This window comes from Pollicipes pollicipes, unplaced genomic scaffold (genome assembly GCF_011947565.3).
Source record: "Pollicipes pollicipes isolate AB1234 unplaced genomic scaffold, Ppol_2.1 Scaffold_6138;HRSCAF=7277_pilon_pilon_pilon, whole genome shotgun sequence".
Taxonomy (NCBI): Eukaryota; Metazoa; Arthropoda; class Thecostraca; order Pollicipedomorpha; family Pollicipedidae; genus Pollicipes; species Pollicipes pollicipes.
The window spans coordinates 26,245,017-26,316,844 of record NW_023596818.1 but is presented as its reverse complement, the minus strand read 5'-3'; the positions used below and the strand labels follow the sequence as shown (position 1 = coordinate 26,316,844).

At 54.1% G+C, this 71,828-nt stretch overlaps 1 protein-coding gene across 1 annotated transcript; it reads right to left on the bottom strand.

The window, feature by feature from the left end:
• Positions 1-43,916: 43,916 nt before the first annotated feature.
• On the bottom strand, positions 43,917-70,519 carry LOC119105512 (homeobox protein araucan). Its single transcript, XM_037228975.1, has 7 exons — positions 70,434-70,519; positions 64,252-64,509; positions 56,239-56,348; positions 46,253-46,566; positions 45,484-45,667; positions 45,039-45,143; positions 43,917-43,995 (listed from the first exon to the last, which is right to left on the bottom strand). Exons 1-7 carry the CDS (start codon positions 70,482-70,484, stop codon positions 43,917-43,919), a joined length of 1,101 nt encoding a protein of 366 aa, XP_037084870.1. The 5' UTR covers positions 70,485-70,519.
• Positions 70,520-71,828: the final 1,309 nt, after the last annotated feature.

Sequence of the window (71,828 nt, the reverse complement as noted above, 5' to 3'; positions counted from 1 at the left end):
CGAGTGAAGTGTGGTATCTCTCGTTGCCATTCGTTGCGAAGCGTGGCCTCACACTTTGCCAGGTCCCAAACCACTGCACGCTCGTGATCAAAGATACGAACAAGGGCCGTGAAGTTCCTCACGTACATGCTCGTAGGCTTGTCTTGGGAAGAAAAACATCTAGCATGAGGCGCGGCTGTAAGTGCGCTCTCCAGGTAGCCTCTGTAGCGTGTATCCAGGTAGCCTCTGTAGCACCTCTCCAGGTGGCCTCTGTAGCGCCTCTCCAGGTAGCCTCTGTAGCGTATATCCAGGTAGCCTCCGTAGCATCTCTCCAGGCAGCCTCTGTAGCGCCTCTCCAGGCAGCCTCTGTCGCACCTCCAGGCAGCCTTTGTAGCACATATCCAGGTAGCCTCTGTAGCGCCTCTCCAGGCGGTCTCTGTAGCACCTCTCCAGGCGGCTTCTGCAGTGCCTCCAGACAGCCTCTGTAACACCTCTCCAGGCAGCCCCTGTAGCGCCTCTCCAGGCAGCCCCTGTAGCGCCTCTCCAGGCAGCCTCTGTAGCACCTCTCCAGGCAGTCTCTGTAGCGCCACTCCGGGCAGCTTCTGCAGTGCCTCTCTAGGCAGCCTCTGCAGCGCCTCTGGTTCCCTGCTCCCGCGTGACGTCATTTGCGTGCGTCAGCGTTGTCACTTACGGCCGATCCCTGCACCTTGTCTGCGGTGTTCCGTTGACAGATTCGCCGCGCTGTGGCTGCTGCACGCTGTCTGTCACACGGCGGGCAGCTGTCGTGGCCGACAGCTGTCAGGCACCGTGGCGCGCCAGCTGCCCGGCTGTTTGGCAGCGCGCTCTCGCCGCCGCGTGGTGGCTGGTGTCGACAGTCGGTCGCAGCGTGCTGTCAGTGGTGTTTTGACGTGGCCGCCGCTACGGGGAGCGGCTGCGGAGCCGGCCAATGAAGCCATGCTTGCCTGCTCGGCTTCTGGTGGGAAGACCTGAGCCACCGGCACCGAATGGTCATGTCATCCGCCTTCCTTGGCTAGAGCGTTCACAATTAAGGTAGCCAGCAGTGGAAACTGCGTTGCCTCCGTCGCCTACGTAGACACATCGGCGACACATGATCGTCGGCTCCCGCAGGTCAGGTGTTGAATTATGTTCAGGGTCCGACACAGGAGTACCAGACCCGCGGCCATGTCAGCCTGCTACGCGGCCATACATCGTCTGACACAGGAATACCAGACCCATGACCGCGTCATCCTGCCACGCGACCATACACTGTCCGACACAGGAGTACCAGACCCGCAGCCGTGTCAGCCTGCTACGCGGCCATACACCGTCTGACACAGGAATACCAGACCCATGACCGCGTCATCCTGCCACGCGACCATACACTGTCCGACACAGGAGTACCAGACCCGCAGCCGTGTCAGCCTGCTACGCGGCCATACACCGTCTGACACAGGAATACCAGACCCATGACCGCGTCATCCTGCCACGCGACCATACACTGTCCGACACAGGAGTACCAGACCCGCAGCCGTGTCATCCTGCTACGCGGCCATACACCGTCTGACACAGGAGTACCAGACCCATGACCGCGTCATCCTGCCACGCGACCATACAGTGTCCGACACAGGAGTACCAGACCCGCAGCTGTGTCAGCCTGCTACGCGGACACGCACCCGGCTGTCCGATCCACCTCCGCCAGGCCGTCTGACATTCCCCCGCCGGGCCGGGCCATGTGCCGCGCGCTCGGGCACACTGTGTCTTTTCCCCGCTGTCTGCCGCCGGATCACGTTTCACGCTCTTGTTCGGCCGGCGCGCGCGCACGCAAATAGTGCGCCGGTGGACTGTTTGGTCCAATTCCGGACGGGTTACTGTGCAAACAGCGCGGCCCACTCGGCGCCGCCGTGTCCCTCCGTGTGCACAATGCGCCGCGCGCGGCCGGCAAACAGCGCAGATAGCCGCGGCAGGTCGATAGCTGCGGCCGGCGCCGCCGCGCGCTCCTCAAGACAAGCCACGTTTTGCGGCTGCGGGTCGTGTTTGCTCGCTGACCATGGGTGAAATTGTGTTGACTCTGGTCCGGTTGACACGGTGTTTTCTTTATGGGTCGGCGACAACGCATTACCAGATTAAACACGGCGAGTAATAGCCGGTGAAACGGAGCTGGCCGGCGGCGCGCGTCGGCCGCCGCCCACCAGATAACAACCTTTTAGGCATTGGTTTTGCGGGCGCAAACAGCGCTGACAGGTACGCCAGTGTCTGTGTGCGTGTTTGAGTGCGTCTGTGTGGAGTGGACATTCTGTGGATGACCTTGACCTTCGATGAATACGATATGATAGGTGGTTGGGTGGAGGGGAGGGGGTCGTCGAGAACGGAGCCAGTGGAAGCGGGTTCATTCGGAAACAGTATCGGAAGGAACACCGGTCGGTTAAAGTGAAATCAGGGATTACTCAGCCCGTAGCCGGCAGCAAAAAGCAGCATTTTGAGTCCACGAATCGGTTTCAGTTAACGCCGCACAAGAGCAGCTAGGGTCGGGTGATGAGAGGGGGACACACACCTGACGCGCTCACACGTGCTCGTTGCTTTACATATTGTATGGCACGATAGCCTCTGCTCGGTTATGCGAACCAAAGTTGAAGTCACTTCTGCACGCCATGGAAAGTGCTAATCGGCACTTTGAACGGTGTGAAGTGACCGTCATCACGAACCGTCATGTTCAGCCGTCATCACGAACCTCTTCTCTCTGAGCCGACGGAAAAGACGGACCAGGAGCTCATCGTCACCGTCAACCACCACTACTACCTTGACACCCCAACAACGTTGGACCACCACCGGTGGACCACCCCCACCAATCGCCACCGGTGGACCAGCACCATCAGCCACCGCCGGCAGCACCAGCAGCGGAGCCGGCCACCTGCCATCAGCACGCCGCGGCCGTCGACCGTCGTCCGAGCTGCCATCGGTCGGCCGGGCTCCAGGCGCGTCCGCCGTGTTGTTTGTCCCTGTTCTTGCCGACGCCTGGCCGCTGCAACGGGCCGGGTCGGGCGGCATTGTATGCAGATGGTCGGCCGGCCGATCGGCGCCGCATCGCCGGCCGGTCCCAATCAAAACAGTATTCCCTCGGCCGCCGCGCGTCGGCCCGTATGCCGGGGAGACCAGCCCCGGCTGCATATGCATGAGATGGTGTGAGATAGGCCGGGGATGGGACGCGGATGGCGACGGCGCTGGAGGTGTCGGGGGAGAATGTGGAGGCTGCGTGCAAAGATGGCTCGTGACTTTGCTGGGGGGGGGGGGGGGGGGCGGCACAGGCGAGCGGCGTCGATGGAGGTGCACGGAGACAGGGAAGCCGGTGGGCTGTTAGGGAGGGCGGTGAGGTTGACGAAGGTCTGTGGGCATCCCTGTCAGGAGTGTTTGAGCGACCCACAATGACCAAATATGAAGAGGCTCTCATAGGCCCACTAAGCTCCACGAAAATGATCATCCATCGATCGCATGGGACGCTGAATCTTCTCCCACCAACACAGCCGCCTCCTATGGGCCCGTAAGCAGTGTCGTGTTTCCGCAGGGCGGTTCTGACACTCACGTCAATGAGCCTCTGCTCTCATCACCTAGGGAACCACGCCGAGACAAAGCGGACAGCAGAGCGTATGGCACCCGCAGAGTACGAAAATGTGCATCTGCGGAACCCGCCAAACCTGTGGGACGTGAGTGGGGTCGTCAGCTCCGCTGGGACACTTCAGGTCCAGCGCTAAGACCTTGAACATAAGAGTTATGAAACACCAAATATTTTGCTGGCTCTCGGAACCGAATTATTTATGCTGCTACCGCAGCCACACAAGGTTTCGTCATCATTTGACGAACTGTCTATCCCTTTGTCTGTCTGTCTGTCTGCCTGTCTGTTTGTTTGTGTGTACGTCTGTCTGTCTGTTTGTCTGTTTGTCCTTCTGTCTGAGTGTCGACTGTTTAAATGTTCGTATGTTCATCCGACAACCGTAAGCGTTCGCAGCCGCGGCAGGTGCCTGACCAGTACCCCCGGACCGCCCGGCCGAGGAAGACGCCCCAGGGTGCGCCGGGGTCAGTGACCCGTCCAGGGTGCGCCGGGGTCAGCGGGGTCACGCAGTCTCCCGTGACCGCAGCCTGTCGAAACCGCCCGACTCATCTGATATATCCGCGATAGGTCAGGGGGTCCGTCGGTGACACCGTCACCTCTCCTGACAGCGCGCGGTCGACTGAGGCGAGCGTCCCCAGCCATCGCACGGAACACCGCGCGGCGAAGCGGTGTTTCTCGGCGCGTGACCACGCCGATGTACCGAACGGACGGCTCCTGCTGGCTGCAGCAGCGGCCGAGGCGCGCCGGGGAGGGGGCCGGGAGCACCGGAGTGGGTGTCGCGGCGGTCCGGGGGCGATCGGACCGGGATATACACCACGGCTCGCTCTGAGGCGGCATGTCGGAACGGTTTGGACAGGGCAGCGTGCTGGTACTCGTTTGCTTCACGGTTTTGTGACATGGGATTCGGAATTTGATAGCATATTTCACCTGCCACCTTGTGGAACAAGTTGCATCGGTAATGACGTCAGGAGTTCGATGTGTCCGCGATCACAGCGACGAGGGTCCAATAGTGCTGATTTCATTAGCATGATAAAATGGAAAGCGTTTCTCTCTCTGCATGCGATTTAGTGGACACCCGTAGCTAGGTGAGCACCAACGCCCCAGCCCGACCCCATGCCATCACGACGACTCCGAAGCAGCGTCCAGCAGCGCGCCGTACCGTCCCTGCCCGGGCCGACACCCCTCTTCTGGCACAGCCCCGCCTGCCCAGGGTCACCGACAGCGTAGCGCCAGCGTTTTTCTCGCCGCCCTCCAAACGAACTTAATGATAATTGTCCATAATTGGCGGAAAATATTCGTGTAAGCAAATCCGAACACGGCCGGTGCCGGCGGCCGGGGCCGTCTCTAATCGCCGAGCGTGTTCGGTTTTTGTTTGTTGCGCCGTGCCCTGCGGCGGTGGGCCGCCATGTTCCGTCAGCGTCGGACGGCCCGAGGCCGGCGAGGAGCGGCCGACGGCGCCGAGAGCGCCCATTATTCACTTCGTGGTGGTCGTGAGGTAGATGCGTGCCGCCGACGGCGCGCGAGTCACGACTGCGGTAAATCTGGCGCTCGCCGGGCGGCGAGGTACGGTAAATGCGGCGCTCGATAGTCGGGCGGCGAGCCGCGGCGCGCGGCACCGGGGCTCGTCGCGATCTTCGGCGTTTGATCGACAGCTGCCGGGCGACGCCCGCGCGGAGCAGCTGCTGACGGCGCTGCGAGCGGCGGGCCGTCGGTCGCCGCGAACAGCCATTAAACTCAGCCGCGCTGCTAAACGGCTGCTTGTCGGACAGATTGTCGTTAAGATAGCTGCCGATATATTACATGCATTGGCTTTTAGCAGCAGCGATGTCGCGGTCACTGGTCATTTCTGTCGCTTTTTGCTCCGCGCTGTAATGGAGCCTTCTTTACTCGGTCTTAAATGGGTGTTTACGCGCCCCGCACCGCTGTTCCATAACAGAAACCGTGTCGCTGTGCACTCAGCGTTGTAAACAGCAGGTATTAACGGTCAGTGCGCCGGCCTTACAGGAACCTTAATGTGGCCGGGAAGTGTACCGAATAATTTCCCTCGCCTGAGACTTTGCCCGTAAAAAGCGGTGCAAGCATGCCACCTGACCACTGTACATGGCCGCGGCGATTATTACAAATTAGCTTGTACACGACTAAGTTATGTTGCACATGCTTCATAGGGTCCCAGCACGGAAACCGCTTATTATGGCTTGTGTTATGGCTTGATTTACGGGACATATCACGACGTTAAAGGGCCATAATTAGAGACCACTGAATCGTCGCTTTCGCTGCTGCGGCGGCCATTGGCGTTGTGCGGGACCTGACCGACGGCGCGGACTGGGGAGCCCGGCCGACCTCGTGGCGCTACAGCTGAGCGTGACGTCACAGGTCGAGACCTTACTGGGCGATAGGTTGTGGATTGTCGTGTATAGATGTCGTGTCAGTGCCGAGCTGGTCTGGAGCCGAACATCACGTACGCTGGCACCGACAGCACGTGGGTTTGTCGCTGAAACTAGGCTTGCCGCGTAAAAAAGTAGCTCGTGTCGTTTTAACCAACGTTGCTTACGTTGACCTTAATTTTTCATGTTCTCGCACACATCACTTTTCATTCAATGAAGTATGCATCCGTGGAACGCAGCAGCCTTGAATTAAAACAGGCCGCCGGGTATCGGCAGAAATCAACTAAAAATGGAACCAAAGCAAAGGAAAACAGGCAGACACCCAAGACGGTGTCATGTACGCAGCAAGAGCGGTGCCTCATGGGCCTCATGGAACACAGCCAATCAGAGGCGCCCCACTTCTGGGCTGATCTGTTTAATGCTGTGGTGCACCCAACGTGAGGCAGCGGATGCCAGACATGCTGTGATTTAAAACATGCATTTGTCCGAGGCACAAATGTGATATCCGTCGCTTATCATAATAAATCGCTGTGCCCTGTTTTCCTTTGCCTTACTTACTAAAGATAGGTCTTAAAAACAAGCGACGGACAGCAAAGACCGCAGCGGCTCGGCTGCAACCTACACTGAAAAAGCCTAGCCATTTGATGCTGTTCGTTCTCCAGGGAGTATCGGCTCTGAGACAGGTCACCTGGTATTAATGCCATCAAACGTGTTTTGAGCTGACCGATAGGTGCAGGAAAATTAGAATTCTTGTATATCCAGCAGCTGTAATATAGCTGATGTATTTAGGTACTAAGCAAGGCTTGGGTCAGAGGTAATGCAAGAGCTGGGCCCTTCGTCCTCATTATAAGGTTCACCAAGTGCCCAGAAACGACCGCGAAGCAGCAGACCATGCTGTCCAGACCACGCCGTAACTTCACCACACCATCTAACTCATCCAACACGACCGCCAGCGAGCCGCCTTTCCCGAACAAAGACGTCGCTACGCATGTGGCCGCCTCCCTTCACAGTCGAGCACGACCAGCACAAAGCAAGACAAACGACCCCACGCACGGGGCCTGGCCGCCCCTGCCCTTTCCCGCGCGGCGAAAGTGGCGTCCGAGCGGCAAGCATGGCGCCGCGCAACCCGAGCCCACCGCCGGCGGCGCACAAAAACGACGCGGCCGAGACAATGCCGGCGCGGCGCCGCCGGCGTCGCCGACACGTCTAATGATGCGCCGACAGGCGGCGCACAAACAGAAAGCCGCGGCAAAGGCGCCGCCGCCGCAGGCTACCGCTCTGTCAGCCTCCGAGCCTAGTAATGGCGACCGCCGGCGGCCGCGGGCGACCGCAGGTGACCCCTGACCTCGCGACCCGGCCGGCGGCGTCGGCGCGCCGCGGCTCCCATGTTTACACCGATTTAATTAATAAATCGACGGCGGACGGGCGGCGGCGCCGGGCGACGACGTCCATGCGTCAACTGGTGGGACCGGCCTGACCTGGGAGGGGTGACCTCTCGAGGTCACGGGACGGGGTGTGGCGTGGGCCGCTCGCTCTCGTTGAAGTGGGGAAGGGGCCGGGTGGGCGGTCCTGGTGGGATGTTGGTGCGGAGGCGGTCCTTGCGATGCCGACGGTCTAATGGGCGGTGTTGACTGTGAAGAAATGTGGTCGGCGCCATGGCCGCTCTGCTTAGGTGTCAAAGGCTTTGCTCCTACGTTGGGTGCGTAGAAAAGGAGGTCCACGAGCGTTTCTTTCAGAAGCCATTGTAACAGGTGAGGGAGCGTCCCAGAATGTTGGATGTCGTGCCTACTTTTCTATTACTTCACTCACCGTTCGCAGGTGTACGCTAAGCTTTCACGAAAGGTGAGATGGTTCTGCTCCCTGTGTATACGTCTACGATCAGCTCCGTCGAAATGATCTAAACGTTATCTGTCTCATTACTCCAGCGAGCTGGAGTAATGAGATAGATAAAAATTCCGCAGCAATGCCGAATGCGGTTTGGGATTGCAGCCCTTACCACAGCGTTGACGGAAGTGTCATCCCGGGATCAGGAATGGCACTGCGCCAGGGTATGTTGTACATTGCAAGGCGTACGTTATATAGGCGTACAAGGCGTCATTTTCTCACCGGACATCGCTTTTTCAGGCAGTTTGGAGAGGGCGTTTCGTGTACAGCCCCTCATCAGCTGGCACCTGCTTGATCTGATCACCCTTGCCAGGCCTCACGTTACCGGCCAGGCATAACAACACCACGCCAGAAAAGCAGGACATTCTCTTGTCAACATGCCACCCATATCACCCAGTGCTGAATCGGCAACATCCTGGTATCGATCCCGTCGGTCGCCCATTCTGTGCAAACAACGCGCGCTGTCGAAGCATTGGGCTCATTCACGGCCAGCGAGCGCCGGAATGCATAGGAGAGCTCGCAGGTTACACCACCTGTTGTGTCAGACGCGTTGCGTCATTGGCCGCCGGCGCGACATCCTCGGTCGTGCATGGGGGTCATGTGTGACCCGTGTCATGATAGCTTGTTATCCAGGTCGTGCTCCGAGGTTATCACACGCGTCTGTATCGGCACCGATAGCGCTAAAAGAATACAATGGACCAATAAAGTGGAGTGCATTGTTCATGACACTATAAAGTCTTGCACGGCGCGAAGAAAGAAATTTCATTGTGCCGGTCATCGAAGCGCCACCAATCCGTTTACAGCCGCTTATAAATTAGACGGACGATAAAGTGCTCGCCGTCGGTAAGTGATCTGTTCACTACGCCACTCAACAAGCTCGGACCACGCCGACAGCGCCAGCCGGTCACGCGGCGCCGATCGTGGCGCACCGCCAGCGCCGCGATCGCCCCAGTCTGCGCTCATTAACATACGGCCGGAACCTGAGCCCAGATTGGGAGAAAAACAGGGCGCGGGCCCGAGTATCGGCGCCCATCACCTCCGCCGGACACGATCCTACCGCAGGCGGCGGGCCGCCATGGCCTAATGGCGCCCATTCAAACCCCAAACTCGGCCGGGTTAGGCCGATCCGGCCGCGAGCCGCAGCGCCGTGCTATATAGAGCAGCCGCGCGGCGCGGACAATACCGGCTTGTTTTCACGGCGTTCTGCGCGCGGCGTTATGCAGATCTCGCCGCCGCCGTCGCCGCCTGTCAAATTACGCCCGAACAAAAGGCGCCTCCGCGCGGTAATTACGCCAAATCGCTGTTCGTTAGACCACTGCTGGGTCACCGGTCACCGTCCCCCTGGCAGGGCGGGGGGGAGGGGTACTGACCAGGTGGAAACTCGCCAGGCAGTGGCGCGGCGGGGCAGGGGGGAGGGGGGGGGGGGGGGGGTGCTCCGTGCGCGGCGGCCATTTCCCTCCATAACGGAGGTGTTTTATTGAACAAGCTCGATAATGGGAGGAGACGGTAACTAGCGGGTGACATGCCAGGCTGGGGCCTCGCACACGCGGGGCCCGACCACCGCTCGAATTAGCACCCCTCCTACAGCCAGCACGGCCTTATTAAATGTTATGGATCACCTGCCGACAGTTATTGTAAAAGTGCAGTTCTGGGGATTTTAGCGGCAAAAACGAAAATCGGCGGCCTTTAGCGCAGAATTGCGGTTTCGCACGGCGCATTCGCTGCCCGCTGAAATACAAAGACGAGGCCATCAAGGTAGAATTTATTGCGCTTTCCGGTGCCATTTAGGCCCTATTGTTCTATCTGCGAGTTGACCAACCATTTAGAACCAGCTACATGGAAAGCTTCTACAGGCCACCACGCGTCAGCGCCGCACGGCTGCACGCGAAGCTGCCACACGCGTGCCAGAGATCTCTCCCATGGCCCGGCTCGGCGCTGCGGTGCGCCAGCCCCGGGTGTCACCGGGTGCGGTGCGGTGCGCCAGCCCCGCAGCGTGACCGGGTGCAGTGTGGTGCGCCAGCCCGCAGCGTGACCGGATGCGGTGTGGTGCGCCAGCCCGCAGCGTGACCGGGTGCGGTGTGGTGCGCCAGCCCGCAGCGTGACCGGGTGCGGTGCGGTGCGCCAGCCCCGGGTGTCACCGGGTGCGGGGCGGTGCGCCAGCCCCGGGGCGTCACCAGGTGCAGGACGGTGTGACAAGCTGCTCGGCAGTGCTTGGGCGGTGCCAGCAGCAGGCCGACAGCGCTTCCAGCAAGCCAGCAAATTGCGGCGGTTGGCGACGACCGGTCTGGCCGTGGGCAATTTCCGCTCATATTTCTCCAGCTACAAGTCGATTTCTCAATAGGGACAAGCGCGTCCCAATGCGCCGAATGAAGCCCGGTTCCGCCTAAAACGTGTCCGCCGCTGAATTGGCCGGCGAGAGAGCAGTCCGGAGGGGGAGGAGGGCAAGTGGGGGGAGGGGCGCCTTTGTCCCACCGTTCGTCCGGCGGTACGAGTGGTGTGGGTGTGGGTGGGGGCGCAAACCGCAACGTGCCTGTTTGCGATCGCTGACTTACGTGTAAGATCTTCGCCGCCTGGGAACGTTCGCCTGTGCGTGTGCGTGTGTGGGTGGGGGAGGGTGATGAGGGGGAGGGCAGGGGGCTCAGGTGTAGACCACCGGGACGCCGCGCGAATCCATCAGCCCAACCGGCGCTAAACAAATGGTCGCAGCGGGTCGTCGGCGCACGTCAGCCCACCCCATTGAAGGCGGCGTGAATAATCGGGCGCCCTGACAAAGGGGCCGCCTGGGAGGGGCCCCACCCCCCGACGGCGCGCGGCGGGGGCCGCCGCCCGCCCTGATTTGTCCCCGGAGTCAGATATCAGAGGAAGGCTGGGACAAAGATGTCTGGAAGCGCTGCAGGTGGTCTCCGACGGAGCTAATTGGGAGGGGACGGCGGGACGAGAGGTTTTATCAATGGGTGATGTGGACGAGCGGTTTTATCAATGGTGAGTGATGGGGTAACAGGTAGACACAATAATAGTGCTTTCCAGCACAGGAGGTGAAGTTTATTGTTCTGTTAGCGGGGATCAAATATCGGTGCAGCTGAATCATACAGTGCACCATTCGTGAGCTTCCAACAGCGTTGTGATCTTCCCGAAAACGGTCATTGTGTATTCCGATAGGATTGCTTTTCCGATGAAAAAAAAACTGAATTTGAGGATTGGTCCTGGATGGCGTGCGGCGATTGGTCCTGGATGGCGTGCAGTGATTGGTCCTGGATGACGTGCGGTGATTGGCCCCGGATGGCGCGCGGTGTTGTAATTTCTTCGATTCCAGTTTCTTATTTTAAGCGATTTGGTTAAATTCGATGGGCATTTCTTTACAAAAATGTACGGCACTCTGTCACCCAGGCACACCGCTTAACAGATCTAATCATGACCTCGAGCTGTAGCTTGCTGTGAATAGTTATGAATTAAAGCCACGAATTGAACAGAATTGCTACCTAGATAAGATCCGTAGAGTTAACAGTGATTCGGAACCATCGGCGTTCAGGTTTTTTAAAAACGACACAAACTGAAAAGAGAAACTTCAAGATATACGTGAAATACCGCGTGTACAAGTTACATATGTTTGCGAGACATCTCGTAAGCATTTCGTAGATATAGACTGCTTTAAGTGAGCTTGAGGGTACCAGCAAGCAGCAGTTCATTCCATGGCAGACTGAAATGCATGCATTACTATTTCCCTGTATAAACAAACATTTCCTTCCCTCACGCGTTGTTCCGTCCTGATAGTTGTTGGATATATTATAGTTCGCATCTTTCGTTAATTAACTCTATTTTCCGCTGCCTGGTTGTTTACCACTATCTTGATAAATGACCATTGTTTCATGCGAGATGCAGCAAGCATCATTATTTGCGCCAGCTACCTGATGTCTCTCATTCGGAAAACCCGGCCTCCTATTTTGACTTTCTTGAAATGCATGTCGCTTGGTTTAATAAGCAGGCATACTGCATCGTTTTTTTACCTGCATAGCGTAAAGAACATAACGCAACCACAGTGATAGTATGGTGGATCTAAGGACGAGACAAAAAAGAGCACCAATTTTCGGCGCTCGTGATCATTAGGTTGGACAGACTGTTCCCCACAGAAGAAGCTTTGCAAGAATCATTACCTGGCGTATTAGGACGGGGCATCTAGATATGCGTACGGCAGGTAATGCGCAGGTCATATGTGCTTCTTGACTTGGATACTCACAAGCCATAAGGCATGACATACCTACCGATATCGTTTGAGAACCTTATGAGATTTCCGTCCTAACTACTTCTTGGCTACGCGCGCTTGGATTTCTCCAATGTAAGGCATAAAGTCATTATTTCTACAGAATACCCATAGGCTAAGTGTCAAAATTATTAACTTAATAGGGGACCAGTTCATCCTCTGCTTCCTTCCGTAGCTTATTTTTCGTACCATCTACTGTCAACAGCACCATGACCATAGCAAACGGGCCAATAAGCCGGGCTCGAAGTCACCGTTTAAGCCCCGGCGGCGGGTGGCTCCCGACCTGGCCAACTGGGAAGGGACGGCGAGGAGAGCGGCTGAAGAGAACTCTTCACTGGAACATGATGGCTACAGTGCGCTGGCCAGGTAAGGATAGCGCCAGGGCGCAGTCGGCAGAGTGATGGCAGGGACTTAGAGAATGTTCAAGGGCCCCCACCCACACGTGATGACACGATACTGTGAGTTTATGGGGATGTTCGTGATTTCCCCACGAGAAATGAGTCCAAGAGAAGCAACAGGACTGCGAGAATGATTTATGTGCTCACAATAATGCTTGAAATTTGGAGTGATTTGCGACAAATACAGTCAGCTGAAAGTGGTATTCCGCCTTTCGTATTCGTTGTTTTGACGCGAGGTGGATGTTTAATGAAGTGAGACGGATATGAGGAGTCACTGGCACGGGTATGGACACATGATTTTTTAACATAAAACGCATGATTTCGTCTGGAATCGCTTACAAAAAACAGAATTGCCACGCTCCTTTAATTTATTTGATCCTACGCACACCTGTTTGCATTTCTTCGGCCAGGCGCAGAGCACAGGCGGACGCCTCGACTGCCGGGAGCTTGGCACATGTGACGAATGCAACCTTTGCAACGATCCTCAACAGAAAATGATGTCAGTCCGATGCTGACGCCGGCCGGCGCTCGCGCATCAGAAGGGCATCGTTTGGCAGATAGAAGGGGCACATTTTTACGTAAGCTGTCAAGTGCATTTGCGAGGAACACTGTTCATGTGATAAGACAGTAGTAATGGCCCTATTCCTCGGTGAAAAACCAGGAGGTTGGAGATATAGATGTGTTGATAGTTCGGTAACATGTCGTTATAGAAACAAATAGCAGAAACATTAGATACATCACGAATCATCATCTGAAACGTCCCCACACGCAAGGAACTGCTAATAAACGCAGGCGCTGAAATCTTAAAAACAGATATTTAGGGCACGCTGGTACATAATTGAGCTAAGAGACCATGTTATTTCGCTGGTTCTTCTGCTATTCGTTTCGATACAGACATGCTACCGGAATATTGATGCATCTATATCTCCACTCTTCTGGGTTTTCTCCGAGGAATAAGGTTATTACTGCTGTCTTATCCAGGACACATTTTTGTAGATTTGGGAAAACAAGTTGTGAAAAGGATGCTGGACAGTTTCACAGGAGTTTAGCCCAAATTCGCAATAGCTGAGAGAAATTTTAACGCTTGCCATCCCCTCTTCCGGCTCCTAGCGAAATTCTGCCCACGTTTATGTGTCAACAAGGTCCACTTCACGTTGCTCTGACACGAGTCAACGTTGACATCGTCGACAGCGGAGCGACCAACGCTAATAGTGCCGCTTCGTCGCGCCGAGAAGCGAACAGTAAGCGCGTCGGGCAAGCTGGGTCTGCTGGGTGGTTGGCCGGGCGGCGGCCGGTCACGTGGTACCGAGACGCCGGCGGCGGTCAGGTCGGCCCGCGTGCTGACCCAGGCTGGGTCAGTCGTCGGGAGCTGGCCATGCGCGGGTGTGGGCGAGGCAGATGCAGTGCGGTGGCGACGGCTGGCACCCTACAGCGTGGCAGCGAGGATAGGATTGGAAGGATTGGATTGGATTGGAAACGCGGCAAGGATTGGAAGCCTACGACCAGAGGCATGCAGCCACGTTTGACGCGCTTCAACACACTGAGAGTTCCTGAAAACTGGGAGAATCCCTCTCTTGGGCTCCTAAAGCGACGGTGAAATGAACACGGAAATGGCTTTGGTACCGCTGGGGGCTTTTTGTAGTCTGTATAACTAAAAAGGTCGCATTCCCTGATATGTCTGAAGCACGAGCATTCTCCTCAACATGCTGCATACATGAAAACAGGACACGAACACAAACAGAGGTGTAGCGAGCTGCGGTCGCCTTGTAAAAGACACAGCAAAAACAGCTGGCTTTCCGCGGAGGCCTTGACGCCCGTGAATCCCGCAAAAGCCTCCGTATAAAGCGTACATGGGAAAACGAGTACTGGCCACGACACACACACCTCTTGTCCAAACACTCGCGCGAGCGTGAGACCGTGTCCCAGGGTTGGCTGACCATTAGTTCACAACACAGCCCGCCACCACTGAATAGCGCCCCGCAGCCTTGACTGCCCTAACTCGGCGCCCATTGACAACAGACCAATTTCAAATCGAGCATCGCACCGCCGCGGCCGGCCGCAAAACCTCAAACCGCCCCTTGACGACTCTTCGGCGGCGCCTCCAACCCTATCCGGCGTGGCGCGTCTGTGCGATGCGGCGGCACCGGCCGCGATATCAAAAACATCCTCCGCAGCGGCCGCTTCCGGCGTGCGAGGCGCCACCGGCGTGCGAGGCGCCACCGGCGCGGGAGGGGAACACAGGAACAGTGCTGACCGCGGCGGCTGCCTGACCGGGTCATTGTGTCGGAGGCGCTGGCCACAGTGGTCGGGATGACGGATGTGGCTGGGTAGGGGTAGGAGGGGGGGGGGGGGGGGGAGCTGCGGCGAGCGGCCCAGCGCACACGGACCAACTACGCCGCGGCTAAATTAGACGAGGCCAGTGAAGAGAAAGCTTAGAGGGGTGTATCACGGTGGACACTGCGTTCCTTGGTAGCGATGCGTAGTTTCTCAATCCAGCTTCAAGTAAATGAATTTTTAAAACGTGCTTTTCCTTATGCGAGCGCATTCTGTCCGATACTTTATTTCATATGCTGGTCATTATTTGACCAGAAATGTTTTTACAACCACGACTGTGCTGACAATGTCATTTACGCTAGTTGGCGTGCTCAGAAGCCGGCCGAAACTAAGAAGTTGGCTGGAATGATTGCTTTGTACTAGATCAATGTACGCAAAATATTGTCGGGACAGTCTGAGTTGGTAACGGGTAACACATAAGGTGATTAAAGCGTCCCTGTTACACACATGGTTGCGTAAGCTGACGAATGAGTTATAAGTGTAGATGAATAGGCATGAATTTTACAGACCTGTTTTCGTCCACCCTGGTGTTCGAGCAGATTACTTCTCCCTGCATATTTAACGTTGCGCCTGGTAGCTTATTGCTTGTCATATAGTATGAATAGAATACGTGATGAGTTATATTTTTTTCGGTCGCGCTCTTTCTTAGACAGGACAAATGCCTTGTGACATGACCATACACAATGTAGATCACAGCTGAAATTGTTATAGGAAGCGTGAACGAGGTAAGTTTACAAACTTCTTTGGGATTTCGCAAGCTCCGTACAGTGCTGACATTTGTCCGCTCGCCCGACCGCCGTTGGGCAAGGCTCACAGCCGCTCACACCCACGCAGAAGTATGCTAACAACTCAACTGCGTGACATGAAAAACTAGTGAGCTTGGAATGCTGGTATACACATCTCGAGTTCCTTAGGAGACAGGTAATAGCGTTGCCGTCTTCTTAATTAGCACAGCAGGGCGGCTTGGCGATGAATAGGGCAAACTCATGCGTTCTCAACAACGCTGGGACCTAGAGAACCTGCAGCCTTCTGTCTGCGGCCGCACAGCTCAACAAAACCATAAAACACAGCAGCCGCCCGAGAGAGCGGCATGAATTTGTGTTTGCTGATTTGCGTCTCGTAGATCAAACACCCCTTGCATCGCCTCATAAGCTAACAAGGACCTCAAGCAAATTATAAATTCAAATCGAGCTATCGGCACGTCTAGTTTGTTGCCGAGCTTGGCCGTTTTGCCCGACACCCAACCCAGCAACAGCGCTGTTTTCAGAGGCCGCGAACGGACGCCTCGTGACGCGCGCACAACGCCAGTACTGCGCGTGCCACGCAGTCGACACGGAGCCCATGGCGGGCAGCCCGTTCACTCCTTACCACAGCTTATCGACGACGTATCGGCCTGAAACACTGGGACCATCAGCGATAAATAAAAGTCTCGACACCGCGGCCGACGCGCGCGCTTTCAATTTGGTATTCAAAACGGCGCGCCGGCAAGACGGCCGAGCGACGTTGTAGCTTTTGAAACGGACTTAATGTGATGCCAACAAATGTTTCAAACTGAATTTGAGATGAACATCGACTTGAGCAGCCTCGGTTGTTGATGGGTGTTTTTATATCGGCGTGAAGGCAGCATTTGTCTGGAATTGGACTTGGCACTGTTGTTCGCGCTGCCGACCCCAAGCGAAGCAAGTGGCCTTGATGAGACATCGGTATGCTGACGACCGGGCCATTTTGACGTAACGTGATTAAAGACAGTCGCAAACTACTGATTTCTTGTTTGCTTTTCGTCACCGTCCAGAAAATAGTAATGGTGCATTGTCAGGGCCATTGCACTGGCTGTCGAATACACTTGGCGTCCAATAAATCATGACGTTCTCAAAACTGTAACTGTGTTGTACATTTGTATGAAAGAAAATTCGCTTCATCGTCTCTCGGTGATGAGAGGAACCTCTCCACTGTGTCTATAAGCTAACTTGAATATTGAAGGTGGTGGACAAGGACATGACGACACAACACTGGGCTTTACCTTCTACTAACAGATTTGAGGTTCTGCCTCTCATGTAGAAGCTCTGCTTCACCACAGCAAGTCCGTCAGCTGCCGTTCCCATCCTTCACACGCCCTGTGGTTGGCTGGGCACGGGGCCGAGAAAGCCGCGACAACGGGAACACCGGTGGGAAATTGACAAGTGGACACGGAACGCTGTCTCCGAGGGCTCCGGGTGACAGGGTACGGGAAACAAGGTCCCAACACACAGTTTTGACTGTCACTGGTACAGACACATGGACGCAGGTTACAGGGTGGCAAGGTTCGGCGTGACGCGTTCCAGAGATGACAGAGCGGGGTCGGCGAACACGGCTCCAACAATGGAGCGCCCGGCCAACCGGAAAAGCCGGATCGGCGCACCCTACACTCACTGGTATGTCAGCGCCGAGTGCCGGATGGGATTCCAGCGGGTGGGAGTGTCGGACATGGCCTCCACTCCGCCACTCCGGCTCCACTCCGCCACTCCGGCCCCACTCCGCCACTCCGGCCCCCCTCCACCACTCCGATCCCACTCCGCCACTCCTGTCCCACTCCTGCCGTCCACAGCGGCGACTCGCCCGTCAAACCGGCGCCGTCCGCTCCGGTTCCGGGGCGTTCCTGCGCCCCCCCCACGCCTCCTTCACCGTTCACTCGGCTGACGCCGCCCTCGTCACCTGTCGTCCCTCCGGAGCTGCGCCGCGAGATGGCTTCTAAATGATGTGTCCTCTTTGTTTTGCCCCATCCGGACATGGCTTGTCCATTAAAATAGCCTGTCCGGCCGGCCTTATCTGGGGACATAAATTATGGCGTGACAGCAACCCTTGCGGCGGCGGCGGCGACGCACCAGACCCGTTGTGAAACCAGACAGCCGTGTCTACCGTACTGGGGCCGCGGCCGGATCCGTCTATGACCTCAGCGAAGCGCCGGTCGTCTCGAAGCGCCCGCGGGCACGCGGCGACGGCGCCCGAGGAACGAGCCGTCGGCGCCGCGGCGACTTCAGAGGCGGAGCGCGGCGGAAGTGGCAACCGACGCTTCCGGTCGGAAGAGTGTCTCACGCGGGGCGCTGGTGGTCGACCAGGCCGGACTTTGAGCGATGGGAGAAAGCCGATTTGCAGTCGGCGCTCGCGGCGGACGCGCCGAGTGTGGCCGCGGGCCTGTCTCGGGCACGCCGCCTGCTTGCAGCAGCCCGCGTGGAGGAAAGTCCGTCGCGAGTGACATGCAGCTCGTGATTAATACGGCTCCGACGCGCCAGCCGTAACGGGAGAAAATGTTTGACGCGTTGCTCCGCGACCGGTTGGCGCCGTGCAGAGCATGGTCCGCTCGCGCTGCGACCAAGGCGACAGCCGGCTCGCCGCGCGGTGCGCACCTGGCGTGCGTTTTTAAGCATTCCTGCAACGCCATGACAAGGAGCTGACGACAGTCTGCATGGCGTGCCTGCGGGGTGGCGGCAGGGCCCGGCCGAGGCGGCCGTCACGTGACGGTCAGCGGCCGCTGCCGTACGGCGTCACGTGACTCGCACCGCCGCAGCTTTGGGTGGGGAGATCCAGTTGCGTCGGTGTGCGCGCGTAGGATCGCAGGCCGGTTCCTCGCCAGTCGGGAGCATTCGCTGGCTCCCGCCGCCCCTGCTGGCTCTGCGGAGCGGGAGGAGCCATCGAATACACCGCCGGCACTCGGTCACGTGACTGTTTCCACCAGCATCGATAGTTAGTGGATGCGCCGGGAGATGGCACCAGCGGCTCCATAAAAAACTAGCCTGCACACCGCACAGCCTGGTGCAACAGCGAAGAGGTATTAGACGTTTATCATATCTGCTGAGACATGTGATAGCAGGCTGTCGTTCGTACATTTCGATCATGCGAATTCGCATTCACCCATGTCTGAGAATGCAGCACATATTACCTGCTCAGTATCTTTACTTTTCACTAATGTATTTACAATACCATTAGTGAAATAGCTGGAAAGCGTATTTGCCCAGCTTCACGACGACGTGTCGTAGGACTGAGCAAAACAATGTATTTCTGATTAGTACCTATTATACATAGCATGACACCCAGTGGCGAAGCTGAGGACACTGCCGCAATGCTGTGGTCTGCTCTGATGACCCAGTGACAACACACAACTGTTGTTTTCCTTATTCGGAACTGGTTCACCATGGCTCGATATGTGTCTGACATGCATCGTACTTATTGCTGGCCACAACCAGAAATGCCGACAGAAATCGCGGGTAATTGGCGATGTAAACAAGCCTCGCGTCTTGATTTGGATAGCTCGCCGGCGGCTATTCATCTAGCAATGTAGCCGCCTACCCTAACCAAAGATTTAGGGCATTGGGCAATGTTTCCGAGAGACAGTTTTGCTCCAATAATTTGTATCCCGCCGTTTCATAGCGATATTTTTGCTCCAATCCGTTCAAATAAAGTCGGCTTGAATTGCTCTTTCAGACTGAACTTGACATATCTCCAATACAACTCGCAGAAGCTATCCCATATTTTTAATCAAGCCGTTCTGTGCTTCCACGTCATGATCCCCCTGACTTCCAGCTTTCCAGTTTGCTCTGACCTCAAACGTACACTTAGGTTTACATCAAGCACAACGATGTGAAATTGCATCACTGCATACGGTACATATATCGTGCATGCAATGAAAGTAATAGCTCAACAGCTAGCATTCTTTCTTACGCGTTGATCAAAGGGGCTTTCGGACACATTGCCCGCAATACGGTAATATGACAGTTTTCTGTTTTAAAAGGTATTTTTTGTTAGACAGCAGCATACAGAGCTCATCCACAGGCTTATTCTCGAGCTCTTTTTTATGTATGCCAAACTAACACGAATATTCACCCGGATACTATACCTTTGCAACTTCATGTGCAACTAACTGCAGTTGTGTTTGTTCCAGATCACATGCCGAGGAAAACGTTAAAAAAAAAACAAAGCGGTGAAGGTTTCCGCAAGTGCAGTATCAACTATCAGTTAACCGGCACCCAAGGCAGAAAATGGACACTGAGACCGGTTCTACGGCACGCGAATCGCATCAGCACGCATCACCGTTTCGCCGAATCGCATCAGCACGCATCAGCGTCTCGCCGAATCGCATCAGCACAGCATCGGCGTCTCGCCTAATCGCATCAGCACGCATCAGCGTCTCGCCGAATCGCATCAGCACGCATCAGCGTCTCGCCTAATTGCATCAGCACTCATCACCGTCTCGCCGAATCGCATCAGCACGCATCAGCGTCTCGCCGAATCGCATCAGCACGCATCACCGTCTCGCCGAATCGCATCAGCACGCATCAGCGTCTCGCCGAATCGCATCAGCACGCATCAACGTCTCACCGAATCACATCAGCACGAATCTCGTTTGCGATGCGTAGAACAACGTTTGGCATTCCGATGAATTACACTACTGATGTGCATCGAAATGTTATCACGGTCCTGAGATGGTATGCTGTCATGACACCGATATTGAAAATATCTACCTGCCAGGTGGATTCAACACAAATTCTTACCGTAGATACCCATGCTTCTGCGTCTCTCTCTCTCTCTCTCTCTCTCTCTCTCTCTCTCTCCTCTGTATATCTTCTCTATCGTCTCATATCATCTCTCTATATAAGACTATAGCTCTATATAGCTATACTATACTCTCCCTCTATTTATCCTCTCTATCTGTCTCTCCAGTCTCTCGAAGACTCTCATCTCTCTCTCTCCCTCTCTCACTCTCTCTCTTTTCCTTCCCCGGTCTCATCCCACTATCTCGCCCCACACCGCCACGTCTTTTCCCGTCCACAATAGCAATGCATGGAACCTGAGCCTTGGCTCACCAAGCCGGCACTACATGTCCAAACTGCCATGCATCTGGTTCGTGATAGCGGCCATGATTCACGCACCGAGCCGATACCATCTGTACATTTACTTAGATCTGGCGCTCAATAATAAATAACGTCGACCACTTCATGTCACCGTGCGAGTCGGGCGCACCGCTCGTAAGATGTCTATCGCTTATCCCGACGCCCTATAAACGTCCAGATCGCCCGTTAGGAGATCTACAATTACCGCATGGTCTCGTAGACGGCCAGCGAGGCAGACGTAGGTGCTCTCTGAGGCGATGCATCTCTGCTGCCCTCTGCCGCGCATGAAGTGGTCTCGACGCGGTAAAAAGCCGCAGTTGGATATGTTAACACGCGTTAACAACGTCCGCGAATGGGCAGAGCCATGTTGAGCCCTTTTCACGAGAAGATCAACCCCGCGGTGCACTGTGGCCCACACTTGTTTCAGGCGCGCTTGGACAATAAATCATGTAAGCTAGATGGAATTTTGGCCTTTGTAACTGTGTTAATGACAGCCGAGGCTAGCGGCGGTTCCCACGGGACTACAAATCCTCTACATCTAAGTGCACACCATTCCGTAAAGTGACGAATCATGTGCAGGAAGGCCTGTGATTTCGCGCTTCACCTGCCCCCTCAGCGAGATCGGTGGTTAAATGCTGCCAGTAAAGCTAGCCTGCTCCTTGCGGTCTCATCCCAATGAAACACACAATTCCCCTGTGTTGCAATAAATCAGCTCCGCTGGGATGAGCGGGCCGGTGTGCGGCCCCGTGCCTCTGCTCTGACCATCAGCTGGGACCAGCAGCCGGGTCGGGGTGCGGCCCGTGCCTCTGCTCTGACCATCAGCTGGGACCAGCAGCCAGGCCAGGGTGCGGCCCGTACCTCTGCTCTGACCATCAGCTGGGACCAGCAGCCGGGCCGGGGTGCGGCTTGTGCCTCTGCTCCCGCCGTCAGCTGGGCGCGGCCCGTGCCTCTGCTCCGGCCGTCAGCTGGGTGCGGCCCGTGTCTCTGCTCTGACCATCAGCTGGGACCAGCAGCCAGGCCGGTGTGCGGCCCCGCGCCTCTGCTCTGACCATCAGCTGGGACCAGCAGCCGAGCCGTGGTGCGGCCCGTGCCTCTGATATGACCATCAACTGGGACCAGCAGCCAGGCCGGGGTGCGGCCCGTGCCTCTGCTCTGACTATCAGCTGGGACCAGCAGCCGGGCCGGGGCGCGGCCCGTACCTCTGCTCTGACCATCAGGTGGGACCAGCAGCCACACCGGGGCCCGTGCCTCTGCTCCGGCCGTCAGCTGGGCGCGGCCCGTGCCTCTGCTCTGACCATCAGCTGGAACCAGCGGCCGGGGCGGGGCCCGTGCGTGCCGGGGCCGTCCCGTCTCGTGCTGGCGCCTGTCACCGTCCGTCCAATCTACGCCCGGACACGTCATCATTAGCCGGCCGGTCGACAGCCGGGGCAGCGACGGCCAACATGGCGCGGGCTGCCGAAAAAAGATCGCCCCAGGCGCGCCAGCGACACAGGCGAGGGGAAGGCTCCGTCGCCCTGCCGAGGCGGGTCGTGTATCACGACATCACGGGCACGTGATACTGTGAGGACTGTCATCGGAGAAGACGTGGGGACTTACAGATGCGCCAGGCATTGATGGGTGTATTGTCACATCTGACGTGAATTACACGGGTCGATGCTGAGAGGGCCGTCGGTGTCAAGTCTGTGTGACCAGGCAAATTGGCCGGGACTGGGTTTTGATAACAGGCGGGACGGCGGTCTCAGTAATTTGACGTTGGATAACATTGATCAGGGATCTCGCTTTGACAGGGTCACGCCTTCTGGTTTTGGAATGACGATGCATTCGGTTCTTCTGATTTTGTCATGACGATGTATCTAGCTATCGAAATGAATCCAAATCAGGCACGAATAATGCCGCGTGTTTGCGACAACTGCAGGGCCGGCGTGACGGGCCGGTTCCGCTCTGGAGCGGGTGCCCTCTCAAATTACAGCTCAGCTGTCCCCACAATCGTGAGCCCTCTACGGCGCCTGCCTGTCGAGCACAGAGGCGCCCGTGCTTCCCTCCCGTCCTCTCCCCTCCCCCCCCCCCCGATCACAGTCTGATCACCCACCACCGCCCTACAGTCTGATCACAGTCTGATCACCCACCACCGCCCTACAACAAACGACAACAAAAGCGAGCCGCTCGCCCGGCGGGAAGCGCATTCCCAGCGTCCGGAGCGGATGCGCGCCCACCTCCGATTCCCACAATTTGCCTGCGGTAATGCTGACTGCAGGACAAGATGCGCCCGTGTTCACTGACTTATCCGGACCGCGGAGGAAGCCGGCCGATCAGCGCGGGCGGCGGCCCTTTCAGGCGGCCGAGCTCCAGGGCCAGGAGCGGGGTCAAGTGGCGGCCGGCTGTCCCGGTCAGCCGCCGACAGGGCCGCTGCCAAATTAGGGACCGGTGTTTACTGGGGCTGGAGCACAACAGTCGTACTCCCGGGGCTAAACGGGGCTGGGTTCACAGGGAAATTCAGAGGGAAAACAGAGTATGCGATTGCAATGACGTTGCTCGCTTTTGGGACACATACTGGTGCATGTGTCACTGACGAGAGGGGTAATACCTGACTTGAAGAAACTAGGGAAGTAGATATTGACTGAAATATTATTAGTAAGGACATAAACGGCTGAATTTGTTTTTCCACATAACTCCCCAAGCACTAGCCAGAGATAACTGAGAGGAGGTAAGATTGAGACGTGTCAAGGGCAAACACGTCGCAGCCAAATAGCAAGCACAACCTACGGCATACAGCAGACCGCTGTGTGGGTGCACAGATAAGATTTAGGCTCAGATCTAGCTCCCACGCACCACAAGCTGAAAAAACATTTAAGGAGGCTGCAATTACTGCTACCGTTTTATCATACGAGGATGTCGACACATTGCACGGCAAAACGATTAAAACGTTTAAGCCAAATAGACTGCTTCATACGCATAAGAACGCCTCAGATCGTGGAAGTGCAAGACCAGTTTTGGAGTCTATTCTTTCCGGCTTCTTTCGTCGCTATTGGGTTGATGCTCAGGATACCAGGAAAATGAGGGTGCCATGCAACCCACGACGCCCCCCCCCCCCGTTCTTACGCCTGTGGATCATTTCATTTCGTTTCAGACAACTTTTGATGCATTCATGCTTGCTCCTGAAATGTTGTAGTTAAGCTATTCTTTGAGATGTTGTACCCTCCCTGCTTAAAGGAATGTTCCACTTTTGAAAATATTAAAGCAAGGCATGTATGATGAAATAAACTCACTAAACATAACTGACATACTTTTGAGTGGAAAGGCTGTTCCAGACAACACAGCTTCCCTGCTCAGTTGGCATACTCCTGAGGACCTCACTGTTTGATTACACTATCGTCATAACATTGGTTGAGAGCCAATTGACGGCCGTTTTATCTGGAAATCGTGCCCACGGACGCAAGATTTGAACGACTCGAACATTATGTTTTTCTCAATCTTGATCGCCGCATGGCTCATGAAATAACAGGATTCGAATGAAATTATTGCGTCATGAATGCCAAGGTGGCCTCGAAATATTCTCCCAGAAACGCTCTCCCCATTTTTGCGGGCGTGTAGGTCAGAAACTAGAGGGGCTTTGGTCTTCGGTCGAAGGGTAGGACTGTGAACTGCACGAAAAGGTGTTCAAGATTGCTATTTCAGCTCAACACTCATGAAATGTGAAACTCTCCCTTTTGCCAGTTTACAAAATGCCCCCCACTGTGTCCGCACCTCCACGCATGTGCGCTGGTGGTGTAATCCAGCAGCGGCAAAGCGATCACTCATTACCTGCGTTGGACCATTGTTTTCTTTCGCCGTTGGGCCAACCGAATCGTCTTCGAGATAAAATTTCATGATGGAGACCTGCAACCGGACCTTTTGGGGCGGTGCTGCACTCCCAATATCGAGCAGCGCATTTGCCACTTGCGGCGCAACGGCAGGCGACGCACTCTGCTGGCCGTCGTAGAAACTAGCCGCGTGCTGCCATCTAGGAGAAAACCGCTGAACTATGCTGGCGCTAGCCTCTTGGTCGTCGTTTGCAGTCTCCGTGAACGACGGGCGGGACAGACACTCTTGGTAAGGAGACGTCGATTGGCGGTCCGTTATGTTTAGAATATTTCGGTAATGCAACAAAATCATAAGTATTTCGTCCATAGTTTTACTCCTGCAAACTAAAGTATTGAAAATAAGAAACCCATGCATGACCTGTTTCTTTCTGAATGGAAGTCGGGTGCTAATCGGACACTTACGCGCTCAGATCAACGATCAACGATTACAGTCAACAGTGCATTGGTGAAGGCAATATCTAGGCGGTTCAAAGCTGGTTCACAGCATCGGCTACAAGCCGAACAAGGTGTGAATTGCATCCCGGCATCCAGGAACTTTCCGACAATCACACGAAAGTTGATGCTATTTCATCTACGTTCCTTGATGCTATTGCATTTGCATTCATTCAATGTTGCTACATTTACATTCCTTCGATGCTTTTACACTTGACATTTTCGTTGCTACATCACAAATCATACATAGGTAGCATAGATGTTCTATGGCTCATGCTACCATTATGCAGCTGTGGCACTACCAATGACTGAAATTGTACCCATGTTACCATTTTTCAGAGATTCTGTTCGAAACTTGAATGGATGGATTTCTGGGATCAGAGCTCACCCTTAACAGTGTTTGTTGCGTGAGCCCTGACTCCTACCATCCGATCGTGAAATTCCAGGTTAACTCCTACCATCCGATCGTGAAATTCCAGGTCAACGGTCTAACTTTTTGGTGACAGCTCAACGTGCCCGGCGCGGTCCATCCCGCCCTCTGACGTCACCTGATCTTAAGCGCGGCCGCCACCACCCTCAGCAGGTCATGCCACTCAAGGGCCAATACCGAGCGCCTAAAGTAACGTTAGCCTGCCCCGCCACGGATGTCAGAGCATGCTAATGTTGTTATCAGTCTTAATCATTATTTAGATTGCATTGTCGTAAGCAACAGCTGATGGGACAACCAGGGATGCTCGAATGCCACCAGAGGACTGAGAAAACATCGACATGCAAATCCGTCCGTTTTGAATCACTGTTTACGACCAGCGACCACGAATGTTTACACTCTACGGAGCCCTACACGAAGCACAATGCCACTAACTGTACTCTTGTGGGTGCGTTCAGACATCAGTTGCACCACTGTGTTTGGTCAGGAACCATCGACCTTTGTTACAACCCGATGCCACGTTTTGCCGGAGGCCATGATTTTTGGACAACGATCGTCATCAGGGAACAAATAAGCATTATATTTAATTTAACAAACATCTTGCCATGGTCCGGCTGACAAGACTGCTACAAGACAAAGTAAGCGTGTGCTACGCTTAGCTGTCAAAAGTCGACTGGGGTGCTAATTGCTAGCACTGGTTGCCGCGCTTGCCGGGGGTGTGTTCGACGCCAGGCCGCTCGCGCGTTACCTGCCTCTTGCAGTCAACCCCTCTCAACCCAATCAGTGAAGAATGCTAATGGTCGGGCGGAGCCTGCAGAGGTGCAGACTTTCTATACAGGTGAGAGATAGGGTATGCTACTCACCTTGACTTTTGCTACAGAAGTGTCATCTCTGCGGGCTGATCCTGCCCGCAATGCTATTCGTGATCCACGAAAAGCTAAACGTAAATGTGGCGAAGAAAGAATCCTCACGTTGCAGAGCATGAGTCTGCTGGTCGTACTGTTAAAGGTAGAAAAAATGTATTAAAAATTAACACAAAAATGCTTACTTATGTTACACTGCCATTGAAACTGAAGCAACAAGCCATTCGGATGTCTTAACAGGTTTTTTACAACGCCCAGGATTGATATTTGGCCGAGTGGCAGGAGTTTATATTCTAATCCATCTGCAGCGCACAACACCCAGAGCCTGGCATGACCACATACGCTCCCTGTGCCCAAGATCTGATTGGCATAAATATGCAATGTCAGAGACACTTTAAAGACGTAATGCATTGAGACATTTGGATAACAAAGAGCCACAAGGGCCCATCAAAGTTAGCCCTCCTCAGGTGACGTACACATCCTTGAAACTAGTCTTGCCACCTGATCTGCATGAATTCAGCGACAAATGAGATCTTTAGACCAGTAGGACTTGTCCAAACGGCTTTTAAATGTCGCTCGAGAAGCTTCATATTTCTCAGTTTGATAGCCCATTCCAATGGTTCACTACTCCTTGACTAAATAACGTCTGCGCTTCTTCATAGTTCTGCTCCTACCTTTTCACAACTGAAACTCGTTTTCTCTATGCCTCGGCCTAATCTTTAGTGCTTCATATAGATCTATCTTGTCTATCCCTTTCATAATCTTGAACACCTCTATCAGATCCTCTCTAAGTCTACGATATCTCAGTGACTACAAATCCAAGGCTCTAAGCCTGTTCTTGATTCGAAGCCGCCAGTCCCATTTATCAACCTGCTTGTTTTTCGCTGTACTCTTTCCAGCTTATGTGTATGTTTTTGGAAGCATGGGAACTAACGCTGCACACAGAACTCTAGGTGTGGTCTGACATAAGCTAAGTGCGATTTTTTGACAAAATTCCTACCTTCGTTATGAACATTCCTGTTGATAAGCCCCAGTATCCAAACTGCATTGCTCCTAACAGCCCCACATTTTTTCAACCTTTAAATCCCTAGAAATCATAACCCCTTAGACTTTTTCTTTCTTGATGTGGTCTTGTTCTCGGTCTCCGATTTAATAACTAATGCCCTCATCGCAAAAACTTCTCGAATGAATCATCTTACACTTATATCATTGCATGACCTCTTCCACAGAGAAGCCAAGTTCGCTAATTTGTTTAAGTCAGGTTAAACTTAGTTCACCTGGTCGGTATTTTTAGACACCCTACCAATTTAAAATAGTCGGCAAATTTTAGCACCTTACTCCCTATTGTGAATAATACTCGCAAAATGATAAAGAGCAAAGAGACCAACACCGACCACTGTGGAACATTACCTTTCATTTTCTACTACTGAGATTTTATACCACTGGGCACCACTTGTTGTCCTGTCTAGCAGCCAAACCCTCACGCAGCCAAGAATTTGTCCCCCAATTCCATACAATTTTAACTGACATTGCAGACGTTGGTATGACACCTTATCAAACTCCTAACTAAAATCTAGATAGACAGCATATTAACTATTGTCTTTATCTGCCTGACTAGTAACATGCTCCACCAACTCTAGAAGATTTGTCAAGCAGGATCTTCCAGGAAGAAAACCATCTGAACTCTATTTATCAAGTGATACCTTTCTTAGTATGATTGAATGCTAGCCTTGAGTTTCTCTAAAACATTGCATACTAGTGGGGCTAGACCAACAGGCCTTTAGTTGCTGACATTTTTTTTTTTTTGCTTTGGTCCCCTTCTGAAAGATCAGTGCCACATTGGCATTGCGCCAGTCTTCAGGTGCTTCTAAGCAACCCAATAATCAACTAAATATCAACATAAGAGGATAAGCTAAAGCACTAGCACATTCATTCAGCTCTCTACCATACACCTGGTCTGGTCTGGTCGCCTTACTAGCCTTGATTTGCTTCAAGCGATCCCTTACCATACACTCGGTCACCGTCAAATCAACGAGACCGCCTTCAGCAAGATTTTGCCTATTTCCAGGAAATCACACATGATCTCCTTTGAAAAAAACTGAACAAAACTACCCACCAAGAGTAACTACAATATCCCTGTCCTCCACTAATGGCTTTCCATTTTCCTTGAAGGATCGACAGAGGATCCCTCGGATCTGAATTTGTAAGTAGATAAAAACATGTTAACGTCCCGGGAGCGGGTCTGCTAGCCATGTTTCTGATGCTCTTTTGGTTGCCCTGATTTCCTGCTTTAGCTTTTTTGTTGTAATCCTATACACAGCTTTAGTGCTTTCTGTGTCCTGCATGTTTTGCCCGTCATGTGCCTTCTCCTTCACCGCCGTCAAATTTCCACATTTGCTCTAGGAGCCATGGGTCTCCTTAGAGCATTTTCTTGCATTTTTCTAAGGGGAATGAATCTTCTCCGTCCTTCCTCTAAAATATCCTTTAACACTTCCCACATCTGATGTGCGGTGAGACCGGTTAGTACATATTTCCACTGAAAGCTAGCAAGAAAAGCTGTAGTTTTTTCATATTTACTGCTGGCAACATTTGTAATAATAATATGACAAGCCTTAATAACCTTAATAACTTTTATAACCTAGAAACAACGAAACCCTTGCAATATCGTCGTCGCTCTTTCCCAGTGTCTCGCCGACTGTCAAAGCTTGTACTAACCCGTCCTCATCAGCAATGATAAGATCGCTAAATTTGTTTTTACCAATTCCTGAGATTCCCAAAAGTTGGCGGTGGCTCCGGATTTTTTGGTTACCATTGACAATTTTCCTCGTGAAACATCAGTTTTCTGGTCTTCATAACATCAGCAAGACTAACAATGCAACAGTGACTTGCTGAAAGCACGATTCTTGTTTTTTAATCTGGGGTTTACTGCTGAAGCTAGGAATCATGAGAATGCATGTTTGAAACTGGTCGAAGTTATTTTAATGATAAATTTTGAAAATATGTGTAACCAAATGCGATCAATTCCATCGGTCATGATCCCATATGTTTTACCACACCGTCCGGTTTCCCCGCTCCCGGTACTTTTTTAGGGGGGGGGGAGCTGCAGTCCAAATAGTTTGAGTCAGCGTTTTGCAACTTGATGAAATTGTCTAAATATATCTTACGCGAGTGGCCGAATTTTGTGCGCCGGTTATTATCTAAAGGCATAGCCAGGAACGGTTTTTGGGATGTGTGCTAGAGTGAATATCGAGATGTTTTGGCGCGAATGCACCGTCTTGGATCCGAATGCACCGCACCGAATGCACTAACGTACTTGGACTATGCATGGAGGATGTTGGACTAAAGCGAATATAGCACGACCTATTGCATCAAGGCTGATCCTATCCAGGTGATGTGCAATGCGTGTTAACGACCAAAGGCAGATTCAGGAAAACGCCATGCCACCTTATTATTACTACTACTCTTGCAAAGTGACCCCTGTACGTATCATTCCTACATCTGCCATTGATAAACCTACAGTCTTTCAGAGTTATAACCAAGTTATGAATCGTTGTCTGAGGATAATTTGACCGAAAAGTCAAGTCCCAGGGGCATTTTTGTGTCGTCATCATGGAATTATTTGTAATTTAACGTTTGCGGTGCTTCGTAACTGTGTCCCACTGACTCAAAATCGCAACCGTAAAACGCAGAATAGCACATGATGGCAATGCACTTTCATAGCACTGGCGGCAAACGACGATTCCGCTGCTATTTATCATAGCGTTAACGCATGTCAGATTTGCTACCAAAGTGGGTCCCCGCCTAATAATGCTTAGGTGAGATATGCCATTGTCATTTAGAAACTTATCGTCCCTGCGGTGAGAAAACACGACCATACGCAAGGCTTTGGGTCGGGCGTTTGATGGATTTGGATCTATGATGGTCAGCCAAGCAGACATGGGTCCGAGCCGGCCGTGGTTAGGCTCGGACCTTGCTGAGCTCGGACTCGGACTCGCACTGACCAGTGACTAGCTATGAAAGAAAATCGTCTTGGACTTAGACTCTGACTGAACATGCTCTGAAGTAATTGGGGCTCAAAATCAAACCAAAATTAGATTCATGCATTCAGACGCCATTCAACATCCATCCAGCTTCTATATCTTCCAGCTACAGGCTTCAAAACTAGGTAGCAAAGTTATTGGTCCGTAATCACAAGCCTACACTTGGATGAGAATGGATGACTTAGAATTACAAAATAGTTTTTGATAACGCATGCCAAGGCTTGATAACCAGGAACCAAGTCTGCAGAGACTTGAGTTCCCGCTTAGAATCAGGCCCAGGGCCCAAAAAAATCAGATTTGTATTCATAAGTAACAGGTCGGAAAAACACTGACTTTAGACTCCGACTTAGGCTGAGGCCAAAGTTATCTTGAATATACGTTGGACAAAACTATTTTTAAAGCCCAGAATTCCGTCTTCTTCTATGCTTAGCAACAGCATGTGCTCGTTTTGAATCTCGTCGACCGTTTTCGATCTCGCACCAGCATCTACAGCTGTGGATTAATTTCAACAACACAAATGCACGAAGGCGTAATAAAATGAAATAATAGCTTGACCCACGTGGCCATTTATTTCTGGTAAGACGCATTTGTCCAGGAGTCTTGTAAAAACAGTTTTTTCTCCTAAATTTACTCGAAGTCTAACCAGCTACCTGAAGCAACTCGCCTAAGAGGCATTCTGTGTTTTATTTTGTAGCTGTATCTGTTGCATTTGCTTCAAGATTGGCAGGGATGCGCCCGAATGTCTGCTCATTCCAATGTCACACTTACAACGACACAGCCGAAGAAGCCCGGTTGTTTGCCGGTTTGGTGTTGAAGAGACCAGGACGTCAGAACTATGTCCTGACATCGGTGCTACGGCAACAGCTCCTGTCGACAAGAGTGGTGCGGCTTTAGTTCCACGGGATATTAATTCTACTGCAAAGACTTATCCAGGCTTATTAATATGTTATATTATTTCTACTGCAAGGTCTTGGATCACATCATGAGTGCTGCACGACTTATTCAGAAACACATGTTCGCCATTACTTCTGATGCAAAAGTCTATGCAGGCTCTATTCATTTGCGACGCATATGGGGCTTTATATGATTCTGACACATAAGGTTTTAGTACTGCTTGGGAAACCTTGCTTCAAAAACCTACATCCGTTTTTAAGATTCTGCTGTCAAAATTAAGGCCCTTGCACAGGCCACAAGCGCAACAAATCAACAAAATAACGTAACACAACGAGTTATTTATTTCTTTGGGTATTGCATTGCCCAGTTGGGGTTCCTCCTAGCCTGCAAATTCTTCCTACACCCCTGTTAGGCGGCCACGCATTTTGCGATCCACGGCCCAAGTATTGGCAGCAAAAAGTGTCGCTAATACGCAGACTGCATAAATTATTGCTCTAGAAATGATGACATGTAAATGTTTATCAATTATGACTTCTTTCGGTGCATCACTTACGTTAGGTTCACGTATCGTCAATAGAAGTAATGTAGACACTTGTCGGTAAGAGTTGATGCTGTAGGGCTGATGTGGAAGCCGCCACAAGAGAACCTCCATGACACAAAACATTTGACATTTTACGTGTTTTTCACTGTAAGCATGGTCTGCTGACCATATTTCTGATTGTACTTGCAAGAAAAATTGTCCTAAGAACATGGTGCTGAGTGTTGTCAAAGTGTGTGAGTTATGTTGATATTTGCAGTGGTGACGTCACGGATTTTGCTTCGGAGTGGTAAACTTTCCAGGAGGACTCCCTGAACAAAATAAGACCTCCTCCACACAGGAAGGCCTCCTGTGCAATGTTTTATCCAGGGGAGGGGAAACCTACCCCTTTTTCTATATGTACATCATGTTCATAGGAAAAATGGTCGACAAATAACAAGTTCTGAACTGGGGCATTCTGGCTAACACAGTGGTATTTCCGATACAGTAAAGGGCCTCCCTTCCTCAAGACAGGGTCCCTTATCCACCACAGGATACCGCGGATTCAAACAGGGGTCCCCAAATCCGGCAAAGGGACTCGCAAAAGAGGGCACCACAAAATAGGGTACCCTGATAAGGAGCAGTGGGCTTTTAACACCTTCTGTCTGTCATTGGAGCTTTACGACGCACTCAGCTGCTGAGGCTGAGTGCGTTTTTAGTGCAAATTTTAACACATTCAAGTGGGCCTCTTGGTCAAAAGCAATGTTATCCTCATGCATTCATGGTGCCTCCTAGTACAAAGCAGGAGGACTCTTAGTGCAACGGTGGGCTTCCTGAGCCAGCAAAGGATCTTTCACAAACAACATTGGGCCTCCTAATTCGTAAAACAAACTTATTGATGCAGAAAAAGGGTTTTCTGAGCCGGACTTAGGACCAGTATCCTAGAGTTGCCGGCATTGGGATGTAAACGAACACCCTATGGCACATAATTTTTCACTCCTTCTCCCCATATTTGATGTGAATTTTTCACTTCCGACCTGATATTGTCTAACCACGCATCAAACCCATATTTCCCTTTCAGAGGTTGTCAGATTTAATCCCAAACCGAGCCCACCCAAAACAATCAACAATAAACAAGGCTACCCGCAACCCTGGACACCTATGGCCGCATCCTGCCTCACCTACATCTGAATCACGCCTATGTACGCACAGGCCAAGGGCCACATGTACCCTCAAGCCCGAGAGCCCCCTGCGACTCCAACCGCTTGCACGCATCAGATTTGGTTTGTTTACAAAGTGCAACACAATCTACAGCTTTGTGCCGCATGCAAGGTTTTCACGCTTCGCCAATTTTTGGGTACCACCACGCAAGCACCACACCATCAAAGCGAAGCCTGATACAAACACGAGCAAAGATAGACAGGGAATTTGATCCCGCGTATTTCTTTTACCCGAGGAAACTTGACCGCTAAATTGCACCACTCCTGGGATGTAGGTTTGAAAAATTCAAGAAATGCCTTCTTAATGAAATCTTAAAGCTAAATGTCACTATTTGAGCAGCCAATTTCACATGGTTTTAATCAAATGAGTTGATTACAAACTTCGACAAAGAACTCAAGTCTTTATATTTACCTAATTACTTTGTTTTCTTGATCTCATGCGAATGTGATGTAGCTATATTTTCCCTTCCTTTCCCGTAACCTTTAAAATGCCATCTGTGGCTTAAAATGTTGACCAATTTCTCTGCAAAATGTTCTAACTGCAAACTTGCCCATATTTTATGCATACGTTGGATTAATTCGCCAGACGCCCAAGCATGTTTGATGTGCACCGAAAAGTGAACAATTCATAGGGAATGGAAGGAACAATTTGAAAGCACATAACTTTTTTTACTGCCATCTTTGCCTTGTTCAACCTCCTAGTAAGCCGCTACCTTTTTTGGGTTCGTAACGTGACTAACGTCACGTTGGGTCGTGACGTTTTGGGTTCGTGACGTGACTGACATGACGTGAGTAACGACAAATCCAACCCATTCCAGTTCCACTAAATCGCCATGTTGCATTATCCTGCCGTACATAGCTTTGGGACAGACCTGGCGTAGCTAATGCAGAAGTGTTTAGGAGAGAAATTCTGCATTTCGAAGCTGTTTTACATGCAGGCCTCATCTTACTTATTTGCACTTTAATCTTGTAGGCTGGTGAATATGAGTTATATTTTTATTTTGTCAGCGAACCATGCGAAAGATACTGGCTTTTGTGTGCGGGAGCAGAAAAAAAACCTGCTCTTAAAAAAAAACAGTAGATTTCTCCTATGGACCACCTAATTACTAACTTTACCTGCCTTCAACGCATGATATGTTACCAAATTTGGCCCTTTCTGTTTTGATCCATGGAGTTTTGTTCATAAGATGAAACAAATTATGATGCCGCAAGACATGTAATTAAACTATTTTGTTCCATACTTTTGATTATTTGCCTCAAAATTGCTTGAAGCCCCATGTCCGTTTTAACAAAATGCTGTTTGTAGTTGTCATTGTTTGCTGACTGGCAAATGATTGTTTTGTACTATGCACAATATTCCTTAACACAGCAATACTCTCAGCTGCATAGCAGTTACAATCTGAGGTAGATACTAGTTTTTAGCAACTAATCAGGCCGTCCCATTTTAAATGCGAAGCGAACATCTCAAATTTGAAGTCATTTAATATGAATAGCCAAACCTAAATAGACGTCTTTGCTGCAGCTGGAAAGGCAAGGAGCAAAACTGCTTTGTGACCATCTATAAGTTATGTTACGTTTGGAGGAGAGGAACTGCTTCATGGAGCATACCCATTATTGTCGTTGACAGGCTAACCAAGACAATTAGAATAAGTTATTCAAAGTGATTTGAGCGAGTTTGAGTAGCGTGTTGTCAACGTAATGCGGTGTCAACAATCTGACACAAATAGATTGAACACAATTTATTTTAAAAAGTTCAAACCATCCAATCATAAGTTCCATCATGTTTAATCACATCTGCCGCTGTCAAGAAAAGGTGAGGTGAGTTGGGATGATGTTAAATATATGGGCTACTCTAAACTGGGTTAAGTTGGTTAATTGCATCACAAGTGGCAGTAGGAAATTTTGCAAGGATCAGTGACTCACAAATGCTGCTGTGACACAAATAGGTTGCTGTGCTGTAATGCAAATACGAGATGAGGTAATGATTCTTTAGTGTATGCTCAAATTGATTACCTTTATGGAAATAAACATTACTATTTTACAAGAAACAGTAACATAATATTTGTGTTTCCTGACCCATCTTCATCGGTGTTAAACAGTTTTTGATGCTGATCACACTATTATGAAATTGCTATTCTGTCATGCATTCTGTTTCAGTGATATAACCTAGGAGATTAAAAAACAAAAACAGTTTTGGCATGCTTATGATATTACGTTCATGCCAACTTTAAATGTAGGTCTTTGTTTGCTGGAGCATTTTTCACTGACTGATAAGTTCCAACTTTTTGAATTAACTTTTCCATTCCTGCACGGTCTTTTTGTGATGTAATTTTTCACTCCCACCCTGGTTCAAAAGCGATTCTATCTCACTGTTTCGAACCAGCCTAGCTCAGCAATGGCTCCTGGTTGACCTGAATTTGGCAAGAATTGTAGCTAGGAGGCACTCAAGTGTGAGTGTACAAAAGGAGTATCCCAAAAATTCCCTGGAAGAGATTTCCCAAAAATTCAAAGGTTGAGCCCAGTGCTTTCCGGGGGCAAAAACATGCGCCTTGCTTCCCCCTGACTGTCAACTGCACCCTGCACCCTAGGAGTGCAACTGCACCTTTCTCCCCTTTTGCGCCGCTCCTGGATGTATGGATTGATATCACTGCAAATACCCATCGTTTATGAGCCAATAAAGCGTCATGGCTTAATCTTGCAATCATACCGACGGGGTCTAGCTGTTTACATCCCGTTTATCACGTCCAAATACCAGGATCGCGATACATGGTACAAACTGATGGCAACTATCAACACTGCATTAAAGTGGAAATCACCAGCATCGCATTATACTCATCACCAGCGCTGGTGGTGAATCAATGCTGATGTATGCGTTACCACGGCTCCACGCCCATTGTGGCACAATGGCTAGCCCATCAACAGACGCGACCCGGGCCTGGTGGTATTGCTCGCGCGAGAATGATCTCATCGACCGCACTGTTATCATCTGCACATGGGCTTCAACCGTGTCCATTTTACAAGCTGTTTTAGCACCCATCCGCATTTGTTATGCAAAGTTTTATTTGCCCTCCCACTATCGCCGAGGCGTTGGAAAATTGACGCACCCAACTAACACCCAATTTTCACGGTTTGCGGGGCGATTAAAACAACATGGCCTAAAGAACTGTTGCTTGTTAGCTTCATATTTGCTCCGTTTCTTGCTGCGGGCAAATAACATGCATGCACCTTGCAGTTCTTGTGGACGTCAAGATTTGCAAGCTCTTCTGCACGGACACACAAAACCGTCAACAGAATTTAACGTGCTGCTATACTGTCTTCTGCCTCGCCAATGCAAGGAGAATAAAGTTAAACGTTTATTAACGCGGCGAACAGAACTCAATTCCTCTACCTTTGTTTCATTTCTGTTTTTGCCGAACGGCGCAACACATCCCTGGAGATTTTTGCCAGTCACGTCTGTTTAAGCGACCGCACCAAATTTCGCCAGGCTGGGAGCTCCCTCAACGTCCATCCGCGAGGCTGAGCCAAATACGGATTGTCCGCCCCCAGATAAATGACCCTCCAGTTGGCTCGCTCGGCTCGCGCAGCTCGGAGCAAAACAAAGGGAACGAAACGAGAGAAAACCGCTCTTCGTTCGCAAAAAGGATTGTGCGGTCTGAATGGCACTGTCCAGAGCCTACATCCATTCGTAAAGCTCTCAGTGGTTGCCAAATGATCTCCGTGATGTGCCGGACCGCCCGCATGTGTCTCGCGGGATGCTGCACGCTGCACGCTGCATGCTGCTGCTGACTTCGCACTGAGGTGGCCGACGCGGGACGCAGGTCCGAGACGCGAGTTACGGAAGGTTTGAGGGCGGGTCACCGAATGGTACGATCGCTTGACTCGACCTGTGCATGTGTGCTTCCTGGCAACATGCAAGAACGACGGTCTGCTTTCGACGTCCGACGCTAAGCCCTTCACGGAGAAAAGGGCGAAGGAGAAGCAGATGGGCGTCGAGAACCGCAATCCTCCGCTGATGCTCCGCAGACGTGTCCCTCTCGTGAGGCTCAGGGAGCTCACAACCACCTCTAGGCAAGGATATGTTCGGAAGCTGCCCGTGTGAACTGCTCGGAGAACATTTTTAAAGCATTAAAAAGTGGAGAGCACTGACCTTACTGCCGGGTCGCGCTGCCAGCTCACCCTCGGAGCCGGCCAAACAGCACCGGATACCTCGGCCGCAGCGCGCGGCACACCCATCGGTCTCTCATCTGGCGCCACGTCAACGGCCATCAAACCGAATAAATTAATTACCACCCGGTGGTCGGCCAGCGTCACTGTCCGACGGTATACCCCCTACTTCGCTGGCAGCTGAGTCAGGGGACCAGCCGCCCCCCCCTCGGCAAGCTCCCCCACCGAAGTCGATCTGCGCCCATCTGGCTCGCGGCGGATCCCCTGAGGGCATCGGCCGAGGGGAGGTGACCGATCTTAAATCAAAGCCAACTCATCTCCATTAGGCGCATTGTTATTCCGCGCGGCTCCATTTGGTCGTCTCACCTTTTCCGTGTTCGTGCTCGGCCGCGGAGGGGACGGCGGGCTTTGGATGAGGGGAACGGGCGGGCGGGGACGCGGCGCTCCCCGGCTGAAAGCAGGCCAGTGATGCTCAGCCCAGACCAATTGAAAAAGCTCCGGGGAGCGGGGCTGTGACGGCGCCATTCCCGCCGGGGACGCGGTGACTGACAGAAAAACATCTCTATTCAGAAAAGGCCGAGCATTTATTGACGTTTTGTTTACCTCCGAGATCACGCTGTGTGCGTGGGCTGCCGCTGTGATGTGGTTGCCACATTTGCTTGCAGGCGTTTTAGGGCGTAGAGAACAATGGCAATGATAAAAACGGTGCATAATTGTGTGAAGGCGCTCGAAACCGGAATAATTGTATTGGTCCACGGGGTTTTTAGAGCTGCACCGTCACACCATATACGTAAAAAGTCCTTATCGAGCTGATATGTTTTCAATCATCACTTTATATTCAGAGTTCATCGTGTTCCATAGGCACGTGCGGACGCCGCATTTTCCAATACAGACAGCAGCATTTCACGCCCTTCACCATATGCACACACAAGATCCATTCCAGGTTATATTTTTCCATTCGACACGTATGTACATTGAACAATGGCAGCATTATGACTGGGCAGACCGGCCGCTCAAGCTTAGGATGGGAACAAGCTTCACAGAAACGTACCGAACCGGGATGTGTAACGAGGACTCGGCAGGAACACGTTAGTTGCGCGGCTTGTATCTTCAACCAGGATACACAGGCCCCACAGGTCAGGTCAATGTCAGGCGGCTGTGGTAAGCAGGCTGTCGAAGGGCGACTGATCCAGTCTGCAGGGATAGCTTGGCGTGAGATATAATGTCATTGTGTGGCGGAAGATGTCTGTCACACTTGTCTGGGTGGGCAACGACGCGTAACGACGTGTGCGAGGTGGCGCTGAAGCAACCCTGTGAAAGCCCTGCACAACGACGGCACTGAGTGGCCTTTGTGTGACTGAAACGCGAGCGTGGCTGAACCCTCGACCTGGCGTTGACACCGACGATCGACGCACGCAGGTCACGACGGTCAAGGGTCAAGGTCCGACGTGGCTTGTCGTTGGGGGGAGGGGGGGGGACGCGGTTCAGTATGAACAGCGACGGAGACAGTGCTGGGGCGCGCTCGACCGAGGAAGACAGGTCGTCAAGTACTTAAAATCATGGCCACCAGTGGATCGTATCGCAATGGCGAAAGAGCGGTTGAGATTGATGGCTTCCACAACTGCGGGGACAAAGCGAGCACATCATCATGTTCAAATAGACGCACTAACTCGCACGCCCCTGGCTTAACATTGCATGGGTCAAGAATGCGACTCAAGGGTAGCGTATGTCACAGCGAGCTTCACAGGCATGGCGAAGAAAACCCGAATGATGGCACCAATTATGAACAGAGTTCCACCGACCACAACCATAGCTTGGGTGCTAAGGGCGGGCGGGAGGGAACAGCCAGAGCAAACGAAGACAAGCTAGTCAACAACAGTGTAACGCCACGGTATTGCCTTGGCACAATCAACTTAACACGATGAGAAAACGGCAAATACGCACGCAAACACATCACCGTGTACCGAGCCAACACATTCGGCGTCAGCACGTCTGTCTACTCCTCTATTTTACACGACATTTACGTATGCACTATAGGACTAACCTGGTCCATCAAATACGTATGATATCACAGCTTTCACGTAGCAGGTCACGGGGTCGTCTTCACTGCAGCGCGGCGCTCTCCAGCTGCAGGTCACACCCGGCACAACGCCGCTCCTCCGATTGGACGTCCGCTGCTCCAATCAGCGGCGGTGGCGGGCCGAAGCAGGACCTTGCTCAGGTCATTGCACGGTCAGGCCCCCTTGCAGATAATAATGTTGTCGTCGACCAGCAGGGGACGTATTGCACTATGGCAGACGGCGATCATTCTGCAACAGGGTGTCCTTTGTTAGTGGCGTTGAAGCAGCTCCGCAAAAGTCGGGCATTTCCGTCGGGCATCTCGCCGTCGGGCATCTCTCCGTCGGGCATCTCGCCGTCGGGCATCTCTCGGTGAGTTTGTTGTGTGTCACATGACTTTGGCACCGCATGACCGGCGATAGCTGACTCCTCGTCCACCGCGCATCTAGCGATAAGAAAACGAACCCTGATCCTGCAAACATGCCTGCCAAAGCAGGAAACACTCGTAAAAACACTGCGCAATGTGCCCTTCCTGTTGATCGCATAGGCCCATCATGGAGTTAATGGTGAGCAGCACGCCATGCTAATCGCGAGCTCAGGACCTGAGTTGAGCATTTCTGGTCGAGAATAAGCGTTGCGCCCACCGATTGCTGCACAAGTAGACCAAACAATGGGACGGCGTATCAGCACCGCATCGGGCGGGCAGCGTCGACAAAACGGGGAGACGTCATTTGTAGTGCGCAGCCTGATGCTGACTCGGCCTTAAAAAGTATCATACGCGGAGGCCAGTCGTTTTGGACAGGCGTCCCGTGACACTGGACAAAGTTGGTGTCGTTAAGCCTCTGATAGTGATGTACGGCCTTACATCGAGGTGACAGTGGTGGCGCTATCGCGCGCCGTCTTGCCAAGTAATTGGCAGGATTAATTCCTGCAGCATCGTGCCGTGGAAGGGTTGTTAAGCTGACAAACCACCCGGCCAGCTCTGTCGGGCGGTGTCGGTCGGCCGGCCGCGGTCCCCGGAGAGGAGACGCCGCTCACCTCAGTGGGCAGGGAAGTGCCCGACGGACGTCAGGTCAGAGGTCGGCCGGCCGGGCCGGAGGTCACGCCCTCACACGGGCGACACGTACTCGGCCGGCGGGACGGAGCCGGACGACTACCGCTGAAACGGGAGACGAGACTAGTGACTGTAATACACGACTGGTGAACGGAAAAGCATGGCTGAGGAACGGAGATATACGCCTGGGGGACGGAGAGATGTCAGTGGCGAAGGGCCTCAGGTACAGCTTGGAAACGGAGAGACGTCTAGGAGAACGAAAAGAGAAGACTACGGAACAGGGGGCACGACAGAGTGGGCGGAGAGGCACAGGAAAAGAACAGGGAAAAAAGATGGGACAGAGACGGGAGCTGACTGAGGAACTGACTTTCGCTAGGTTCGAGGCAGGGATTGCAGGAGAACAAAACAGCATGTGAATACTGAAGAGAGCCGCGCTATCGCGGCTCTGTTAACTTCCCAGACTTCCCACAATAAACGTTCCACAGCAGGCAGTGTTTGCATCCGCACGCCAGGCAGCAGCCGCGCGCGTCCTTCTTTTTTGGAAAGGAAGAGGAGCTTGGAAACTTTGAGGCGAAGAAACTTTTGGAGAACGGAAAGAAAAGACAAGAGAAAGAAAACGCACGACAGAGGGAGCCTTCTTGCCGCTTCTCGCCCTTTAATTCGCTTTCCTTTCTCGTTTCTCAACCACATCGAACTGAAATGCAGCTGCGGGCTCGTGTCTCAGGCTTTCCCCGCTGTCAAACGAATGGCTGGAACGCCGCAGCAGTGCTGCTCATATTGAAGCCGGGCGACAACCAAGAACGGTCTGCTGCACCGGGCTACAGAATAACTGGCGTGTGGTGGAGAGAACATCGGCTGGGCGCAGGCCGTGAATATCCCAGGCCTCTGCATGAACCTGAAGAGCGTGTGGAATGCCAGGCACGAAGCCAGGGACGTTGCTGGGGGGTTATCAGTCATTGTGTCATCGGTCGAGTGTCCCTGAACGCAGCAGCTGATCAGGCTGCCCTCTCGCCTGGCAGAATTCGGTCATTGTTTCCACGAACAAAACGCGCACCGCAGCGCTCCATATGGCAGGAACAACTTGCCATCCGCGTACCCAGCAGGAGAGGCCGTGCAAGGACATCGCAAACTTCCCTTCCACATCGCGGCGGCCGAGGAAGGCCAGCGGGTCCCTGAAGACGGGTGTTACCGTGTTGACCTGAATTTGTCGCTCGTGGCGCCGCCTCCCTTGCTCCGAGTCGTTTGGCATGGCACGTCGCATGCCTGTCGGATAGCATCAGCGAAGGGCGGGTATCGCTCGGCCGTTTCCTTCCAACATTCACGCCTTTGTATGCGTGCTGGGCGCCATGCCGCCGAGTATGCATCGTTGCGCAAGATGTGCAGTAATAAAGTGCACCGATCCAGGTGTCAGCTAATCTGGGTTGACATCTTATCTCAGCCATCGTGTCACGCACGTCGTAAACGGCACGCAATATGTCATCCAGCTCCAAGTTTGGTTCGCGCGTGGGACGCGTTTCGCGATAATGATTTCAATTATTTCGGCGCCCGGCATATCTGGTGCAGATTATGGAATTCGAAAGTCGTTCGTAAGATATTCGCCTACGCGCTGCCTGGACAGCGAGATTGTGTAGTAGATAGGCGCGATATAGCCTGGCTTGGCGGTACGTGTCTATAAATAAACCAGCCTTTTACGGTTTAAAACAACACCGGCGAGCGAGCCAGAATTAGAGCTCATACGCCCGTCCAAGGAGCGCAGTGGGTGAATAAGCAAAGCTCCGAATATTAACGTTCAACAACACTTTTTTATCCTGCTTTTGTAGCTCGCTGTACTGCAGTCATTGGATGCTTCGGCCGTAACCCATGAGAGATCAAAGGTGCACGCAGGTAAGAGTTTTTGGAGGGGAAAGGATAGAATCACTGACGACCTCGCCCCGCAGCCATCTATGCGTTTGTATCTCACTATTTTGACTACCTTCACTACCGAACGTCCTCTGAGCGTTCATTTTGGTTTGTTCACGCGCCACATATGTATACATCTCCCCACCTATCCACCACCACCTGCACCTGCAATGCGTATCATAGATTGCAGTGATTGTTGCAGCCAGCGCTGGCTATCCCCGTCCTCCAATTAGCACCTCAGCTGCCCCCAACGGGATCTGAGTGACAATTACCGCACACGAACCGTGCAAACGAACAATCTAACGATGCACAGCATCGAAGCGGCCTGCTGCTATTGTTTGTTTGACCACTGCTGTAGGTATGGCCACACACACACACACACACACACACACACACACACACACACACACACACACACACACACACACACACATATATATATATATATATATATATATATATATATATATATATATATATATATATATATAGTTGTGTGTGTGTGTGTGTGTGTGGTGTGTGTGTGTGTGGTGTGTGTGTGTGTGTGTGTGTGTTGTGTGTGTGTGTGTGTGTGTGTGTGTGTGTGGGTGTGTGTGTGTGGTGTGTGTGTGTGTGTGTGTGTGTGTGTGTGTGTGGTGTGTGTGGTGTGTGTGTGTTGTGTGTGTGTCTGTGTGCATGTTACGTGTACGTTATCAGGATTTCTCGAATTGCCATCTGCGAGGCTTGGGAATGGCCTCAAGAATCAACGTCAAAAGGTCGTGATTCGACACTTTCGTCCGACGTGGCCTGTCCACAGCGGCGCAGCATCACGATGCAGTGAAGTGGCGTGTGCTGCCGTGTTGCTGTGGGTCTGTGCCAGGTCAGTCCCAAGCCACCCCATGGGACATGGACCGACTTGCGCCCGGGATGGGCATGACAACCTGTGTGAGCTGTTGCCCGTGTTGATCTGTGCTGCACCATAGCCAGTTACCTTTCGTGACATGTTGACCCACGTGACCTGTGTCACGTGACCTGTGTCACGTGTGTGATATGGGGTGAAATGTGGTCTGCGGTGGTACCTCATCTCACGTCAATGACCTGAAGCATCGCCGTGGCTGACAGTGCACCGTGACCCGATATCCAGCCAGTGGCTGACATCTTGCAGCCTGAAATCGGGCTAGAGCTCAACACCTCGATGAAATCGGACGTCTTATCGTAGCCAAATACCCTGTCGTTGCTTTCCATCCTACCGTGATTTGGTACCGAGACATGATGCCAGCGCCCGTGACGTTGTGCCAGAACATGACACTCAATCATTACCTGACAGCCCTCCACAACACCTGCCAGGGTCCGACGTCTTGTCTCATTTGACCCCATCCTGCGACTCAACGACCCACCATAACCTAACACCCTGACACGACCCGAGGTCGTGTTTCAGTCTGACACCATGTTGCGACCCCCAGCATACCATGACCCGACCCCCAGTGGAGAGCTCCGCCCCCGCGCCGAGTCAGGGCCTGCGACTGCGCGTGCTGTGGCCGCCCCCGCCCGGCGCGACGACACAGGTGTCCGCGGGCCCGGCGGCCGGAATGCTAATGTGGTCCTGGCGTGACTGAGACGCCCTGGACAGCATTCTTGCGGTAGATAGAGCGCCTGTCGTGCGCCCGCCGAGGAGGCCGAGAGCGGGACGCACGCACGCAGAGATGACATCTGAAGCAAGTCTGGTGGCGGCAGGTCGAGGTCGAGGTGGTCTGGTCGAGCAGGTCTGGAGGCGCCGAGGCGGGGACGCCTGGCGGTGGGCAGGCTACCAGGGACATCCTCTAAAGGAGCAGGCCTTAGGCGTCTCACCCCCGCCCCGCGACACGCAGATGAATGCGGAGCCGCTGAGGACGGACGCGGGCGCATCCGTCGGCAGGAGCGACGCCTTTGCCGGTACTGCGATGCAGCTTCCCCATTTGGGGCTCTGCACCCGATGGCCAACGCGATGCGGCGCTGTTTTGACGGTGTTGGGTCGGTAGCTGCTTATCGTGCCCGCTCGTCAAGCGGCCGTCTTCACCCCGAGCCCGGTGACACGCTGGGGTTGCGTCAGATTTGTCCCTCGCTCCGCTGCCCGAGCGGTGTCGTGACACTAGCCTTGAATTTGCGGTGCCGTGAGATCACGTGTAACAGCGCGTCCTTTGCAGCGCCTGAAGTGTACCAGGTGCTGTGTGGGGCGTCCCAGGCGGAGCTGAGGCTGTCTCAGCGACCGTCGCTGCGGTTGACACCGGAGCCGGGCGGAATGTCCCGGACGGGTGAGACCCGGCCTGACTTCCTCGCAGTGAAGCCGGCCTACCTTGGGAACCGCCGCCGCGGTACTGACGTAATCCGAGGAAATCGCGCACATGATGTATGTGAGCGCATTACAAGGTGGCATTTTTGCGACTCGACTGATATAGACATTAGACCTGTCCAGTCTGGTGCACAACCGAACCACTCGAGAGCGGTTTTTTGAGGTGGGCTGGGCCAGTGGGTCAAAGTTTTCTGCTCGGGTAGCCGTGCAAAATGCGGCAGATCAATTAGAAGTAGTGGAAAGGCTGGGCAAAAACAAGTGGGACGTGACAAGCGGTACAAGGGACCACCCTGCGCCCGCTCGTTCGCTATCTGGCCACCTTGATGAAACGCCTGCCAGCTGGGCAAAAACTGGTGCAATTTGTCCCACCTGCCGCTGATTGATGTCGAGAGAGCTGATTCCTACCCTATCGCGGGACACTCACTCTTTGTATGCGGCGGCGTATGAGGCCATCTCCACAGGCATCTGTTGTCGCGCCGTCTGCTGACTCTGCTGCACGTGCTGCTGCTGCTGCTGGTGCTGCTGGAGGTGGTGCTGCTGCTGGGCCGACAGCTGCGTCTGGTACACGTCCGGGCGCCCGCTCCAGCGTCGACGGACGGGTCGAGCCCAGCGACGAGCCCGGGTAGGGACCGGCCGTAGCCCATGGCGCCGCTGTTGAGGTGCGCCAGCTTGCTCAGCGAGCTCATCTGGCCAAGCTTGAGGCTGGGCGGCGTCTGCGGCGGGGTGTCGGTCGGCGCGTCGCTGTACGAGCCGCCGGCGGCCGGCAGGCTGGGCGGCGGCGGCGCTACCATGCCGCCGTAGCCGCCGCCGCCGGCCGCCGCGCTGGCGTAGCCTCCGCCTCCGCCGCCGCCGCTGCCTGAGCTGTGGTGGTAGGCGGCCGAGGCGGCGGCGACCGGCGACGCCTGCGCCTGCGCCTGCGCCTGCGCCTGGTGCGAGTAGCGGGAGAAGGGCGCGGCGCCGGGCGCGATGGTGGGCGGCAGCGGGAAGGTGGTGGCTGCGGTGTGTGCCGGCAGCCGCTCGGGCCGGCCAGCCGTGGCCCGGCGGCGGCGGCGGCGTCTTGCAGACGGCCGTATCGGCCAGCGACCAGATCTTGGGCTTCTGCGGGTCGCTGCAGTCGTCGAGCGGCTTGTCCTTCCAGTCGCCGCCCGGCGAGAGCGTCTCCGACTTGACCTCGGCCCGGGCCAGCGGCGACAAGCCTTCGCTCGCGGCGTTGCTCAGCGGTGACTCTGGAATGGTGACGATGCGACATGAATATCCCGATCAGTTACGCGATTAGATAAGTTACGAGTTTTGAGCAACTAGCTGCAAGCTATTGCGAATTTTATGTGTGTGTGGACTGCGCGCTCTATTAGTTACCAAAACGGTGGGTTTTCTTATAGTCTGATACGTTTTGGGCTACTTGGATAATACAGCGTGCCTTTTTCTGAGGGGATCGAAAACATAGCAATGATGTCAAAGTTGTTATGATACTCTTAAGCGAAACACATTTGGGATGCAAAACATCGAGCGCATGACATCAAATGAATAAACTAAATTGATAGATAATTGATCAACGATGCATTGAAAAATCCAACAGAAGAAATGAAATGCAAAGTTAGCGCACCGCAAGAACCAAGCATTTTACAGCGCCTTCACGAAAGTCATGCAAACCAACGGCCCAATGTGAGGCGGCTGGCGAATGCGAGGAAGGCAGCATCAGCTTGGCGGCGTGCGGATCTCATGCCCGTCTCATTTGGGCGAAAGGCCGGTCCATGACAGATTCGGCAGGTTCGGTCCATCAATTAGATGGACCGAACCTGTCATGGTCTGACCTTTTTCACCGTCCGTTTCGTCCTTGTCCGTCTTGTCCTTCTCCGCGGCATTGTCGTCTGCCTCCTCGTCCGACTCCGTCTTGTTCTTCGGCTCCCAGGTCATCTTGTTCTCCTTCTTCAGTCTTCGCCGGGCGTTGGCGAACCACGTGGAGACCTGCGTCAGCGTCATCTTGGTGATGATGGCCAGCATGATCTTCTCGCCCTTGGTCGGATACGGGTTCTTCTTGTGCTCGTTCAGCCACGCCTTCAGCGTGCCCGTGGACTCGCGAGTGGCGTTCTTCCTTCTCGCCGCCAGATCGTAGGGCGCACCGTACCTGCGGCAGGGAGGACAGACTAGTGAGGTGTTTCGTGAGGGCGCCTTATGTGAACAGGTCATACAACAGCGGCGATCAAGACGGGACCGTATCTACGGTACATAATGCCCCTTCTCACGATGTGAAGTGAGCTAATGAAACGCGATTCCAGACGTTGATTCCCCTGAGAATAACACTGCACAGCCCTACAACGTTCCTCTCGTGACTGCAGGCGGGACGACGAGGCTGAATTGGCTGCAGTTGACGAGATACATTTGTATGCTAATCAGTAATTAGCGTCTTGCAATTGCGTCTGCCGCAAAACAGTTAAATGTCTTTTAGCAGTCAGCTTCATCATCGTGTGCATCACACACCATGTTGTGCATTGCCTGCTGCCGTGTCAGGCTGATTGCTTATGAAACTCTATTGGGTGGGCTTTTCTTTTTTCTCAATTGACATGAATGAAGCCTGTTTGAGCGTAATTCGGCAAACGTTCACCACCCGGCCCGTCCAGTCACCCAGTCCAGCCCTCTGGCTGAAGCCCGGTGGGGTGTAGATCAGCACACACCTGCTGCCCACCCTTTCCAGCCACCCAGTGCAGCTCTCTGACTGAATCCCGGTGGGGTGTGGACCAGCATGCGCCTGCTGCCCACCCCTCTCAGCCACCCAGTCCAGCCCTCTGACTGAAGCCCGGTGGGGTGTAGATCAGCGCACGCCTGCTGCCCACCCCTCCCAGCCACCCAGTCCTGCCCTCTGACTGAAGCCCGGTGGGGTGTAGATCAGCGCACGCCTGCTGCCCACCCCTCTCAGCCGTTCGTCACCGCCGGCTTATCTGGCCGACGGAGGTCCCGCTGCTTGGTTTATGCACGCGCCAGCCGGGGCCGACATATCGCGCGAGATCAGGCTCAATTATGGGCCGTAAATCCGAGCTCTACCGGCTGGCGCAGCTCTGGTGTGCGTCATGTCCGAATCCGGCCAGGAATCCGGCCCGGACACTGGACGGCGGAGAGTCCGGAGTCCGGACGGGGGAGGTTCGGGCAGGCGGATGCCCGGGCTGGGCAGGGTTGTCCGGCGAGTCCAGCCGGGCCAGAACGGGAATCCGACCCAAGCAGTGGCGGACAGTCAGAAGTCCGCACGATTAAGGTCATGCAGGCGGGAGCCCGGCGGGTCCGGGCAAGGCAAGAATCCGACCTAGCCGGGCCCGGTCCAGTGAGGATGGGACCAGACCGGATTTCAGCCCGCCGGAAATGGATTCGGGGTGCGTTAGAAGTTGGCATCCGAGGAGAAGCAGCCGGGGCCCGTTTGTTCCAAATGCAGTACTCAGGAATGCATTCGAATGCTCACAACTCACTTTAGAATGTCGATGATCCATGTTATGAGCCTAGTTTCTGCCGCACTGCTGCATACCATTCTTATCCCGACACCTTTCAGACCTTAGATGCTGCTCACGTCTTGCAGATCCGCCCGACTTGCGCTCCCCTCTGGCGTGAAGCCGCGTGAGACGCCGTGACCCAAGTTTCCCAGACCGGAGGCGACGCCGGTGGCCGTGACCCTCCCGAGCTGTCCCGGCGCGGGTCCTGGCGATCTGAGTCGCCTCTAATGAAGCGGGCCATCCCTGCACGGCGATCCATCGCGGGAGCTAATCCCGTGCCCGGCCGGCGACGAGGCTGGCGTTAATCAGACGGGGAGGAACTGTGACGGCCGGCCCGCCGCCACCCCGGGCGGGAGGCCGGGAGGCCGGGAGGCAGCGGCGCTCCCCGTCGCTCAGCTGGGTGCTGTCACTCGGCTGGTGGCTCGGCAGGCCTCCCAGCGCTGACCGGCGCTGGCTGGCCGCCGCCCGGCTGACCACTGCTGGCTGACAGCTGTTTGCTTGTTGGCCTGGCCGCTAGCAGCTCGCCTGCGGAGTCGGCCGTTGCTGGTTGGCTAGCGGCTGGGTGGCCGTCGGTTAGCTGGTCACCCGCTGCCGAAACTACTAGCTGGTAGAGGTTTTCTGGCTTGCTCCACTTGCCGCTAAAGACTTCCGTCTGGCTGCCGCCGCTGGCCGACAGCTGAGTGCTTCATCACTGCTGCCTAGTCGCTGGTCGGCGGACCACTATTTGGGGGCCTCTGCCGGATATCGGTCGGACATTTCATCCACGCATGTCTAACCGCCCAGCCTCTTCAAGCGGTGTACTTTCTGGAGGAGCACAGTCCGATGGAGGCGGGAGATCAAGCATGACCATCTTCATGCCGCAGAAGGCAAACGACGCAATCACCCGGCTGTGCTTAATAACGGACAAACATCATCCGCCCCACAGTTGCCGCTGGTCAACTGCCGCTTCCCGACGTCCATCCACGACCGATCTCCTCCAGGATCTAGCTCATCTCAACCACTTTTAGGCCCAGCACGCTTTTCCTTCGCGCGGCCTCATTGCGTCTATAAATAAGCCCCACGCTTTGTCATTCAGACAGTTACAGATGGCCGCTCGAGACGATAAGCGTCTGCACCTCGGCCACGGCCGGTACATGAACTCATATCGGTTGCAGGACGAAGTGACGCCCTCGTGCGCTGTGCCCCGGAAGCCGTTCGGCGATTCTGTCAATCAGCTGTGCCCCGGCCGTGAACCGAGTTCCATAGACGGGGTGGTGGCGGAGTCGAACATCCATCACTGTCGCGGGGACTGATAGTCCACTTCGCTGTAAGAGCGCACGGGGTCCATTAGAAAGGAGTGGATCTTTGTGGTAAACTATGCGTCGACGTCGATACAGTCGTCCGTCCTGTTTTGCAAGTTGCAGTCAGTGCGGAGGAATGTGGCAGAAATTTGAAAGGAAATTCATGCGGATAGTTGCAAAAAAGCCAAGTCGCGAAATGGAGCCCCATCGGCAATGGGAAGAGAAAGACACGTATGAGATCTCCACGAAGTCTGCTTAAAAAAGAAGTCACTGGCCCTCGACTTATCATTTCGACCAGGAGGGATGGCGTTGTGCCGAAGAGATCCCAGTTCAGAGCCGGACCAGGTCGTACGCTGGCAAGGTTGAACCCGCATTGAATGGCCCGGTTCCTTCCCACCGCGCTCTCGTCAATCATGCTCATCCTCGGCACACAAGAAGTCGACAGTTATATCATTCCCGTGGACATAAGTTGGATTTTATTAGTTCTATTAGGCTGACGGTTGGCGCCTGGCTGGCGGGGGCGACCGGCGAAAAAGCGATCCGTCCAGTCCACTCAGGGGCGGGGTAAAAACTGGCTGGAGCGGACGGACGACGCTGGACACGGCCGGACCGGGGTCGGCTGAAGAGGCGGCGGCGCTGAGAGGGCGCCCGGCCGGCCGCTGAGCCGACGCCTGCTGACGACCGCCCGGCGCCGGCCGGCGGATCTCAGACATGTGTGGTGCCAGTTGCGTGGAAGTCAGGACGCTGGCGAGGTTCTCGTCTAGAAGGGCAGCTGGCAGTGTACTTGACGTCGTAGATATGGAGTTAGCTTATCGCATTTGGTTCAGCGAGCCACTGTAAACCGCTAAACAAGAGAACAGGACGGATGCGCGGGATCTACTGTCACGTCTCGGGGATTTTATCTGCCTTTAGCATCTTCGCTCTTCACAGAAAACTTAACTCCGGGCATTCTCCCTCACAGTTCAGCATTCGAGCCAGCATGTTTCGCAGGGCCGTCTGCAGTCAACGAGGCTTAAACAAAATGGCAGCACATTATTGCTTTTGTATCTCGCATTACCTGCGACCATTTGCAAGTAATGCCATCAATAAATCGCTTCAGGAATCGCCGCAAAGGAAGCGTCCTGTCCGGAAACGCCGTGCATAAGGCGACCGCAAGCATGCCGTTTGCATTTCAACCACCAGCAGGCCGTCGCGGCGCTGAGAATTTCGCTCACCACTAAGCCTCCTCAAGCACCTCTCAACATTATCAGCACGCGCTCCACCAGCCCATGACATTTATTCGCCCGTCAACTGCACCACGAGCGCGTCAATGACGGTCATCGCCATCAAGACGCGCCATCGCAGATCGACCGTCGCTCCGTCGGCGGCGACGCAGCGTCGGCATCGGCGCTCGATGACCGGCCGTGCCGACCCTGCCGCCGACTGATGCGTCCCTGCGTGACGACCGGCGCCGCATGTCTGCCAGCATGCAGCGTCGGTCGCGCCGCCTCCCCATGTGCCAAACAACTTTATGTAATAAATGTAATACTAATTTGTCGGGGCTGCGCCAAACACTTCACGTGCGGTGATCACACTGCAATAAAACCGGCCGTAAAGAGCGGACGGTGTAGTTTTGAGGTAATTAGGAGCCGTTAAGCGTGCTGGCACGTTAGCAGCGGCCGGCACGACCGCTGCCAGCACGGTCGGTGGCCGGCGAGCTGGCAATGTCGGCAGCCGTCTGGCAGGCAATCGAGCTCTGGATGGAGCGCCGCTGGCCGTTTCATGAGCTGCTGCTGTGTTCAATTAGCAGTTGTCTTGTTTTGGAAATGTCAACTTGTTCGCTGCTGTTTTCCGGACTTCTTGGGTTTCGGTTATTTGCGAGATGAGTGCATCTGTTCCCTGCTTATTAGATTAGCATCAGTTGGCTGTTTTCTTCATCATTCAGCCGATTGGGCACCAGGCCGTCTGCCGGTCGCTCCGCCTTTGCAATCCTGCAATCCATGACGCGCTCATCACGGGTCCCTCCTTCCTCAGTCCGAGCCCCCTCAGTCTGCCGCTCAGTCCCATCATCCAGCCTTTAGCCCCCATTGCCCAAACGCCAGCTTTCAGTCCCCAGTCTCCCAGTCCCCAGTCTCCCAGTCCTCAGTCCCTAGTCCCTAGTCCCCAGTCCCCAGTCCCCAGTCCCCATCCCTGCAGTCCCTGCAGTTCTCCATCTCCGCCCTCGGGCCGGCTTCATGTCCGGCGATCATTGGCGTGCCGCACCACAATTACGTCCCATTTGGCCGACATAGCTCAACAGCCATTGCGGACGGACGGAACAAAACGCCGGCCGGCCCGGCCGCCATAGCTGTTTGCCCTGGGGCTGACCGTGCAGCGAGCGGAGCGGGGCAGTCGGGCGCAACGGGGCAGGGCTTCACAGCTGACGACCAGGAGGGAGGGGCAGTGGGGAAGGGGCGGGGGGGGGGGAACAGGACAGCGCACAGAGCTTGGAAATCAGTGGGTATCTGTGGTTGTCCATGGTGCGGCGGAGGGGTAAGATGGGAGGAGGTTGCTTGTGAGGCATGGAGACCTGGACGGTGTGGAAGCAGATGTGAGGGGGATGGGGACGAGGGAGCATGGCGCGAGCCGGACCGAAAAATGCAGCATGACATGCGGGGCAGTGACCACGCAAACTTTCCTCAAAAAGGCACAATTTTAGCTTTTCTTGACTGAGACAGGTTTACTCCAGCGCATTGGCCAGCCAGATACTCGCATCTCTTTCCATTTGGGACATGGATGGTGACAGGAACTCCTCGAGAAATACCAGTGGAAAAGTTTGGCATAAGGGGAGAGTGAGGTGGGCTATGGTGAGCACGCCTGGTCTCTTGTATATATATATATATATATATATATATATATATATATATATATATATATATATATGTGTGTGTGTGTGTAAACATTAACCAGGCTTTCAGTTATTTGCGAACCTTCTTAACAGGTCTCCATTGCTTAAAGTAAACCAGCGTTACCCAGCTCAGGCTAGGGCGGGTCCGTCACAAAATCTTCACCTCCGAGCTAACGCATGTCCGACACCCTCCAGCTGTTGTGGCAGACGCCGCGACCGAGAGTTGCGTGGCGCAGAAGCCGTAATGCAATGTCTGCCACGCCGCGGCCGACAAATTGGATACACAGCGGCCGGCGGGGCTTCTCGGCGGCGTTCGGTAACCAAACCCTACGTCACGCACTGCTGCAGCGGCGGCCAACACAGACAAGCTCTGGTCGGGGGCGTGCCCGATCGGCCTGCCCTGGTCGGCTGCAGGGCTCAAGGCGATGCCGTAAACACCGCACGATCGGCTGGAGTTGATGGATGGACCCTGTAATACCTTCTTCAAAGTTCCGCTGCTGGTGGCTTAGAGCGCAGTGATTGCAACGTTAGATGCATTGGTCGGCATAACCGGAATGTTTGACGTGCTCGGCCCGCACCGTCCGCCGTCGTTTGGCTGTCATTGTTTCCAGCGGTGGTCAATGGAAATGGCTCTCTTGACGTGCCACGCTTCCAGGGCGGCCTGGCTTCGAATGACAGCTAGAAAATAATAGTTGAGTGGTGCGCACTCAGCTTAAAGCATGAACACAGCGTACCTCCCGAGCGATTGAAGGTAAGATAGGTTAGAGTAGCAAAGCTGCCCGAACGAAAGAAGCTTCGTTCGAACGAATATTTCATGAAAAAGTAGTACAATTTTTGCCTTCAGTTGGGGCTTATTGGATTCTTCATACGCGTACGATACGACGCTTGCTACTTGTTCTGCGCTCATTTTGCAAAAGGAGACAACATTTGATATTTTTCACATTGACATATTTCGAAACAGTATGGCGTGCCCCTGCTCCAGCGTTCGCCCGGCTTCCTTGTGGCGACAGCCCCATCGGCACCTGCCGGAAGCGCCCAGCAGCTCCGCGGCCGTCCATAATCAACTTATTAACCGAGAGGCGCCGGCGCAGATTACGCCGGTCTGCGCGAGCGCCGCCGCCGCCGCCGGCCGGCGCCTCTGAGTGGATTACGAAGCGGCGACGGCGGCCGCTCGGGCGCCGCCATCCACAAAAACGCCGCCCGCCGCGGCCCTTCCGGCGGGCCGGCCGGCCGTCACCGCCCCGTGTGAATCGATGCTGGCGCCGCCGAAGGCATGGCCGACTCCTCACGGGCAGGTGAAGATGAATGGCAGCAAATCAGGCGGACGGGCCGGTCGGCGGCGGGGTCGACTCCGGGCGAGTGGAACAGACGGCGCCCGCTGGACGACAGGCTAGGGCTTAGCGGTGTTGTGTCGCGTGCCGGCCGCTCAGAGGCGAGTAATTAACTGGTTAAATGGGCACGTAACGGCCCGGAGTCATGGCGGTTGTCATAGGCCTTTCAAGGATAAATGCAGGAATGTCGCGTTTCAGACGGCAGGTATCTGACTCCACACCTTCATGGAAGCGTCAGTAAGCTCTTCAAGGCGAACTCAAGAGAACAAGCTAGTATCCAACCAGTAAACGCACAGTCACATGCACTGTATCACGCGACACAGGTCCAGTCTCTCCCATCACTAAACCGTATGACAATGGTCACTGACTGACGCTGGGCGGCTGTCCACAGCATCTTCCCAAAGGTAGTAAAAAACGAGCTTCCTCCTCTCTAAGCCTGGTTATCGGTTCATTGGCGTATAATTTGCAACAGAACCCCACAGATTCGATGTCGGCTCCACCCCTGATATTGCTCGCGCGGGGTCGGCGCCGACGCCCCGTCTGCCGCCGATAATGCGGCACAGATGCGGCTGCCACCCGGGGTCGTAAGTTCACCTGAGCGTCGTCGCTCGACGTCGAACACTTGCCGAGCATGCCCACGCGCGCCGGTGCCGGCGTCGGCGCCGGCGCCGGTTCATTAGCGCCTCGGCGTCGGCCAGTCGCGGCCGACGCGTCGGGAATTAATTAACGTCAACGGGCCCGCGCGGCCCGGCAGATGTCGGAGAGGGTGAGAGGGGTTTCTCGGCAGATGTCGGAGAGGGTGAGAGGGGACTCTCACCCTCTCCGAGAGGTGTGGGGAGAGGGGTGGGGGGGAAGTTAGAGAGGAAGGGAGATAGGATAGAGACAAAGAGAGAGAGAGAGAAAGAGAGAGCGGGAGAGAGGGGAGGAGAAAAGGGGAGAGAGAAGGAGAGAAAGGAGAGTGGATGATGGAGGCTTCCTGGCTCTCTCTCTCCCCCTCGATTCCCTCTCTCTCTCTCTCTCTCTCTCTCTCTCTCTCTCTCTCTCTCTCTCTCTCTCTCTCTCTCTCTCTCTCTCTCTCTCTCTTCTCCTCTCCTCTCTCTGCACGATAGGGATGGAAGGAGGAACAGAGAAATGGAGCAACGAAGAGAAAGGGAGAAAGAGAGAACAGATGGAGATCGGGAAAGTGGGAGACATAAGAAAGAGAGCAATAAGAGAGTGGAAAGATAAGGTGAAGACAGAGACGAAAAGGGTTTATTGGATAGTTGATGTTAAAAGCAGCAAGAAAGAGACGGATGGAAATGATCGAATAGTTTGAGAGCCGTTCTCAAACAAGAAAGAAGCAAGCAACTGGAAAAAAGAAGTGAATAACCAGTCTACCTCATGCACTTATCAGAATTAATAGGATAATAATTGGAACCTTAAAGGACGTCACATTCACAGGGCGACACCATTCTGATCCACAAGTAGAGAACGAAAACACTGCCTGTTTGTCAAATGCAGCCTTTTCACAAACATGCAACGTCCCTGAACGGGGCCCGATCAAAGCCGAGATAAGCTAAAATAAGCAAAACTACAGCATCACTAACTAGCTTTGGAAACGGCGCACTGCGAGCCACGGTGGACGGGGTGGGTGGGACCTAAAGCAGGGCCACAAGGCCCGTGCCTGCTGACTTACAGCCGCAGACGACAGCGGTGGCCAGGTCCGTGCCTGACTTACGTCGTTTTGCTGCAGCCTCAGTAGCAGCACATGCTGTTCTCGGACACGTGGGTAATGCCCGCCAATTTGTCTCTAGCATTAACTGAAACAGCCAGCAAGAAACACACCCAAAGCTGACAAAGACCGTGTGGCTGGGCCCCAGCCCCAGCCCCAGCTCCCCCGCCCCCCCCCCCCTCTCCCCTTTGCGCCGGGTCAGATTCCCCGCTCAGTCAGCCCCGTTGCTTCAGCATTTGCCTGGCGCCCCAGCCAGGTTCGTGCCACGGCCTCATTTGCAATGTAAATTTGTCATTGTTGCAATGGCCGTGGCTTGGGCTTGGCTTGATGACGTACTAAATTAGATTTACTGCGCTCGCGCGGTGGCGGCGCGCCGCTATGGCGGCCAGCACCACCCTCCCTGGACTCCCGTGGGTCGTGCACCCTCCCCCACACGCCTGCACAGCGGGAGAAGCCGTCATGTGCTCGTGCCACGAGAGCGGGGAGCACGGAATGGGCGGAGGCGCTGCAGTGGTGCACAGTGGTCTAATATACGCCAATAAACGCTTGATGTGCAATCGGCGGAATTAGCCGAGATGGCCAGGGGCCGGTTTAGAGCGTCGCTCATGCAGTCGTGCGGGCGTCGGCACACGGCCAGGTCAGGCGGCTCGAGGAAGAGCGGCGCTCGACCGCTTCAAGCACCCGTATCGAACTGAGCCGCTGTGAATAATTCACAGGCTTCGTGCACTCCGCAAAAGTGTGCTAATTGTGCTGCCGTAAAACCATTAGTGAATAAGTGATTGCAATTAGTGTCGCCCAGGAAGGCAGCCAGCTTCTGCCGCTGCAGGTCAGTGCTCGTAATTATCGTGGTCCACCTCACAGACGCTGTCCCCGCACGGGGTCCAATCCGCCCCAAACATACCACCACACTGTCCTAAAATGGCCCCCGGGGTTGAGTCGTTGTGTCTGTTATGTGGCCGGAACTCCGTGTTGAGCCGTGTTGACGATTTGTCGGTGCACTTGGCTATGTCGCAATTGCGAGGTACGTGGTGAAAAACACGTTAAACCGAGGCCCTCGTCCGCATAGCGCACGCTCATTGAGGGCGTTCCAGCGGCACCACCGTACCGCGCACGTGCCGTCCTGGCGTGCTCACCCGTACAGCGAGGGGTCGTAGGGGCTGTAGCCGTAGCCGGCCGTGCCGCCCAGGCCGCCATAGACGCCCATGTCTGCTCCGCTCGACTCCTTCAGGCCGTACGGCGTGCCCTGCGGGACAGAGCGACGGCACGCGTCACGGATGGGGCAGAGAAGTGGCGCACGTCAAGGGTGGAGCTGAGAGGTGGCGCACGTCACCGTTTTAGGAGGAAAGTGGCGCACGTCACAAAAAGAAGCGAAGAAGGGGCTCATGTCACAGATGGACCGGATAAGTCGCGGATGTCACGGATGAAACCAGAAGCGATGGCGCGGGCGGAATCGACAAGTGGCGCATGTCACAGAGAAGAGCAGTGGCCTCACGTAATAGAAAGAGCGGATGTGGCGCTCGTTACGGGTGGACCACAGACGTGCCACACTTCATGGGTGGACGACAGGCGTGGCGCACGTCATGGGTGGACCATAGACGTGGCACACGTTACGGATGGGCCACACACGTGGCACACGTCATGGGTGGACGACAGACGTGGCGCACATCATGGGTGGACCACAGACGTGGCACATGTCACGGATGGACGACAGACGTGGCGCACGTCATGGGTGGACCACAGACGTGGCGCACGTCATGGGTGGACCATAGTGGCACACGTTACGGATGGACGACAGACGTGGCGCACGTCACGGGTGGACGACAGACGTGGCGCACGTCGCGGGTGGACCACAGACGTGGCGCACGTCATGGGTGGACCATAGTGGCACACGTTACGGATGGACGACAGACGTGGCGCACGTCACGGGTGGACGACAGACGTGGCGCACGTCACGGGTGGACGACAGACATGACGCATGTCACGGATGGACGACAGGCGTGGCGCACGTCACGGGCAGAGCGGAAACGTGACACACGGCATGTTGGTGGGAGGGGAAGGGGGAGGGGCAGAGAAGTTATTATGCAACACAAATGGCGCACGTCTCCTAGCGGAGAAGTGGCGCACTCCTGGGATGGAACGGGCCTGTGGCTCATGATGTGGTTGCCACAGATCGGTCGCCCATGTACGGGATTGAGCACATGTTGTTGCACGCATCAGACTGGAGACAGAGTTGCGCACATCAGGGGGGGGGGACAGAGAAAGGGGGGACGTCAGAACTGGAGCTCATATAAGCACACATCAGGGGCAGGTGGATGTGGCATAATGCGAGAGGGAGCAGAGACGCGGCACGCGTCGCTGCAGTAACGCCTCTTCACGCTTCACCATAATTCCCTTAACCCTCGCCCCGATTCGCCCCTTTCCATAACGTGAGCTGTTAGGAGGAGGGGTCGATGCGACCGGCCTCCCGTGCCGCTTCCAAACTAAGAACAACAGAGCCTCACGGAAAAAAGATCAGTGGACTGGTCTCAACGAGGTCGTTCGATTGGTAATACATCGTACGTCTTTAAGTCAACAACTGATCCTATATTGCAAAGACAAAACGTCATTTTTTCGAAAACCACACTTTTCAGATTGCTATGCTCATACTTACGCCTCAGAGCCACGCAGCGACATGCCACTTCCACATGCGTTTTCCTCGCTGAATTCTGTGCACATTGCGATGCATTTTTATGTGCCTTGACATGTGGGGCAGTATTAGTGTGACAGTGTCGGCCCGCCTCGCGCGGTCGGCGGACCTGTCGGCTGCCGGCCGGCGCCCGCGCCCGTGCGGCATTCCTAAAAACAGTCACTGCTCAAAAACAGGAAACGCTGAAGGCACGGCGCCTGTGTCAAAATACGCGCAATAAATGTCACATAATAAAATCTTTTAGTGCGTTTCTGAGTGACACCCTCGGAAAAAGTAAACGGGGGTCACACTGACCATCTGTCAAAACGAGCGCTAACCTCGCTTAGCGAGATTTAATGTTTTTTTCCGGGGCCAAAGAGTTGGGACTACGAAAAACTGCAAGAACAGCTTGTTTCGATCATCTGAAGATACTCGTTGCTTACAAATGGCACACAGTGAGGTAACTCAGCAAATTCGAATTCAGTCATCGACAACTGTACTTTTAATCTTCGCCACATATGAGCTGAATTGGCGGTGTCAGCGAAATGTAAAACATTGCGTCAAAATAAATACATAAAATAGGTCAACATGTTTTTGGTGCTGGGAATCACACCGGGCCGCGGAGTACAACTTTATCTAATCGGAGTGGGGCCGCAGGCTGAACGTGTCCTGACGCCAGATAGTCATAGTTTGTGTAGGCTCACAGCGGCTAGGCGCGGCACAGCTCAGTCCGTCGCGTTTTTGGCGGGATAGCCTTTGATTGACCTTTGCAATCACTACTGTGCCGCCATCCATACTCCAGTACAACAATGTGGGCTATGAATTTGCGCGTGGCCATCGTGCAGCCATTACATCGCTTGCCTAATTCACGAAATAGGAACATTCTTATTCATGGCTTAGAACCATTGCGATGTGTCCGAAAACGGCCGTTTCCATTGGCATAGGTCTTGGTGACATCTTAAGTTGAAGTCGAGAACGCCATCCGACCAGTAGGTAATGCGTTCATTGTCAGTCGTCCTTGTGCAGCTTTAGTTAAAGTCGAGAACGTCATCCGATCAGTAGATAATGCGCTCATTGTCAGCCGCCCTAGTGCAGTTTTAGTTGAAGTCGAGATCCGCATCCGACCAGTAGATAATGCGCTTGTCAGTCGCCCCAGTGCAGTCTTAGTTGAAGCCGAGAACGTCATCCGACCAGTAGATAATGCGTTCATTGTCAGTCGCCCTAGTGCAGTCTTCGTTGAAGCCGAGAACGTCATCCGACCAGTAGATAATGCGTTCATTGTCAGTCGCCCCAGTGCAGTCTTAGTTGAAGCCGAGAACGCCACCCGACCAGTAGATAATGCGCTCATTGTCAGTCGCCCCAGTGCAGTCTAAGTTGAGGCCGAGAACGCCATCCCACCAGTAGGTAATGCGCTCATTGTCAGTCGTCCCAGTGCAGCCTTAGTTGAAGCAGAGATCGGCACCCGAGTGCGGTCCAGACTGTGGCTGATATAGGCTGATGTGGGCTGAGTGAGTGGGCTGGGCTGTGGTCCAGTGGGCGACCGAGGTCAGTCGCCAGCCTGGTGAGGTGAGCTGATCACCTGCACAAGTGTCGACCACGTGACTGCAAGCACCCGCTACCGTGACAGTGCCAGCAACAGCCCCTGCTCACCAGACGGCTACCGGGGGGCGCTGTTCAGTTGCGACACCTCCCTTAAATGTCATATCGACCGCCATCTTATCCGTGCAGATGTTATCCAGGATTGACGTATGCTACCTTATCATTAGTATAACTGCTACCGGTCGACCGCTGGAAGCAATAACATTTAGGGGCGTACCTGTCGCCAACACGTGAATGGCGCCAACAATGGCACTTTATCTACTGGGATCGGCGCTGAAGTGGCCGACAAGCAAATAGCTTAGATCTTGAATTGAAGCATGTGCGATAGTCGACCAGGATGATCAGGTTCTACAGGACCACACCCGAATCGGCGCGGACTACTCGTGAACGCGTTCCATTTGCCTGAGGTAGTTATAACGATAAACCCACGTTGGGATAAAATTCAATCGTTTTAGTAGACAAATTTTGTACAGCCTGCACATAACGCTCAGTGTAGGAGGGCATAACGCAAATTATTGGCTAAGGGTGGGCATAGCCACATTCCAACCATAAAGCACGTTGTTCAGACAGCATTCATTTATCACGAATTTTTTATTCCGCCTCACTCGAAACACTAACGGCTAAATAATGCTTATAGACACAAGCCATTATGCAGGACATTTCCATAAGAAACCTCCGATATACGATAAGCCCGGGCTTAAAAGCATCGGTTTTAGCGGTGCGCGTTTTGTGCAATGGACAGCTGTCATCGTTAAACAGAGTGGACAGATGCACATACCCACTGCTATCTCACGGAAGAAACGGCCATTCATTGCCTATCAGGTTCGTACATGGGAAAGCGTCAGATGCGTCAACGCAGTCCACTCTTGTCAAAAGGAGAACGAAGTAACACGCGCATCCAATATCATGTGTTATGAATCATCTTCCCCTGCGATCAGCGGGGAGTCGGGGAGCGTCAGCAGGCGTCAAGTCGCGGCGCGGCAGCCAAGGCGGTGGGCCGTTAAACCATCTCCCTGCGCCACCGCGGACAGGGCCCGCTGCAAGTAATTTACAGCCTGGCTTCAACCGTAAATAGCATTCACCTGGCTTTTCGCGCCCGTCTGCCCTACAGGTCACGTCGACGGGGCCGGGTCACGGTGGGCACGTTCGGAGGGGGCCGTGTTGACGCAGCGCGGCGCCGGCGGCAGTCCTGGCGCAACAGAGACAAATGGCCGACGTTGCGCGATTCTTCACCGTCGAGCGTGGTTAGGCACGCCGCGTTTTGACAAATGATTCATGGAATGGCGGTCGGCTCGTGACATTTTGTGACTGGAGTCGGCGGGGTGCGCAGGCAGATGGATAGCTCCCCGTTCTCCGTCACAATGGCGCAGTGACTTAATGCTGTCGTTACAGCGCCATTTGGGGCCCAAGCCGGAATCCGATCGTAAATATTAATAAGTAATCTTCGTTGTCTTTAACCACTCTCACTGCTTCAGTTAAACGGCCCTTATTTTAGTCGGACAGATTGACAGGGAGTTTTATGCACTGTGTCCCAGCTGGCTAAACGGAATCACTTATCTGCAATAAAAGCGGCTCTGTTGGAGAGAATTGTTTGTGTTTCAAGTTACGGCCGGGGAAGGGCCATAATTCATTCCGCCTCCGAGCGAGGGGCGGACAGCGGAGGGGGAGGGGAGGGGGCACCCGGCCACGAGCCGGGGAGATTTGCTTCCGCCAGCTTCGGCGGACTCGCCAGCCGCCGGCTGCCGCTGGCGGCTGGGGGTGTGGAGTCGGGGTCGACGGCGGTGCGCGCGTCCCGGTGACGCCACCGTGTGGGCGGCTGCGGCGTGTTGACCGGATCGGCGACGACGCTCAGTGCGCGGGCCGTCTTCGTCGTACTTGTTGGGGATCAGTGAGGGCTGAGAAGTCGAATTCTTGGACCTTCTAGGGACTGGCCGTGTCTAGCACGGCAAAGGCAGCCGAGAATTGGGTTCGATTTTTAAGCATTTTGGGGACTGGCGATGCCAGCTAAAAACTGGCACATTTCACAGGACAAGCATTTTTTCGGAAATAGGACTTACCCAAGGGGCGACCGATGGGCACGTGGTGGCCAAACGGTGAGCGCCTTAGGCTTACATGCGGCGGCGGGGGGGGGGGGGGGGTAGAAGGACACACAACAGAGCAGATATGCCCTGCTGTGTGCCGGGTCTGAACCCTGGCTGTGCCATGACACTTGAGCGCTGATACGGCCTCTACAGTCGCTGCTGTTTCATAAAATGGTGATAGACGACGTGCGTCGTGTGCCTTTGAAGATGCGTGTCCTGGGAGAGTGACGTGGGGTGACCAATGACCGAAGCATACAACTCTCCCCACTAGGACAGCCCTCGCTCATCGCAGCCCAGCTCATTTTTCCCAGACAGCTGGCACGGGGCTGCCGAGCGACCATGCTGCCGTACAAATGGGACACACTCCAGAATAATCCGCGATATGGAAGGACGGAGCATGCTCCAGGATAGTTCATATTCCCGTTCACGCGGGTTTGCCCTAAGGCAGGCAAGCTCCCACACAGTGGGAGACGATGCGGGGAGCCAATGCTCTCGGACCACTGAGACACGATCCCAGGATTCCCCAGTCCCGGATCGGCAGAGCGCGCCGCCACCACATCCAGTGTTCCCGATCAAACGAACTCGCCACGTGACGGACACGCGGCGACATAACTGGACCACGCGGACGTGACAGGCCACGTCTCCGGACAGGTGGGGCGCGCCCCTCGGGACGGTAAGGAGGTGTGCACTGTCCGACGGGTGCCACCGCTAATGGAAAAGCCCTGTTGTGCGCGGCGCCAAGGAAGCGCACTGACAGCTCATCCATTCGGCCCGGCAATTATTATCAGATCCGGTACCGACGGATCCTTCCAGTGAGCCCCTCGGGACCCCTGGACACCAGAACACACAGCAGGGACTGCATCAGTATAGAAACGACCATGTCATGGCCTTCCTACCTAGTCCTGCGCCTCGACCGATCTACCGTGCTGCGAAGTCTAATTAATCGAGTTCGAACTGGAAGTTATCAGGGTTCCAGCGGAAGTGAATGTTTATTTACACTTTCACCCAGGAAGAATGTCCTCGGCCTCAGTATTTCCTCATTTCAAGATCAAGTTGAAACGTGTGTCACGTCTACATGGTCGTAAATTTTGACACTGACGTCGAATGCTCTAATCTTGCAATGAGTTGTTCTTGGTGTATATCTTAATAGCTCGTTTATTTGTTCAGTGTGCGGTTTCTTGAACCCATGACTATAATGCCTGTTAATGCCTAATAATGCTTATTGATGAATACCACCGGCTGGCAGCCAGGGACCAATAAACAACAAGCATCTGATAATAAACACCCCCGGACCTATCCGTTGCGCGATCCCATCATTGCAGGGTTCCACCCCGGCTGGGCGTGTCCAGCTAAAGGTCTACTCCACCCTGTCCCCCCCCCCCCCCAGAACCGGGCCCGGGACCATTCTGACTGACAGGAACTTAATCCTGCTCCCCGCGACTCCCGCCCACGCCGCCGCCGCCGCCGCCGCCGCCGCCGCGACTGACGGGAGGCGCCAGCCCCGCGCTCAGGCGGCGGCGGCGACGGCGGCGGCGGCGGCGGCGGCGGCGGCGGCAGCACCCCTGACGGACGAGCGGCGGCGGGCAGACGGGCGTCTGCCGCCGCCGCCGCCGCCGCCGCCGCCGCTGTCCGGGCAGTAGCCGCGACTGGTCCCGCCCGAACAGCCGGGGGCACTCCCGGAGGGGGGCTGGCGGGGCTCTTCTGGGGGGGGGGGGGTAAGCGGGGGACCCACCCGGAAGGGGGAGTGGTCGAGGAGGAGGCCGAAGAGAGAGAGCGTGGAGAGGATACAGAGTGAATGAGGAAGGCAAGGAAAGAAAAGGAAGAAAAGGATGAAGACTGAGGGACGGACCCGGAGCACACGGACAGAGGAAGGCGGATACGAAGGGAGAGAAGATAAGGAGGTCGGAAGACTGATAGGAATGGATAGATAGACGTGGTACAAAGCCAAATGGACTGCAGAATGGGCTAGGCTTCACCGGAGAATGGTGAAGTGCAGCAAGGCAGAGATTTGAAATCGAAAGGGGCAAATAGTACGGAACAACATGGTGTCGAGAGAGCATTTGTCGAGAGAGCATTACGCCCATACTTTATCAGTCATTTTCTGGAGAAAACGCCTAATGGGCTGGTCTTCCAAGGTTTTGCTGACGGTGGGTGCCGAAACAATTTATCTGTAAAAACGTCTCTGGCAAAACATGCACCGAACTGCGACGCCTTCAGGGTGAGCAGGCCCATTAGTGGGGTGGCATCTCAGTTCACGTAATGGGTGGGGTCCTGGCCAGTGATGGCGGGTTGCTACTTTGTCAACAGTGTACGGCCGTTCTACTTTTCGATAATCACAACGCAGGAGAGCAAACCTCCTTTTTGGCATGCATTCCCTGCCTTCAGACTTCTGAACTGAAGGCAGGCAGTTTCACTTCACTTCACTTCACTACTTCTGGTGTAGAAGAGGCGAAGACTGTGGTAAGTCCATTCTGGACATCAAAGGGAGGGGAAAATCCCAACTCGTAAGGTGAGGAGCCCTTGATGGAGCAGTTGCTCAAGAAGACGCCGAAAAGACATCACTCAGCGGACAACATGTCACAAAGGTGGTAATGCATACAGGAATTATGGATGGACCCCAGACACAGCACTAACGAGACGCTGAAGTAGGCAAACCGGACAGAGCGGTACCCATTAAGGTGCTGAGAAGCAACGCTGGACGGAGCTGGACACAGTACTAACGAGGTGCTGAAGTAGGCAAACCGGACAGAGCGGTACTCCCGAGGTGCTGAGACAGGCACACCGGACAGAGCGGCACTCACGAAGGTGCTGAAGTAGGAGGAGTCGACGCCGATGCTGGGGTAGGGGTTCTGCTCGCCGCTGGGGTAGCTGGTGCTGTAGTGCAGCGTCGAGCCGGTGCTGAGGCGCGGGTAGGAGTTGAGCGCGGCCAGCCGGCTCGGGTCGTACTGGCACGAGCAGACGGCCTGGCCGGTCACGGGGTCGGTGCCCACCACCCGGCCCGTCTCGCAGCACGACGTGCCGGCCGTGCTCGGCGTGCTCGGCTGGCCCGGCATCAGCAGCTGGCGGAGGAGGACACGCTCCGGTCAGTATGGCTCACGGGTGAGCACAGGGCAGCTTGGAGCACAGGGTTCAGGCTAACTTGGGGCACATGGTTTAGGTTAGGTTGGGGAACATGGTTCATGTAAGCTTGGGGCACATGGTTTAGGTTACCTTGTGACACATGATTCGGGTTAACTTGGGGCACATGGTTCATATAAGTTTGGGGCGCATGGCTCGTGTTAGCTTGGGACGCAGGGTTCAAGTTAACGTGGGGCACATGATTTAGGTTAGCTTTGAGCACATGATTCATGTTAGGTTGGGGCACATGATTCAGGTTAACTTGGGGCACATGGTTCATGTTAGCTTGGGGTACATGGCTCAGGTAAGCTTGGGGCACATGGCTCAGGTTAACTTAGGGCACAGGTTTCAGGCTAGCTTGTGGCACCGGATTCAGGTTAAACTGGGGCACATGATTCAGGTTAACCTGGGGCACATGGTTCAGGCTAGCTTGGGGCACATGGCTCACGTGAGCACGAGTAACGTGATGCCACGCAGGTCAGAGGAGATCTCAGAAATCAGCTGGGGCCACAGGTGGCAGTTGAGGTCCCAGGAATCAGGTCACCAGAGGTCGCAGTGCTCAGGTCAGCAGATGTTGTCCAGAAGTCACTGTAGCTTTCCAAAATGGATCTAAGAAGGTGTTCAGGAGGTAAACATAACTGTATGCTACCAAGATCCTTGCTCTCTGGTCGCCGAGGCACGTGCAGTTCGTTGGCGGCCAATCTATCGCCGTTTGATCCCAAACGCCGACCTTTGACCTGCCCGGTCTATTTGCCAAGCCCGAGGCGCCTAGATGCTGGGTTGACCGCCGCCCTGTTCGATGCTGATTGGCCGATCTTGAGGAAGGTTAGGGGCAGCAGGCAGTGAGCCCCAAGCTGGGGGGGGGGGGGGGGGGGGCGATGGCATGAAAAATGTTGGCACGTCTGCTTCCCAAGCGGCCGAATGTTTCAACACTGGGTCCCTAGAGGTCACAAAGGTCATCTGATGTTAAATAGGTCAACTAAGGCTGAGGTCACGCAAGGCCGCGGTGCCAGATAAAGTGACAAAGATCAGCTGAGGAGGTCACACGAGTAAGCTTAGAGCATGTAGGTTGGTAGGGCTCGTGTGGGTCAACTGAGGTCATAGTGATGCACTGGGACAACTGGTCTACTGTGTTGATGCGTTTCAGTCCGGCTGATGTCACGCTGGTCGTGTAAACTAACGGCGCACTGAGCATGCTAAACGAGGGCAAGACGGGTCATCTGGTCGGGTCAGATCGAGGTCACGCCAAAGACATCTGGTCGTCACCAGACGCCGGAGTGCGCCGTGGAAGGTTGGGGGAACCACGCAGGGTAAAAGGCAAAGACGCGCGCAAAATGCCCGAACAAGCCCGCCAAATGTCACACCGGTACACCACTGGGATAGCTTCGCCCCATGCAGCTAAACGAGTAAGCCATCCGAGTCGAAGGAATGCACCACAGAGTTACTGCCCTGGCCACTGAATACACAAATGCCTATTACCTGTGCTGCACACGGTATTAATCGATGCACGACGGACGAGCAGCTGCAAATGAACATTATGCAATGCGCAGATTGCATTACAACTGGCAACTGCCACCCACTTCGTCACTGTACCCGAAGACTGATTTGGCATGCAGTACAGACATTTATTGGCTCGCACTACGTTGATAAAGGGACACTGCGCAAATGGAGGGTTGCCGTATTGTACTTCTACGAAGCAGGTGCGTTAAGCACTTACCAAAATGAACTTGCATTGCCATGAGCTCAACGTCATCATACTGACCACCCAGCTTTAGATGGCGATGAGGATGCAAACGGAAGCCAGGCAAGGATGCGGCGATAGGCGTGCGTGGCTCGGAGGGTGGAAAGCTCTTTACAGCTGTGAACAACGTCTCCACCTAAGCTACGCTTGAGCTGGCGACGGGCCAGCGCCGGACGTCGTCCAGCGAGGGGCGCACGTCGGGTGGGAGAGCGCTGGTCAAAGCGGCTCCCGCCCGTCCCTCGCGCCGCCCGCCTGACGGTGGTCCGCTGGTCGAGCGGTGGCCAGCGGCTCCCGCCCGCCCCTCGCGCCGCCCGCCTGGCGGTGGTCCGGTGGTCGAGCGGTGACCAGCGGCTCCCGCCCGCCCCTCGCGCCGCCCGCCTGGCGGTGGTCCGCTGGGAGGCGGGCTTCCTGCTGCGCTCCGGTCCGGGCCTCTGTTCCAAGCGTGCCTACGCACCGCATCTCCGCCCCCCCCCCCCCGCCGTTGTTCGCCCGTTGTCCGGCCAGCCCGGTGTTGTCCCCGCGGACACGGTGCGCAGCTCGCCCGTCCACCCAGGATGAGGCCAAAGCGCTCGCATCGCATCTGACGCGGAATGTTGTGACAACGTGCAGCCCGGCTTCCGCAAGCAGATACGGTGCGGTTCCCCGGAACGCCACTGCAGCGGTCACGGCTGGCGGATTGCAGGGCGATGCAAACGCTGCCGGGCGGGTTTCCTGTGTCGTTTTGATTGCAAGGACGAGGTAAATAATGAATGCAATTCCTAATGAAAAACGAAGTTGTAAGCTGAAGTAGGCGCGTGATAAGGCGCGGCTATGCTGCAGCCGATCGGTGCCATGTTTTCGAGCACAACATGACGTTTTGTCGGAGCTTGACCCGATATCCGCCGCCTACGCCTATGACTGCGGTCGTGAATGGTCCGTTGCCTTGCTGGATGGGAAGCACGCGAGCGGATGGGGTGTGGGGCACCGTAGGCGAACTGTCAGGACCAGCCGTTCCTATCTTTGCGATGTCCGGTCACCTTAACGTGATGCGTGAAGTCAACGTGTGACGACAGCGGCTGGGCAGGTATTGCAATGCTTTGGAAAGTTTATTATAATTTTTTCTGATCGCGGCCACAGCTCATATTTTTAAGCAGCGCCTATACGAGCCAGGTTGTGAGTCGGACACAGTTGTAACGTGTCGTGTCAGCGGTTTGTGATCGCACAACAATGTGCCACATGTTCTAGTTTGTAAAATAGCCAGCCACATGTTTGAACAACGATTGTAAAAACGTGGATGCTAATATTCATGTATACTTGATATCCTGTCAGCCATGTGAGGTCTCGCTGAAATGTGAAAAGCATGGCATGCATCCCAAAGCAAGTAAAAGTTTCATCATCAATATTGATCGTTCTTCCAGCGCTTTGGAGCCAGAAACGATGCCTGGACACGATCAAAAGCATAACACAGTCTGACATTTACAGCTTGTCCATTACAACATCTGTATCACCGACGTCTTTGGCGATATGGCCACAGCCCTGAGGCACGTTCAGCTTCGTAACTTAGCCTCAGTTCAACATTGGGCCCGGCAAAAGCTCTGACTCACGATCTCAGTCTGGTACCAAACTTTTCACCCACGTGGTGGGAAACGATGCGAAGTTGACAATTTCCAGGGGCATTCGAGCTCGAAGTAATCGCTTGATCAAGGCATGTAACAATTTGCGCCATTTCTACACTAGATCACCTACTCACGCGATGCTTAGAATGTCTATAAATAAAGTAGCGACACCGGCATCAGCTGGCAGGGTTGTGCTGGCCTTTGCTTTGCATCCATGAGGTCAAAGTCTCCCAGTGACACCAACGGCATCGGACAACTTGTATCATGTTATTTGAATGCATCGTTAAAGTAATTGTATCTTCTCGACTTCAATTGATGCGTTCTTATTCCAAAGGACTCTTGAATAACAGTCCCAAAGTAACATATTTTCTCAAAACATGATCGAAAAGATAATTCGTGATGTGAATGCCTTCCATATTACCTAATGCGCCACAATTGCCATCGTAATTGATGGGAAGATAATAAATACACGCTTTAGTGATCGTTCGCAGCTTTGTTTTGATGCTTCAGTTTCCACAATTATCTTTGTTCCCTGTGGCAGTTCAAGAGCTCACGTTTTCCTTTCACATTGGTGGGTAAAACCGGGGGTAGAACCGGTTATCTGCAGCATGCTGATAGTTTCGGGTTCCTAACACACGCCTCCCCTACAATTTCCCTCGTTGCGATGGGCCTGGTGTGTGACCGTAAATCATAACCTCTCAATAAGGGTCAACTCATCCATGGTCATCGATGCCATCAGCTAATTTGTTGATACATTCTGATGCCCGTGATGCCCATGAGACATACTCTGTTTATGAATGCAGGTACATATTGGATAGCGCTCAGAGTCCCAACTCGCTTTGCCAGTGGTGGCTGAGGGTGTGGGTGGTGCTCCGTCCTGTTGTTTGTCCTCATCTGGGTGAGCTTTGATACCATTCTCAGATCATGACATTCGCCATCCTGCATTGCCCTTTGCTGAGGTGATTACGAAAAATATAAATGCTTGTTTTCATACCTGACAATATTTTTATGTTTGCATAGTCCGTTCGTTGGGTTTTGTGTCATTGGGTTTCTACGACGCACTCAGCTGCTGAGGCTATAAGGCGTCGCCTGCCTCTCATCCTGGCAGGAAGGGCGGGCATCGCGGGGAGCCGAACCCCGTACCTCTGGTTTCCCAGACGCGCAGTGGTTAACGCAGACGCGCTAACCGTACACTACCGGCACCCCTACGTTCTTTGGGTTCAGAGCTGAAACTGGAGTGTAGTGTTATTCGCATTTCCCAGTAAGTAGTCTATTTGGGCTGGTATGTACGGATCTGGGTTCTACACTTGGCAACTATGCTTGCCTGGCTGCCTGTGGAACTCGCACATGTTGGCTGGTTTGTGCACATCGCTAGCGCCAGTTTGCATTCACGTGTGCGACTAGCGCCAGTTTGCATTCACGTGTGCGACTAGCGCCAGTTTGCATTCACGTGTGCGACTAGCGCCAGTCTGCATTCGCGTGTGCGACTAACACCAGTGCGACTAACACCAATTTGTATTCATGTGTACGACCTATGGTTTGTGAATCAGTGGAGCCTGGGAATTTCTCTAGAGCTAGAGGAGACATCTCCGCTGCCTGTTGCCAACCACTGTGTTCTGGGGATCAGTGGTTGGCACCGGAAGTTCTCTCAGACGGTATTCGCGCCGAGCCGTGAGGCGCTGCCTCACGTGCTGGTGCTGGTGCCGGTGCTGCTGTGATAGTCAGATCCGGAACGTGAGGCGCCGTTGACAAATAGCAACGCCTTAGCTCGTCGATGCTGGTTAATTAACTGTACTACTGTACAAATAATTGCTGGGTCTGAGAACGGCGAACGCATTTAACAATCGCACAGACAGTGGCTTGAACCTGGATTTTGCGGTGTTCTCACATTATCAGTGTTTTGTTTGTTACAGCTATTGTGTTCGAAGAGCGGAACGCTGTATCCCAAACTGAAATGTTGTTCATTTGCAGCAACCCAATTTTGCGCGTCACGCCATACCCAGAAATGAATTTTGAGTGCCTTCCTCCATTTTGTCTAGAAATATTGAAAGGGAAACGCGCTAATCCTTTGCAGGGATTGACGCCGCACGGTATTTCCCGGAGGCGTTGAACATGAGGAGCCACTTCATTAATCCTATGACGGCGGCTCAGCCGAGAAGCCCGATCCGCTAGCGAGTACACACGCTTGAAACTCGAATGATTTGCAGCCAATCACGGAAGCGCCTGTGGTCACACTGCGGTACGAGCGAAGGAAACCGTGCTAGCTGGCCGATCTGGTCCGGTCTGGCCGATGCTTTTTCAGCCGGTTGACCGGGTGGGCCGGCACTTCCGTCGGCTCGATTCGTCTAAGTTTCAATGTTTGTGTGATGCGGCAATCCTCGAAAAGTAATGAAGCACTCTATTTGCAGGGAGGGGATGCTAATACTGATTATAAGCCGATATTGTCAGCACAAGCGGCGAACACGATGAGCCTCTTAGCCAGGCACGAGTGCCGCGTGAAGCCCGCCGCACGCGTGTCGAGCCGGCTCACCTGCGAAGCAGCCGTCACGTAGGGGTAACCGAACTGGGTGTAGGCCGACATGGCGCCGATGGCGTGCCGCCTCAGGTCAGAGTAAGTCAGGCCGTTCCGTGGCCGGGTCACGTGACGAGGCCGCGGGTCGGCCGCGGCGGTGCGGCGCCGGTCGTTCGGTCACACAGCACGCGCCCCTCTCTCGCTCCGCGCAGCACGGCAACTGGCCGCCGCCGGCCGCCGGCGCGCCGAGCGTCATCAGTGGGCGGAGCCTCACCAGCCGCCGACCAATCAGCGGGCGCGCCGGCCCCGGCTCCGCCCACAGCCATTGTGGCCGACGGGAGAATTAGCCACGGTATTTGCTGACTGGCTTGCTGGCCACACCTCGACTTGGCGAAGAAAAATAGCAAGGAATCTGAAGCGGAATTTTACAGACGTTAGTTTAGTGGTGAACAAGAGAAATATGGGCTTGGGGGCGATTTATCCTGTTTTCCAACCAGGAATCATGTAGGACGTAATGACACAAATTGTGAGAATGCTGTTAACCACTGGGAAAATTAGCGTAGATGGATCGGGGTGAAGCTTTGAAGTGAGCACACACGTGCACATTACAGCCTACGTAATTGTTATCACCCCGTGTAGATACCAGACTAGGGCGAGAACCGAAGTTGCACTTATGCCACATTAATTAAACCGTGATTCATGTTTAGCATAGTTCAGCTAAGCCTCCGGGGCTGAGAATATATGGCAAAGCTTGTCCATAATTGCGCCATATAGCGCATCCACCCACTTGTGCACATCTTATGGACGTAGATTGTGCTAGCAGTTTGCATTTCTAAAAGTCAATTCAACATTAAATATCGCTCATCAGGAGCATCACTATTCACCTTGCTTACCACGTCACATAAAAAGAACACACGACATATGCAAGCTTAGTTCAAAAAGGAAAGCTGAAACAAAATTTTCGCGCATGGTAATTACGTATCGTTGTGCCAGCGGCGCTTATAAGAATACGACTGCGCATAGAGCGTCACTGCCGTGTGACAATGGGGAAGGATGAGAGGGGAATTGATCTCCTTTCTTGCTGTTCCAATCCGTGGAAAACTGAACCTTCTAGACAGGTTCAACCAACCATCGCGGTGAAGTAGCCTATCCGACTTCGCAAAGTAAAATCAAATGTGGCAGAAGTCACATTTAAAAAACATTCAGGTGCTTCCCTTTTTAAGTCAACGTACTGTTGAATTCTACATTGGGTTGATGCATAATAATTCTTGGAAGTTGGACGAAAGGATGTAGCTTCTAAGAGTTCGCAACAGCTGTATTAGTTGCTCAGCGACGCACCATTGCTGCCATCTTCTAACGCAACAGCAAACCTTATTATACAGCGACGCATTATTGCTGCGATCTTCTAACGCT

What these genes read in the sequence shown, in the direction of transcription:
- LOC119105512 (XM_037228975.1), bottom strand. Translation starts at nt 70,484, where the DNA reads ATGTCGGCCTACACCCAGTTCGGTTACCCCTACGTGACGGCTGCTTCG. An exon ending in TACGACCCCTCGCTGTACGG is followed by an intron (nt 46,567 to 56,238) that starts GTGAGCACGCCA and finishes TCCCTGCCGCAG; the next exon opens with GTACGGTGCGCCCTACGATC. An exon ending in TGCAAGACGCCGCCGCCGCC is followed by an intron (nt 45,144 to 45,483) that starts GCCGGGCCACGG and finishes GACGCCGCCCAG; the next exon opens with CCTCAAGCTTGGCCAGATGA.